The sequence below is a fragment of the Cetorhinus maximus genome, chromosome 5, assembly GCF_964194155.1.
Source record: "Cetorhinus maximus chromosome 5, sCetMax3.hap1.1, whole genome shotgun sequence".
Lineage (NCBI taxonomy): Eukaryota > Metazoa > Chordata > Chondrichthyes > Lamniformes > Cetorhinidae > Cetorhinus > Cetorhinus maximus.
The window spans coordinates 128,463,795-128,535,883 of NC_135883.1; the positions used below are offsets into that span (position 1 = coordinate 128,463,795).

At 44.3% G+C, this 72,089-nt stretch overlaps 1 pseudogene; it reads right to left on the minus strand.

Moving 5' to 3' along the window:
- Positions 1-27,794: 27,794 nt before the first annotated feature.
- Positions 27,795-41,188, minus strand: LOC144680418 (choline-phosphate cytidylyltransferase B pseudogene; annotated as a pseudogene).
- Positions 41,189-72,089: the final 30,901 nt, after the last annotated feature.

The window sequence follows — 72,089 nt, forward strand, 5'->3', positions numbered from 1 at the left end:
TTTCTCCTCATCTCAGTCCTATATAATCGTTCCCCTATTCTGAGACTGTGCCCCTGCCTATTAGATTCCCTGACCAGCAGAAACAATCTCTCAGCGTCGACCCTATCAAGCCTCTTCAGAATCTTGTATGTTTCAATGAGTTTGCCTCTCATTCTTCCAAACTCCAGAGAAAATAGGCCCAATTTGCTCAGCCTCTCATCGTAGGAAAGTCCCCTCATCCCAGGGACAAGTTTAGTGAGCCTTCCCTGTACCACCTCCAATGTAAGTGTATCTTTACTTAGATGTGGAGAGCAAAACTGCACACAGTGGCCTGAATTTTTTGGTCGTGGGGTGTGGTGATCAGCGGGCCCGGGAGTGGATGGTAAATGGGCCATCGGCAGCAATCAGCCCCTGACCGCAATTTCGTGCTGGCTAGCCAATTAACAGCAAGTCAGTACTGTAATGCCATCATTAATCAATACTGCCACTCCCCCCACAACCCCCTTTTCTTCCTTTCCTGTCTCTTCTAAACACCTTTACCCCAGGAATATTTAACACCTAGCCCTGCCCTTCTTCGAGCCAGGTCTCTGTTATGGCAATAATATCATAATTCCATTTGTCAAGCTGTGCCTGTCATTCACCAATCTTATTAATCATACTCAGTGCGTTCATATACATGCACATTAAGCCTGATTTAGGCTTTTTCACTTAGCCCCTTACTCTGACCCCATCTAATAACTTACTATTGCCTTCTCTAATCCTATAAAACTCGGCAAGTATTCTGTCTACCTGGATACTACTCTCTGATATATCCTCGTTATCAGTTGATACTTCTCTATTTCCCATTGCCAGTTTCTCTCCTTTCCACTCTGAATTTCCCGAGGTACCCATCCCCCTGCCAATCTAGTTTAAACTCTCCCCAACAGCACTAGCAAATCACCCTGCGAGGACATTAGGTGTAACCCGTCCTTCTTGTACAGGTCCCACCTGCCCCAAAACCTGTCCTAGTGCCTCATTTAATCCAATACTATCTCTAATTTCCTGAGTGAGCCACAGATGGGTCTTTCTTGCTAAGTTTTTGTTTTTCCATGGAATGTATTTTTGTTGGACATTTTGAATTGCTCCTTTAAATGTTTCCCACTGTTCTTTAACAGCCTTTTAGTCTATTTACCCAATTAACCTTAGCCAGTTCTCCCCTCATACCTATGTAATTGGCTTTGTTTAATTTTAAGATTCTTGTTTGTGATTGGAGTATGCCACTTTCACATTTAATGTGGAATTCAATGGTATTATGATCACTATTTCCCAGTGGATCTTTTACTATCATGTTACTAATTAACTCTGCTTCATTACACAACATCACATCTAAGATATCTTCATTCCTCGTTGGTTCCAAAATGCATTGGCCCAAGAAACTGCCATGAAAACATTTCACAAACTTATCTTCTAGACCACTCTTGCCAATTTGATTGTCCCAGTCTGTATGAAGATTAAAGTCCCCACATTATTACATTGCCTTTGTCATTAGCGCGAATGCTTTCTTGTTTAATGCTCTGTCCAACAGTATAACTGCTGTTAGGGGGCCTATAAACTATGCCCTCCTCCCCATGTTTTCTGACTCTTGGTATTTCTCATTTCTACCCATATCGATTCTACTTCATCATCTTCTGAGACCAAGTCCTTTCTCACTAAAGTCCTCATGTCATCCTTTATTATCAGGGCTACCCCTCCTCCTTTGCCATTTCGTCTATCTTTTAGAAATATTGTATACCCTGAAATATTTATTTCCCAACCTTGATTACCTTGTAACCATATCTCTGTAATAATGATTGGATCTAAATCATTTACCTCTATTTGTGCCACTAGTTCATCTATCTTATTGCAGATACTTTGTGCATTCAGATAAAGAACTTTTAATTTCATTTTTTCACTTCTATTTCCTGCAATGACCTTATTCATTGTTGTACAATTTGTGTTAAACTTTCTATTCTTTCCTGTCCCATTATGCATGTCTTTACCCACATTGTTATACTCTTCCAGTGCCTTGACCTTCCTCTTTGGGTTTCTAAATCTCTCATCACCTGAACCCTCCCCACCACCCCTGTTAATTTAAAGCCCTGCCCATAGCCCTAGTTATAAAATTGACCAGGACGCTGGTCCAAGCCCAATTCAAGTATAACCCATTCCATTGGAATAGTTCACTCTTCCCGCTGGCCGGAAAGGCAGGTTTTCACACCGTATCATCCCCTTCCACCTCATTAATTATGCAGCCACAGTAAACACGCCATCTGGCTGGAGGGCAGCCTCCAATTTGTCCGCCACGCCATTACCTCGCTGTTTCCTCATAGTGGGCACCATATTTAAACTGCAGCCGTATGCACACTTCTCAACGCTTGCAGCCCAGGACTGTTCCGGTGAAGACTTGGCCCCAAAAGCCAAGAACAGTACAGCCCCCCCGATTTAGTGATGCATCCCTGGGGCGCTTTCTGGATGCTGTGGAGGCCCACCGCGATGTCCTCTACCCCCGCTCTGGCCATGGGGGCCCATCAGTCTCACCACTCCAGCTTGGGAGGCGGTGGCAGAAGTGGTCAGTACCAACGCTGCACACAAGAGGTTGGCCATCCAGTGCACAAAATGAATTAATTATCTCATCTATGCTGTCAGGGTAAGTCAACCATCTCATTACTCTAAACTCACACGCTCATAAACCCATCACACATTTACTGGCATCTCACTCACTGCCAGCTCAAGGGACATCACCAATCTCTCACACACCCTCACATCGCCATCTGGCCTCATCTCCTCTGGAGACTGTCTCCTCAGCCCTCACCATCTTGAGGCCACTTGCACAGGTCAATTTGTGCCCTCACACACACCCTGGGATACCCCACTTCCCTCATCCTGCAGCCTCTTCCCTTTTCCCCCTTCCCCAAGCAAGCCCCAGCCCTGCATCCATTCAAAAGACACCCCCCCTTACGGCTAAAAGTGATGTGGTGCTGCCTGTGAAGCCTGGCGCTGATGACTGCGAGTGTTGCCCGAAGCAAGGTATGGAAACAAACCTTGAAGTCCCGGTCGTTGGTGTGTCCCTTCCCCAGAAAGTAGTGGAGGCTGCATCATTAAACTTATTCAATGCAGAGTTAGACAGATTTTTGTTAGACAAGGGAGTCAAGTGTTTTGCGGGGGTGGGGGGGCAGGTGACAGACAGGAAAGTGGAGTTGAGATGACAACCAGATCAGCCATGAACATTTTTTTATTCACAGAGTGCAACTGAGCTGAGTGAAGACATGGAGTTTGGTGAGAGGTGGAGTTTTAAGTGTTAATTTTGTTCTTAAATTTTGCTCTTAAAATCTAATCTAGTCTGTAATTGGTAGTAACTGGGAAGTACTGTGTAAGCAGGCTAAGTTCTTTTTTTCTTGCAGTTTAGACAGGGTAAGCTCACTCTCAGCTGTAGGAGCTCAGTAGTTAATGAGCTAACTGGTTGTAACTGGTTACTGTAGCGCTAGTTTAGTTTACTATAAATTCAGGGCTCTTTAGTACAGCCAAGGCAAACGGAGGGAAGACTTAGAGTTTGGTGAGTGGGGGAATTCGGTGATGGGGTGGGTGGAAGGAGATGTTTGTTTCCTTTTTCTATCTTTGATACTCCATAGGAACTGGTTCTTACTCTACCACAAGGAAAGGAGCTAGCTGTTTGGTGAGTATCTGCTAAGTGGGTAAGTTCTTTCCCTAAGGTTTAAAATGGTACGTTAATTGGTGGTAAAGTTAAAAAAATATATAAGAAAGCAACATAAATAAGTGATTAATATAATTAAGTAATTATTTAAAACACATTAAGGATCGCAGGACAGGTGAAGTGTCAAGGTTGCAGCATGTGGGAGCTCCTGGATAACATTATGATCCATGGTAAACATGTCTCCAGTAAGTGTTTGTGGCTTGAGGAGCTTTGGCTCAGAGTCATTGAACTAGAGGTGGAGCTGCAGCCTCTGTGACACACCAGGGAGCGGGAAAGTTACCTGGATGTTTTATACCAGGAGGCAGTCACACCACTTAGGATGGGGTCTCCTGATTTGGTCAGTGGTCAGGGACAGGAGGGTGTGACTGTGAGTGAGGTAGGTAAGGGGATCCAGAGGGCAGGGGTGCAGTAGTGTGAGTCTCTGCAATTGTCCAACAGGTTTGAGGTTCTCTCAGCTTGTTGGATGAGAGCAGAGGCTGCAGGGTAGATGAGTAAACTGACTGTGGCACTGTGGTACAGGAAGCCATTCAAGTGGAGGGCGCAAAAAGGAATGTAATGGTAGTAGGGGACAGTATAGTGAGGGAGATTGACACTGTTCTCTGTAGCAAAGAGCTGTGTTGCCTGCCCAATGCCAGTGTTCAGGACATCTGCTCAGGGCTGGAGAGGAACTTGCAGTGGGAGGGGGAGGATCCAGCAATCGTGGTCCATGTAGGTACTAACGACATAGGCAGGATGAGGAAGGAGGCTCTGCATAGTCAGTATGATGAGCTAGGAACCAAATTAAGAGGCACAACCTCAAAGGTAATAATTTCTGGATTACTACCTGAGCCGTGTGCAAATTGATGTAGGATAAATGAGATGAGAGAAATGAATGTGTGGCTCAAAGGCTGGTGTGGGAGAAGTGGGTTCTGGTTTGTGGGGCACTGGCACCAGTATTGGGGAAAGTGGGATCTGTGCTGTTGGGACGGTCTACACCTGAACCGTGCTGAGGCTGGTGCCCTCGTGAGCCGCATAACGAGAAGTAGAGAGGATTTTAAACTGAATTGTGGGGGTAAAGGGTCATATTTAGAAAGATATGGTAAATCAAAGTGTAGATACAAGTCAAGAGAGACAGGTATTAATATGGGAAATGATAAACAGTCTGTGACAGGAAGGGAGAGAGAGTACAAATCTAAGAGTGAATCAGCAGACAAGACTAGATGCTACAAAAATAATAGAAGTACAAAACTAAACGCTCTGTATCTAAACACATGTAGCATTCAAAACAAAACAGATGAACTGATAGTGCAAATAGAAATAAATAAGTATGATCTGATAGCCATTACAGAGACAGGGCTACAGGATGACATAGATTGAAGGGTATGTGACATTTAGGAAGGGCAGAAAATTAGGAAAAGGTGGAGGGGTGGTTCTGTATTTAAATGATGGTATTAGCACATTAGAGAGAGATGACCTAAGTTCAGGAAACCGGGATGTAGAAGTGAGTTGGGTTGAGATGGGGTATGATAAAGGCAAGACCATCACTTGTGGGAGTGGTGTACAGGCCCCCTAATTGTAAGTATACAGTAGGACAGAGTATAAAAGAAGAGATAATGGGAGCTTGTCCGAAAGGTACAGAATAATCATGGGGGATTTTAATCTATATATAGGCTGGAAAAATCAGATGGGCAAGGGTAGTGTAGATGAGGAGTTCATAGAATGTTTTTGGGGTAGTTTCTTAGAACAGCACTTTCTGGAGCCAACCAGAGAGCAGGCTATACTAGACCTTTGGTACTGAGCAATGAGATAGGATTAATTGATAACCTCCTAGTGAAGGCACCCCTAGCTAGCAGCAATCATAATATGATTAAATTTTACATTCATTTTGAGGGAGAAACTAGTGTGTCCAAGATTAGTATTTTAAACTTAAATAAGGGCAACTATTAGGGCATGAAAGCAGAGCTAACTAAAGTGAACTGGCAAATGAGGTTAAGAGATAGGTCAATAGAGGTTCACTGGTAGACATTTAAAGAGATATTTCAGAATACACAGAATATATACATTGCAATGAGAAAGAAAAATTCCAAGGGGAGGGCCCCCCATCCGTAGTTAACTAAAAAAGTTAAAGATAGTATCAAACTTAAAGAAAAAACATATAATTATGCAAAGACGGGTGGCAGGTCAGAAGATTGGAAAGCATATGAAGAACAGCAAAGAATGACATAAAGACTAATAAGGAGGGAAAAATTAGAGTATGAGAGAAAGATAGCTGGTAATATAAAGAGGGATAGTAAGAGTTACTACAGGTATTTAAATAAGAAAAGACTTAACAAAGTGAGCTCTGAAGAAGACTTATACAGAAGAAGAGACATACGGACTCAAAATGTTAACTCTGTTTCTCTCCACAGATGCTGCCAGGCCTGCTGAGTTCTTCCAGTATTTTCTGTTTTTACTTCAGATTTCCAGCATCTGCAGTATTTTGCTTTCATCTTAACAAAGTGAGTGTTGGTCCTATAGAAAGTGCACCTGAGGAATTGATAATGGAAAGTAGGGAGCTGGCAGATGAACTTAAAAGATATTTTGCTTTGGTTTTCACTATAGAGGGCACAAGTAACATCTTTGAAATAGCCGTAAATCAGGAAATGGAAGGGAGAGAGGAACTCGGGAAAATTATAATCATCAGGGAAGTGGTATTGAGCAAACTGTTGGGGCTGCGGTCTGACAAATCGCCAGGTCTGGATGGACTTAACTCTAAGGTCTTAAAAGAAGTGGCAAATGAGATAGTTGATGCACTGGTTTTAATTTTCCAAAATTCCCTAGGTTCGGGGAAGGTTCCATTAGATTGGAAAATAACAAATGTAACCCCTTTATTTAAAAAGGGCGGGAGACAGAAAGCAGGAAACTACAGGTCAGTTAGCCTAACACCTGTCATAGCAAAAATGTTAGAAGGTATTATGAAAGATGTTATAGCAGGGCACTTAGGAGAATTCAAAGCAATCAGGTAGAGTCAACATGGTATTGTGAAAGGGAACTCATGTTTAACCAATTTATTGGAGTTCTTTGAAGGGGTCACATGTGCTGAGGGTAAAGGGGAACTGGTGGATGTACTGTACTTAGATTTCCAGAAGGCAATTGATAAAATGCCACAACAAAGGTTGTTGCAGAAAATAAAAGCTCATGGTGTAGGGGGTAACACATTGGCATGGATAGAAGATTGGCTAGCTAACAGGAAGCAGAGTTGGCATAAATGGGTCTTTTTCTGGTTGACAGGATGTGACGAGTGGTGTGCCACAGAGATCAGTGCTGGGGCCTCAACTTTTTACAATTTATATAAATGATTTGGATGAAGGGACTGAAGGAATGGTTGCTAAATTTGCTGATGACACAAAGATAGGTAGGAAAGTAAATTGTGAAGAGGCTGCAAATTGACATAGATAGGATAAGGGAGTGAGCAAAGGTCTGGCAAATGGATTATAATGTGAAATTGTCCATTTTGGCAGGAAGAATAAAAAAGAAGTTTATTATCTAAATGGTGAGAGATTGCAGAGCTTTAAGATTCAGAGGGACATGGGTGTCCTAGTGCATGAATCACAAAAGTTTAGTACGTAGGTACAGCAAGTAATTGGGGAAGCTAATAGAATGTTATCATTTATTGCGAGGCAAATTGATCACAAAAGTAGGGAGGTTATGCTTCAGTTGTACAGAGCACAGGTGTTACCACATCTGGAGTATTGTGTACAGTACTTGTCTCCTTATTTAAGGAAGGATGTAAATATGTTAGAAGCAGTTCAGAGTTTTACTAGACTAATACCAGGAATGGGCGGGTTGTCATATGAGGAAAGGCTGGACAGGTTAGGCTTGTATCCACTGGAATTTAGAAGAGTAAGAAGCGACTTGATTGAAACTTTTAAGATCCTGAGGGGTCTTGACAGGGTGGACGTGGAGAGAATGTTTCCTCTTGTGGGATAATCTAGAACTAGAGGTCATTGTTTAAAAATAAGGTGTCGCTTATTTAAGACAGAGATGACAAGAAATTTTTTCTCTCGGAGGATCGTGAGTCTTTGGAACTCTCTTCCTCAAAAGGCAGTGGAAGCAGAGACTTTGAATATTTTTAAGGAAGAGCTAGATAGATTCTTGGTTAACAAGGGGGTGAAAGGTTATCGGGAGTAGGCAGGAATGTGGGGTTGAGGTTACAATCAGATCAGCCATGGCAGAGCAGGCTCGAGGGGCTGAGTGGCCTACTCCTGCGCCAAATTCGCATGTCTGCATGTTCATTAGATGTGGGCATCACTGGCTAGGCCAGGATATATTGCCCATCCCTAACTGCCCTTGGGAAGGTGGTTGTGAGCTGCCTTCTTGAACCGCTGCAGTCCATGTGGTGTAGGTACACCCACAGTGCTGTTAGGAAGGGAGTTCCAGGATTTTGACCCAGCGACAGTGAAGGAACGGTGATATATTTCCAAGTTAGGATGGTGTGTGGCTTGAAGGGGAACCTCCAGGTGGTGATGTTCCCTGATGTTCCCATGTGTCTGTGTTCTCCTTCTAGATGGTAGTAGTTGTGAGTTTGGAAATTGCTGTCGAAGGAGCCTTGGTGAGTTCCTGCAGTGCACCTTGCAGATGGTACACACTGCTGCTACTCTGCATTGGCGGTGGAAGGAGTGAATGTTTGTGGATGGGGTGCCAATCAAGTGGACTGCTTTGTCCTGGATGGGTCAGGCTTCTTGAGTGTTGTTGGGGCTGCACTCATCCAGGCAAGTGGGGAGTATTCCATCACACTCCTGACTTGTGCCTTGTAGATGGTGGACAGACTTTGGGGAGTCAGGAGGTGAGTTACTCGCTGCCTCTGACCTGCTCTTGTAGCCACAGTTTTATTTGGCTAGTCCAGTTCAGTTGATGGTCAATGGTAACCCCCAGGATGTTAATAGTAGGGGCTTCAGCAATGGTAATGGCATTGAGTGTCAAGCAGTAATGGTTAGACTCTCTCTTGTTGGAGATGGTCATTGCCTGGCACTTGTGTGGCGCGAATGTTACTTGCCACTTGTCAGCCCAAACCTGGATATTGTCCAGGAATTGCTGCATTTGGACCTGGACTGTTTCAGTACCTGAGGAGTCGCAAATGTTATTGAACATTGTGCAATCATCAGCAAATGTCTCCACATCTGACCTTATGATGGAGGGAAGGTCATTGATGAATCAGCTAAGATGACACTACTGAGGAACTCCTGCAGTGACGTCCAGGAAATGAAATGATTGACCTCCAACAACCACTACCACCTTCCTTTGTGCTAGGCATGATTCCAACCAGCTGGGAGTTTTCTCTGATTCCCATTCACTCCAGTTTTGCTCGGGTGTTTTGATGTCACACTCGGTCAAATGCTACCTTGATGTCAAGGACAGTCACTCTCGCCTCGCCTCCGGAGTTCAGCTCTTTTGTCCATGTTTGAACCAAGGCTATAATGAGATCAGAAGCTGAATGACCCTGGCGGAGCCCAAACTGAAATTCAGTGAACAAGTTATTGCTAAGCAAGTACCGCTTGATAGCACTTTGGATGACCCTTTCCCTCACTTTACTGACGATCAAGAGTAGACTGATGGGGTGTTAATTGGCTGGATTGAATTTGTCCTGCTTTTTGTGTACAGGACGTACTTGTGCAATTTTCCATATTGTTGGGTAGATGCCAGTGTTGTAGCTGCACTGGAACAGCTTGGCTAGGGGCGCGGCAAGTTCTGGAGCACAAGTCTTCAGCACTATTGCCGGAATATTGTCAGGGCCGATAGCCTTTGCAGTATCCAATGCCTTCAGCCGTTTCTTGATATCAGGTGGAGTGACTAGAATTGGCTGATAACTGTCATCTGTGATGGTTGAGATCTCTGGAGGAGGCCATGATGGATCATCCACTCGGCACTTCTGGCTGAAGGTTGTTGCATATATTTTAGCCTTATCTTTTATACTGATGTGCTGGGCTCCCCCATCATTGAGGATGGGGATATTTGTGGAGCCTCCTCCTCCTCCTGTGAGTTGCTTAATTGTCCACCACCATTCATGACTGGATGTGGAAGGACTGCAGAGCTTAGATCTGATCCGTTGGTTGTGGGATGGCTTAGCTCTGTCTATTACTTGCTGCTTATGCTGTTTGGCGCACAAGTAATCCTGAGGTGTAGCTTCACCCGGTTGACACCTCATTTTTAGGTATGCCTGGTGTTGCTCCTGGCATGCCCTCCTGCACTCTTCATTGACCCAGTGTTAATCCCCTGGCTTGGTGATAATGGTAGGGTGGGTGATATGCCGGGCCATGAGGTTACAAATTGTGGTTGGGTACAAGTTTGCTAATGCTGTTGGCCCACTGCGCCTCATGGATGGCCAGTCTTGAGTTGCTAGATTTGTTTGACATCTATTCCATTTAGCACGGTGGTTGTGCCACACAACCCACGATGGAGAGTATCCTTAATGTGAAGAAAGCACTTTGGCTCCACAAGCACTGTATGGTGGTCACTCCTACCGATACTGTCATGAACGGATGCATCTGCAGCAGGCAGGTTGGGGAGGATGTGGTCAAGTATTTTTTTCCATCTTGTTGGTTCCTTCACCACCTGCCGCAGACCCAGTCTAGCAGCTATGTCCTTTAGGGCTCAGTCAGTAGTGGTACTGCCGAGGTTGGTGATAGACATTGAAGTTCCACCACCCAGAGTACATTCTGTGCCCTTGCCACCCTCAGTGCCTCCTCCAAGTAGTGTTCAACATGGAGGAGCACTGATTCATCAGCTGAGGGAGACACTACATGTTAACAGCAGGAGGCTTCCCTACCCATGTTTGACCTCATGCCATCAGACCTCATGAGGTCCAGAGTTGATGTTGAGGACTCCCAAGGCCTCTCCCTCCCAATTGTATACCACTGTGCCGCCACCACTGCTGTCCCACCTGTCCCACCAGCAGGACATACCCAGGGATGGTGATGGTGGTGTCTGGGACATTATTTGTACGTACAATTCCATGAGTATGACTACTCTGTGGGACAGCTCTCCCAATTTTGGCACAAGCCCCCACATGTTAGTAAGGTGGACTTTGCAGCGCTGAGTTTGCCGTTGTTGATACTGAATGGTTTGTCCGGTTTCATTCCTTATAGACTTTGTAGCGGTTTATGCAACTGAGTGGCTTGCTAGGCCATTTCAGAGGGCATTTAAGGGTCAAACACATTGCTGTGGGTCTGGAATCACATGTAGGCCAGACCGGGCAAGGAGAGCAGATTTCCTTCCCTTAAGGGCATTTGTGAACCAGGTGGATTTTTACGACAATCGTGTCATGGTCATCATTAGACTTTTAATTCCACATTTTTATTGAATTCAAATTTCACCATCTGCTGTAGCGGAAGCATTACCCAGGGTCTCTGGATTTCTAGTCCTGCGACAACACCACTACTCCACAGTCTCCTCGGTCTTATTGAATGGTGGAGCAGGCTTGAAGGGCCAAATGGCCTACTGATGCTCCTTTATTCCTATGTTCCTATCAGGAGGAATGAGGAAATGCAGAGAGATTGAACAAATATGTTTTGTCTGTCCTCACAGTAGAAGATGCAAGTTGTGTACCAGGAATACAGGGTAACCTAGGGACCAACAAGAGTGAGAAAATTATTGTGATTTATATCCATAGAGAGAAAAAGTACTGGAGAAAATCAAGGGACTAAAATTTGACAAATCCCTCAGTACCTGATAGCCAACATTCTAGGGTTCTAAAGGAGATAGCTACAGAAATAGTGGGTGTGCTGACTATGATTTCCCAAACTTCCATTCTGGAATAGTCCCAGCAGATTGGAAGTTAGCACAAGTAACACTGCTATTCAAGAAAGGAGGGAGAGGGAAAACGGACCTACAGTCTAGTTAGTCTGACATCAGTCCTCTGGGAAGTGCTAGAATTTATTATGAAGGAAGTCTTAACAATGCACTTAGAAAAGCAGAGTATGATTAGAACAAGTCAACATGGTTTTATGAAAGGAAAATCCTGTTTGGCACAGTCATTAGAGATTTTTAAGGGTGTAACAGGTAGGGTAAAGAAAGCAGGGAGAGCGAGGAGACTTCATTTTAAAAAGAGCGTGGAGAGTGAGGAGATTTCATTTTAAAGAGAACGGGGAGACTTCATTAAAAAAGAGAGCAGGTGCCTTCATTTTAAAAAGAGCACAGAGAGTGGGGAGACTTCATTTAAAAAGAAAGCAGGTGTCTTCATTTTAAAAAGAGCAGGGAGAACGGGTAGACTTCATTTTAAAAAGAGTGCGGAGAGTGGGGAGACTTCATTTAAAAAGAGTGCAGAGAGACTTAATTTTAAAAAGAGCACAGAGAGCAGGTGTCTTCATTTTAAAAAGAGCGGGGAGAGTTCATCCGAGAACAGCGGCAGAGTGACATCACGAAACACAACATGACTTGAATGCAGGGAAAGCAGCTGATTGGTGAGTATAATTGGTGAGTACTTCTAGTCTTTAAAATAAAAGTAAGATCTTTAGCTTGTGTTTAGGTCTCTAGTCTTCTCTTTTTTTCTTAAAAATAGCTTGTTAAGTATAAGATCGATAGATCGATACTGGTGTAAAAAAAATGATTACAATAAGTGTAAAGAGCAGGGGTACTAGAGTAATTAATTAATAAATTAAATAAAATACGATAGCGATGGCAGGATGGGTGAAGTGTTGCTGCTACAACGTGTGGGAGCTGCTGGACACCAAGGTGATCCAGGGCGAACACATCTGAGGTAAGTGTTTGCAGTTCGAGGAACTTCTGATCCAAGTTGAGGAGCTGGAGTCAGAGCTGCAGACATCGCAGCATCAGGGAGTGGGAAAGTTACCTGGTTACGTTGCTCCAGGAGGCTCCTCAGATTAGGTAATTCAAATCTGGTCTTGGATCAGGGACAGGAGGGTGTGACTGCAGGTGAGGCAGGTATGGAGACCCAGGGGTCGCATTCGAGGAGTCCAGCAGTTACGATATAGACAGGTTAACTGAATGGTTATCAAGGTGGCAGATGGAGTATAATGTGGGAAAGTGTGAGGCTATTCACTTTGGTCATTAGAATATAAAAGCAGAATACTTTTTTAAAAAGCGTGGAACTTGTAAATGTTGATGTTCAGAGAGATTTGAGTGTACTTGTACAAGGAACACAAAAAGTTAGCATGTAAGTACAGCAGCAATTAGGAAAGCAAATGGCATGTTGGCCTTTATTGCAAGGGGATTGGAGCACAAGAATAAAGAAATTTTGCTACAATTGTACGCAGTTTTGGTGAGGCCACACCTAAAATATTGTGTGCAGTTTTGGTCTTCATGTTTAAGGAACAATATACTTGCATTGAAGGTGGTACAGCAAAACTTCACTTGATTGGTCTTGGGGATGTGAGAAGGTTGTCCTATGATGAGAGGCTGAGTAAACTGAGTCTATATTCTCTGGAGTTTAGAAGAATGAGAGATGATCCCATTGAACATTTAAGATTATGAAGGATTTGACAGGGTAGATACTGAGACGCTGTTGCCCCTGACTGGGGAATCTTGAACAAGGGGACACAGTTTCAGGATATGGGTCTGATCATTTAGGGCTGAAATGAAGGGAAATTTCTCCACTCAAAGTGTTGTGAGTGATTGGAATTCTCCAACCCAGAGGGTTGCGGATGGTCAGCTATGATCATACTGAATGGCAGAACAGGCTCAACAGGCCATATGGTGTTATCCAGCTCCAATTTCCTATCTCTTATGTTCTTATGTGTGTAAACAATTTAGAGAGCTTTATATTAAGAACAGAGTTGCAATTATGGATACTTCAGCTGTCCTAGACTGGGATAAGTTAAAATGTTACCAAAATGAGTAAAGGTTCTTAGATTGTACCTAGCTTCGACGCAAATTGAACAAAAAAGGGATGGAGCGTTAGATTTATTTCTGCATAACAAAGCAGAACAAGCAAGTACCCCGAAGATAGAGGAATACTTTAGTAATAGTGGTCATAACATAAATAGGTTCACTTTAGAAAGGGAAAAGAGTCCAAGAAAAGATGTTGTACTGAAAATTGCCCAATTTCAGTGGGATGAAAGGCAGCCTGGTCCTGATTAATCTGTTGGAAAAATGACAGATCAAACAGTGAACCAGCAGTGGGAGGTACTTAAAAGAGAAGGAAACTATGACAGTGTCTAGAAAGGAATCACCAAGAGAAATTTGGATGGCCAAAAGGTGGTATTAAAGAAGATTGATGGTGGTGATCAGCATAAAGAGAAAAGGCAATGGCTTTTATCAGCACAAAAGAAGTAAAAGGTTAACCAAAGAATAAAGACAGATGAGGCTGTCTTACACTTGAGAAGAATGAAATACCAGAGACGGTTAATAAGCATTTTTAATCAGAATCTACAGAGGAAGGTGAAAGAAGGACTGTAGGAATACCCTGAAGGGGATGTGAGGAAACCACTACAGGATTTAAATATTTAAAATGGAACTAAAAGTGAAAGATCACTAGGGCCGGATGGAATACATTACAGGATACAGGGGGAGGTTGGGCAAGAGACATCAGAAGCACTAACTGTAATTCCAATTACCTTTGGAATCAGGAATTTTGCTGGAGGTTGACAAATGCTCTGAAAATGTGAGACCTTTTCCACTGGGGCAGGGAAGATTAACAGAGAATTTAATAACAGATTTTCAACATTATAAAATGTCTTACAAAGGTAAATAGTGAATGACTGTTTGCTTGGTAAATAGTAAAGCGAATTGAATCATTGTAAAGGCAGACCATAAAAGGATGTCGGTAATTGGCAAAGAAATGAATGAGTCGAATTTTTGTACAGCTCTCCATTTAGACGTATGGTGGACAGTCTGACGTTAGAACATACCCAACAGTTGCTAACGTGCTGCTAACAAAAGCAAACTACTGCAGATACAGGAAATCTGAAATAAAATCAGAAAGTTTTGGAAATACTCTGCAGGGCTGGCACCGCCCCTCCCATGGGGACCTCCATATGGGCAGTACTTCATCAGAGAGCAGGTGGATGCACTCCTCGCCTCTGACTCACGTGTCACTCATTTGAGGGCTTCCAACAGCTCTGTGTGATGTTCCCCTGCCTTCTGCTGACTCTCCAGGATGAGTTGGAAGGCTAAACCCAGAGGCTCGTCATCTGACTCGGACCTCACAGATGCCTCTTCCCCAGCAGTCCTCCAAGTGCCGGAGAGCTCGGCTGAACCTGCCTCCTTTAGCTGCAGACAAGTGTTCATGCAGTGACCACCAGACTGTGAACCCGAGCCTGCTCTAGATAAAGGTCCCACCAAGGTGTGTGTCTCTGCACTGCTGGAGGGTGTGGGTAAGCGCTGTGACAGGTCTTCCAGGCTGTTTATTTCCAGCTCTTCAATGGAGGAGGTCCTCTTAGCTGGAGGTGAGGACCTGGATGTTCCTGAAGGACTAACTGCCTGAGGGTGTCGGTCACTTGGTGGAGTTCCTGTGAACCAAAGTAGAGATAATTAGTGCATAGCAGCAGAGTCAAAAGCAGGAGAGAGGGCACTCAAAATTGCGTTTAGAGAGAGATGATGTGTTGCAGACTCCTGACATAGGTTTTCGCCGCCGACCTCACTGTCACCACAGGCACGGTCCATGTCCTCACCAGTTAGCGCATTGGCACACTCCTCAAAGTAAGTGAGGGGCCTAATGTGGGCCACTCCACCCCCAGGCTGAGACCTCTCCCTGCTGATGTGAGCCAGCTTCTCCTGCATGGAAACAGATGGAGAGAGCGTGAGTGGGACACATGGCACTGCGTGGAATGTTTGTGTGGTGAGCGGAGCCATGGACGGGATGAGGACGTGAGCTCCAGAGGGTATGAGCCTGATGGAGATGTGAGGGTCTGAGTGAGAGTTAGTGGTGTTGTCCCTTGAGGTGTGAGATCCCTATGGATGTGTGATGGGTTTGGGAATGTGTGTTGAAAGTGATGAGGTGGTTGATTTACCCTGGCGAAACAGATGAGAGCATTTATCCTCTTGTGGCACTGGGTGGCTGTCCTCTTTTACAGGGAGTTGGCCCTGACCATTGCTGCCACTGCCTCCTATGTTGGATTGGTGACCTTGCTTGCTGGCCTTCGCCCAAAGCAGGGGTACAGGACTTCACAATGAGCTGCCACTGCATCCAGTAGGCACTCCAGGGAGACATTGGTAAATCTGGGGACAGCATGTTTTCTCCCTTTGGCAGCCATCAGTTCCCAGCTGCTTCCTATCCCTTGAAGAGTGCTAGCTCTGTGCAGAAGTGGCCTTTAAATATGGTGCCAGGTTTACTGAAGGCCTAAGGTGATGGCGGGGCAGGTGAATCAGAGGCTGCCCCGGCAGCAACCTGGCCTGTTTCCCCAGAATGAATTATTAATGAGGCGGGAATGAGATGATACGGTGTGAAAAGCCGCCATTGTGGCTCGTGGGTTAAATGTCCTTTTTCCCGCCCACTACCACATTTAGTGCAAATCTGGGACAATTCCGCTCCTTGTTTATGGAAGGATGTAAATGCGTTGGAGGTGGTTTAGAGGAGGTTTACTAGATTGATACCTGTAATGAGGAAAGGTTAGAAAGACTGTCCAGCTTCTATTGGAGCTTAGAAGAGTGAGGGGTGTCTTGATTAAGTGTATAAGATCCTGAACGGTCTTGACAAGGTGGAAGGGGAAAGGATGTTTCCTCTCGTGGGTGAGTCCAGAACTAGGAGCTACGGTTTTAAAATTGGGGGTCACGCTTTTATGACAAAGACGAGGAGAAATTTTTTCTCTCACAGGGTTGTACTTCTCTGTCTCGAAAGGCGGTGGAGGCGGGGTCACTGAATATTTTTAAGGCAGAGGTAGGTAGATTCTTGTTAGGCAAGGGAATCAAAGGTTATCAGGGGTAGATGGGAATGTGGAATTCAAAAAACAGATCAGCCATGATTTTATTGAATGTTGGAGCAGGCTCGAGGGGTCGAATGGCCTACTTCTGCTCCTATTTCCTATGTTTGTATGTTCATATGAACAGTGTTGCAATGGTGGTTGTAGTGCTAAACGAGTTTAATAATCTTGGTGTGTATGTCGTCATTACCACTGCACAGCAACCTTACATTAGTGCAATGCATTAAATAGACATGGCATGCATAATGGTCTTCCATCCACATACTCTGACAGTACTTTGATTGCTTACATCACAACAGCTTCCTATCCCATGAATGGTTCCTATCCTTAAATCCTCAACTTCTGCTGCCCCAAAAAATACTTCTATACATTATACCCTCTTGTTATATGCTGCTTTGTCCACACCCTCTATGGACAGTTCAGTGATACATAGACGTCCATGTATGTCCCACTGCTCTTTATTTGAAATTGTGTCAAATACAAACATTGCTTTCTAACAAAAATACAGTGTATCCAGTTTTAAGTTATTTTCGTATTTATGTTTCTATCAACTAAATTAACAACAATTCGTATTCTATTGTTATAGTATTGACATCTGATAAACTAGCCAGTTAGTTTGTAGTGAAACTTCATAATCTGCTCCAGCAGCATTCTTCCAAAGTGTGGTGATGGGTCACATAAAGGGGAGATTAGTTGGATTAAGTCGATGAGTAATTATTTGCGGAGAAAAATCAACAGGCTGCAATTTGTCATTAACTACTTCTCCAAACATCTTGGTGGCGAACACAGAGGAAACACTGTCACTCCACATCAGCAGGCTTTGTTTAGTTTGTTGGAAAGGCACTTGAGATGGCATTCCTCAGCCAGTCAGCAGGCAGCAAGCGGCCCACAATCCTCCATTGTCCGGGACATTCAACAAACAAACACAAAAACACTGGCAGCATTTGGGGTCCTGCCCTTGGCCCAACATCACCAAGAGAAAAAGTAATTAAATCAGGCTTGCAAGCAATGTTGGGAAGCTGCCTGCAGAAACGTAAACAACATTAAGTCAGACTGAGAACTCATTACGCGCTGACAGTTGGTCAGGTTTCTGCTGAATGCTCCCTGCATTTGGTTCACAGTAGGGATGAAGCATGTGGCAAATTCAGTTGATCACACTCGGCCAGTACACATGGTTTGTTAATTGATGTGTTAGCATTCCAATTAGAGAGACTGGAGAAGGTAAGGAGAACAATTAGAAGGCTCTTTAGCTATCACAAGCTGTTAGCAGTAGGAGTTGCGGCCAACAGTGATGTCCTGGCATTCGAATGGGAAAATCTTGCACTTTAATTTGAGGCCTGCTCAATTAAATACATTAGTGGCTCTCCACTGCAGGCAGCAAATGACACAGTGAGAAGGCCTTGAGGGTTGGAAGCTGAAAGTTATGCCAGTGGCTATAGAAAGGCCGCCGTAACTTTTTATGCAGCCAAGCTGCCGGGTGCATAGTAAAGAATGGGCCACTGAAGATGGATAATAGTTGGCAAAAATAAAAGCAAAAAACTGCGGATGCTGGAAATCCAAAACAAAAGCAAAAATACCTGGAAAAACTCAGCAGGTCTGGCAGCATCTACGGAGAGGAGCACAGTTAACGTTTCGAGTCCGAATGACCCTTCAACACACTTTGGTAAGGATCATCCTGTATGGTGAAGGTAACCCAGGACAACTATTTGGGATTGATTTGATGGACTTGTCCTTAAGCAATAGATGTTGAAACAACACTTGCGTACTTCCACCACAAGGAAGAGGTTACAAAGGCAAAATACTGGGGATGCTAGAAATCTGAAATAAGTATAGAAAATGCTGGAAATACTCAGCACCCCTCTAATTTCTTTCATTTAGGACAAACGGTCATCGACCTGAAACGTTAACATTCTTCCATTCTTCACTGATGCTGCTAGGCCTGCTGAATATTTCCAGCATTTTCTATTTTTATTTTATGAAGAGATTCCCTCCTGGACCTCAATGGGTTTTGTCTCGGACAACTCAACAAAAGGCTTTTGTGCCTTAAGGCCAATTTATTCACAAATCTGTGATATCCCGTTTATGAAAGGATCATGGAACCCAGCGAAAGATTACTTAAGAATTTGAAGTCTAACTGCAACAGCCTTCTTTGTAGATCCCAGTGCCTGATTTATTACGTGACTAAACATAGACACATAGAAATAGGAGCACGAGTAGGTTATTCAGCACTTCGAGCCTTGTCTGCCATTCAGTATGATCATGGCTGATCTTTTATCTCAACACCCTACTCCCGCGCTCTCCCCATACCCTTTGACACCTTTAAACTACACCAGCTGTTCCTGCTTAGCCAATGATTCTTTTCACCAAAAATGAAGATTAACTACAGATCAGTCCTGACCATCACCTGGTGGTCACAAGAGGTAAATACACTACACGACAATTCCGTGTGGCAAGAGAAAACAGGTGTGTCCCTGTCAAGATGTGGCACCATCTCCAATGGAACTGGACACAGAGCACATGGACATTGGTAAAATATGAATTGTTTGGAATTAAGGATAGTGGGCCTATCTTTGCCTTTGGAATACCTCTGGAGCAAATACAAGGCATGCTAGTATGTTGTTGCACAACCCCATGGTGTCTTCCTGAATGACCAATTGAGAGCGATTCTTTTCTCTTCAACTTTGTCAAGATATTATCCTGCTACTGTGCAGATGGTTAAGTCACAAACGTACTCATTGAGGTATTTAGCCAGGTAGTCAGCATGGTGGGATTTGTCTTCATGAAAAGCTCGGTGGTAGCTCAGACCATTTCCTGCAGTTGGAATATCCGGAGGAGGATTTGCAGCTCTGGACAGCTATTAGCTCTAATGTCAGGCCATTGAGGAGTTGGGGATCAGGGGGGAACTTGTTGGGGTCTGAATTGCCCAACGGAAAATTCTTTACCATAACAGCAAGATATTGTGGATGCTGGAAATCTGAAATAAAAACAGAAAATACTGGAAATACTCAGCAAGTCACACAGCACCTCTGGAGAGAGAAACAGAGTTATCATTTCAGGTCAATGACCATCAGAACTGAGAAATCTTTAATCTTGATTTCTTCTTCTGCGATGTGCCATGCCCCTAGTGGTGATAAATTTCTCTTAAATCAGTGATTATTGGGAAGCTGAAACATGGACCTTGCTTATGGCTGCTTGTGTGTGCAGATAAAGCTGCCATTGGCCACATATTGGTTGGGATTTCAGGTGCAGCCTACAATTGTTTCATCATGACAGAGCAGCATGTGCGGTGTAATCGGAATTTCCAATGCGGGTGGCTGTAGTTCTTTGCAAAGTCATCCCTAATGTGATTCTGTGCAATGTTAGCCATACAGGCATGGAGCTTCAGAAAGTGCAGCTTGTATAATTGATGACATTTTATTTAAGCCACCAGTCACTCCAAAGTACAAGCCCCTGATCCTGTTCCAAATGTTGGAGTCGGAGGCATATGTATCCTGTTGTGAAATACACCTACCATTTCTGGTACAACTGGGCTCCTGCCATTGTCCAAGTTCTGGCCGTAGGGCGGCCCCACCCACCGCCGGTATCACCGGTCCTGCTGAAAGTCATTGGACTTTTGACTGGGCCACCGAATTTTCTGCGGCGGATCCAACCATGACAGGGCCAGAAAATCCAGGGCAACTTGTGAGAGAGCTGGCTGCACATTGAAAGATCCCAAAAAGAGAAAAGAAGCCAGCCTGTCCTCTTGCTTGTCTGGTTGCAGTCCTGCAATTGATTTTTGTAACTGATTGTGGTATTGAAAGCTTGGTCTTTTAATTTTGACATCTCTGGATGTCCTTGGCAACACTGGGTATCAGGGATGTGCCAGTGGCTCTGGCATATAGATATAAGGTGAAAATTACAATGCATAATGTGACTCCTGTACTTATCCATTTGTATATTACACACTAACTCCCAAATGCTGGGGAGATTTTGATGGACAGAAAAAATGAGGGAAGAACCCAGCATAATTGGGTCCTCTCCAAATTCTGTTCTCACCCGCCCAAAATCTGGCATATCTGTGCCAAAAATTTTGAGGAAGTAGAAGTTCAATTACAGTCCTAATATAAAAACATCAAGAGGGAGAAATTATGCTGAGCTTGATTAGCATTCTCATTTTGAATTGCTGAATATGCTATTTTAAAGAAGTCATAAAACTGCTAACAAAAAAATAAATAGGTTAATGGTTTAGTGAAACTTGGTGCAGACAGAAGCAATGTAAGTCAAGTCTTCAATAAAAAATGGTACAGAGTAAATTCTACCCGAAAGAAAAGTTCAAAACTGCACATTCAAATTTCAATTAGCATCAATTACAAGGAATGTAAAGGAGCCTGAAATTGACCGCATGTTTGACTGTGTCTTTCATCATTAAACGTGACTTTCTGTAGAGTCTAAACCGATTGCATCTAAATTGGGTACGATCATTAAAGTCATGTTGCCTTTACTCTCTCAGAGACTGGCCAATAAAGTTCAAGTGAGACTAAACATATGGAGGACTTTAGCCAAAGTGAGTGATGGTAATACAATTCATTGAAAGTTGAAAATGCTGCTTCAGTGTGCAGTCAAGAATAAAACAATTCCTTCTTGTCTGATCAAACTGTTGTACTTTTTTCACCCACGCACATCCCCTCCCACTGAATCTTTATGCTTAATCGGGTCTTATTCTCCTCCCTATTTCATGCTGTTACAGTCGATCCTCTCTCCACTGCAGTTTCAGACCAGGTGATTACCGTTTCCTGCTAACACATGCAATTCGAATATGGAGCACCAAGCATTTCTGATTATTTTTGAGCCTTCTCCATTCTCATAATTCTGACACATTGCAGGACAATCCTGGCAAGATATCAACAGGTGTGGTGTCAGGATAGAACCAATTCAAAGCCTTCTGGTGCATACCAGTAACAGCAGTTGGCCTCGCTAGACTACACAATCGAATTTCTAGCTCAATATGTACTGCCCGCAAAGATCTACAGAGCATAAGATATTTCCATCCAGATATATAAAATTATGGGGTTATATTTAAATCTGGCCTGTTGGACTTGTTCACTTTCTGGCATACCTATTGTTATTTGGATGGGGTGCTGGAGGGGCATGATGTTACAAAATATTGGGAGGCATCAGCCTCATCCTTTCCTAGTCCCTGCTCCTGAGCACTTTCAATTATCTAAGTGGGAGCTGACTCCTGGATGGTACTGAAACCCAGAATAGGCTCCTTCCATCTGATTCACCAGCATGTTTAAAGCAGAGAAGAGAGCTCCATGGAGATTGGACTGCCCAGAATTAATAAGAGAATGACTTATGTTACAGGAACTCCATTGCAAATATCCGCTTAACATCCATCTTCTCTCTTGGTATTGGAAACGAAGGTGGGAGGAAGCAAGGAATATGATTTGAAATAAAAACTGAAAATGCTGGAAATACTCAGCAGACCAGGCAGCCTTTAGTGGAGAGAGAAACAGAGTTAATGTTTCAGGTCGGTGATCTTTCATCAGTAGGGGAGAAAGTTAGAGATGCAACAGAGGCAGGGAAAGGGGGAAGAGGAGAAAGACCAAAAGGGAAGGTCTGTGATAGGGTGGCAGGGATGGGGCAAGGCATAAAGGGGTGGTGATGGGACAAGTAAAGAAACAAAAGATGGGTCTAGAGAAGCTTTAAGCAATCCCCAGCAGAATCATTAACAACAGCTGTTGTCTACAAAGAATGGAGGCAGAAGTTAGGATCTGAAATTGCTGAACTCAATGTTGACTCCGGATGGCTGTGAATTTACATCTAAAGATGAGATGCTGTTCCTCGGCTTTCCTTGAGCTTCATTAGAGCGGTGTTGGAGGCTGTTAACAGAGAAATCAGAGTGGGAGTGGGGGCAGAGAATTAAAATGACAAGCGACAGGAAGCTCAGGCTCATACTTGCAGATTGAATAGAGATGTCCTGCAAAGCAATCACCTAAACTGCAACTGATCTTCCCAATATGGAGGACAGCACATCATGAGCAGCGAATGATGAATTGAAAAAAGTACAATTAAATCACTTTTTCACCTGGAAGTAGTATTTGGGTCGTATCTATGGTATTTTGCTTTTATAAATAGGGCCATGGCTTCTAGGATAATCATGAAATAATAGGGGGATTTGACTGAGAATGGTAGAGCTTACTATGGTTGAGCTAAATTGGACAAGGAATGATTAGATCATTTATGCGCCAGGTGTGCTCAGGTTTTCTGCCTTTAGACTTAAGGGAGCAGAATTGGGAACCATAGCAGAGAAACAGTAAAAACAGAACATGGTGAACAATTTAATTGGAGTAGAGCAATGAAAGCAGAAGTGAGGGAAAAGTTAAGCAGGCCAACAACTATAAATGTGTAATAGCAGGTCTGGGCACCACCTTTTAGGAAGCACATGAAAGATTTGGAGAGGTACAGAAGAGATCTACTAGAATAGTTCCAGGGTTGAGGGATTAGAGTTATGTGGATAGTTTGGAAAACCTGGGTTGTTCTCCTTAGAGCAGAGAAGGCTAAGAGGAGGTTTAATAGTGATGTTTGAAATCACAAAGGATTTAGATAGAGTAAGTAAAGAGAAATTGTTTCCAATGGCTGAAGGATCAATAATCAAAGGGCACAGAATTAAGGTGATTGGCAAAAGAACCAGAGGTGACATGAAAAATTATTTTTTTAGGCAATATGAGGTTAGGATTTGGAAAACATTGCCTGGGGTGGTGAATACAGATTTGGTAGCTGCTTTCAAAATGGAATTGGATAAATGCTTGAAGGAGAGAAAGTTGCAGCATTATGGGGAAAGAACTGGGGAATGGGACAATCTTTGAAAGAGCAGGCCCAGACTTGAAGAGCCAAATGGTGTCATTCTGTGCTGTACAATTCTATGATTCTAAGTTGCCTTGAGGCTTTGCAGGTGACATCCCTTTATATTTAGAGGCAGGAATGGAAGAGAGCGATGTTTTTGAAAGAGGTAAAAAGTTGTCAGAAATTTAAGGGTAGAGGTCAAGCCTGGACTTGCTGACAAGTACTAAGTGATGGAAAGTGTAGTCAGCTCAGAATAGTTTGGTGAGAGGAAAGGAATTTCTAACTATAAATTGGGGTTTCTTTCAGTGCCAGAATGTCAAGAGGTTGACACATGGTGAATTGTGGATTGCAAAGGCCTCGTTTACAGGTAAGCAAACATTCTGGTCGGGAATGCAGAGTTGGATAATGGTTGATGGGGAGGAGGTTAGTGGGAAAACAGTGATCTGGACAATTTGCCCATATATTTGACATAATGAAATGCTGTCTAGCCTTATCTGGGCAAACTCCATGAGAATGTAATTTTTCAAATTTATTTGCTTTTAGGTCCTCTCTTGATAATGAAGAGTTCATTGACTCTTCCTTTCGCCTCTGTTAAGTGACTCTGGCATACCAAAGAGCACAAACCAGCTGCAAGAACCAGTCCAAAGAGGCATCAAGAAGTGAAGTGGTCTTACTCGTTGTTCCAGCCACCTCTTCTCTTGTGCACAGCAACAAGTCAAGTGCTTTAAATAACAGGTGAAGTCTTTAAATGCTACATCTGGATGTTATTTCCCACCTCCCAAAACCCAGGCCAACCTGAACTTGGTGTTCACTATTGGCACAATTAATGGGCTTGATCTCAGGAAATCTCATAAAATCAAACCAGCATCTGGGGAGCAATCCACTTGCTGTGTCATGGTCCAGCTATTCTCATGCCGGGGTGGAATTTAATATTGGAGATAGGGGTCTCGGCTGCTGCCTGGAGAAACAGTGGGAGCCCTGCTTCACCTCCTTTGGGGAAGGCTCACTGGAGGTACCCACCAGGCACTTAACTGGGCAGCAGTAAGCCTTCCCTGAGATTTAGGGCCCGCGGGGTACAAATCCCGCCCCCCTCCCTCCCCCCCGAGAGCTGCTGGCTAAGCAGAGGCCGGGAGATCTCCCTTGCCTGTCTGTGCCACATGGGGTGTGGTGGCTTCCGCCAGAAATGCACCAACCAGAGGTCTAGGATCAATGAGAGATCCAGGCCACAGGCAAGTGAAGGCGGGATGGGGGTCATGGGGAAGGACTCCCTAGCAGGGGGCAGGAACGGGTTGATTGAAGTGGCTCTTAGCGGGACTTCCCTTCTCGATGCCGGGTCCCTCGATCAGGCACATGAGGGGCAGCCCCTGGAAGCTTGCAAGCAAACCTGACAGTGTCTGCTTTTCGATGGTGACACTCCACCTGCCACTGGCTGAATACCAGCAGTGGTGGAATGAGGTCTTTAAGTGGGCATTAATTTCCCACTGAAAGGCCTCAATTAGCATCTGTAACAAGCCTCCGAACCCAGGACTTAATCAAACAGAGGTGGGAAGGCGGAGGGATCCCCACCCCATACCATCTCGCCCAATTAAGTGCTCCCCCCATCACCCCCTCCAAACTCACTGCTGGGTGGGGGGAGGCTGGCATTAAATTCCACTTAAGGAGTGTAAAACTCCCCCTTGATGTCTTGAATATCCTTGCAGTTCATATGCAGTGTGCCAGCATTCAGTTCCTTCATATTGTATGGCACTTTACAAATTTGTACTGATGTCTTGGTTTTCATGCATTAATTGTCCCTCTAGCCCACAACCATTCCCCTACATGTATGTGGCTGTTATTGTGCATTACATCGTGCTGTAAAAAAAATGAGGAAACACAAACATCGAAAGAGCTGTGATCATGTTATTGCCATTCATTGACAAAATCATGGAAGTTTTTCATGAAGTAATCCCATTTGTTGCTACACAAATAACTGCCAGAGTGTGTTTGTGAACACTGTGCTATCTGAGTAAATGTTTGCTAAAACAGAAGTTGGAGTCTGGCAGCCTCATTAACGCTGTGTAAAGGCTATTTGAAATCTGGAACCTGTGGAACACCATGAATGCAGCAGAAAATTACCCAGTATCAAAGAACTGGTTTTACATTACAAGACAATGACTCAAAGGGCAGTGGTAGTTTGCTGACAATTGCTGTATCAACTAATAAAAACGGTGACCCCCACCCCCAACATGACTAGTGAGTCACGCTACAGTTTTAAATTGTTGCTGCTTTAATTGCATTTGTGTTGTTCAATTCAAACTGAATGTGCTATCCTGCATAAAAGAAAAACTTGCATTCACATAGAACTTTTACTTCAGGATGCCCCAAAGCACTTCACAGCCAATGAAGTACTTCTGAAGTGTAAGCATTATTAGCTTCATATAATACAATCGTGTATAATTTCCTCATGCTTTAAACTTTAACGTAGAGCTGGTGAGGAATATTGATATTTCTAAATTTTCCTTCAATTGTTACAACGATGTTACAAAATTAAAATTGATTTCCTTTTTGTTGAAGGATTGTCATTGACTGGTTTATGTCTGCTATGTGTTTGTTGACATTTTTATTCTCCCAGAAACATTTAATGCTTTCTTTTCCCAAAGCAGAAATAATCCAAAGAAGGTGATCATCTCAGATTGCATATCTGTTGCTCTACAACAACAGGAGTGAAAGTCTCCAAGTTTCAGCCGGCCACACTATCTGAGTCTGGATGCCCACTTTTGGAATAAGATTTCTAACCCAAGCACCTCTCTCACTCATAGCACTCGCTATCAGTCATAACCTCTGCGCTGAGTCTCCAACTAGTTCAATTGAGCTGCATGTCACATGTCTGGCTAAAAGAATAACACTTAAATTCACAGATTTAACTGCAAGAAGAACATATTTTAATCTGCCATGCTGGCCAACTCCCTAATATATGCTATCTGACTTTCAACCTCCCCAGGTTAGGTGATCCCATATGTAGTACAGAGTGTACCTTACAATGCCTCACCCAATGATCATATAGTTTCTAATACTAACACACACACAATCAACTATCATCATGACATCCCTCCATTACATCCATGGCATTAGATCAAAACACATGTCCATCATTTTTCTGCTTCATGTATTTAGCTCAGATTCCATCCCTCACTAAACATACCACAATAAATATTGCAAATATACTGAAAAAATCATTATTTCCTTAGCTCACTGAGTAAATGAATTTCTTCAATTACGAATGTCAGATAAGTTCAGTGCATCATAGTCCAATATAGTTTCAGTATTTTGTTCAGTCCCTTTTTGGAACTGTAATTTCTCTGTGGCATCCCTTGTGATAATCATCACCACGTAATTCGATGCTCCTCAATGATCCAATCCGATTGCTTTCTAATGTACTGTACTTGCAAATATCACAAACAGGAATTTTAAAATCACAAGGGCAGCATTCAGCGTACACTCTTTTTGTTTTGCAAATAATTACAACACATAAAACTTCACATCTAGGCACATGCTTTGTGTCAAGATTTGCTGTTTTTTAACTTAAAATTGCATTGTTTTAACTCACAAATCATTGCTGCAAACTGATTTCCACTTTGTTACGAGCTCAAAGACTACAGTGTTTCTAGTGTAATGTCTTTATTGAACTGCTTGCAAGATGGCTGTCTGCAGTGAGTCCCTCGTGGCAGAGGTCACATAACTACGGCAAGCCAGATAGGTTACGTAGATTGCATTTCAAAACCCAAACATCCCCTTTTTCTTAACGAACAAAAAGCAAGTTTACATGAGCTATCTTGTGTAACTGTGAGTCACCCAAGTCATCCAATATACCATAACTGTTCTCATGCATTAACAACTGTTGGTTATTCTTGTCAGTTGCTGCACATGCATTGCATACATAGTTGTTAAATTGTGCAGATCTTAATGGCACATGTGTGCATTGTCATTGGCTGTTCATCTGGTTGAGGTTTCCTCTCTGGGTAGTGTCATTCCCGTGGCACTTATTGCCGTGGTAACTCTTGCTATTGTTCCATTTAGTTATGATACTTGATTTGGCAAATTACAAACACATTTTCATTGTATCAGCCTGAAACATTTTATCTACGCATTCCTAATGGAGTTGCCCTCGGAGATTCTTTTGGTTCTGCATTGATAATGATAATTCTATCAACATGGGAGCCAGTAACATCACTATGTCAACATTAAATATAGCGCAAATTCTTGTAGTGAGGGAGAATCTAGAAACTGCTGTTTGTGATGTATGCACTAAAAACGTGGTAATAATAGAAATAGTCAGACTTGTTAAGTGCCTGAGGATGATGGAGAAGAAAAATAAAGGGCTAGGGTTCACCTGAGATTGTATCATTGCCAATCCTGTTAATCTGACACATGCTACAGGCCCCCGTCATTCACTTCTGATCCTCCTCTCCATCACTGATGCTACTGATGGGGGCAGAAGCAGCCTTCGGTAAAGATGGGGGTGAAGTTTTGGTAAACATCAACTGGAACGTTGGGGACTGGGACCATTCTCCTGTTGGGTTATTTAAGGGGCTTTGCCTTGGAGACAGAGTTTGCAACATCTGACCACCCCCCACCTCTCCTGGAAAACCTGTTTCCAAGCTCCATCTGGGCCAACAAATAAATTCTCACGATTCCTCTTCCCACTTTTGTATAAGGTCATGGCTTTTGCCCCCGGCTTTGTAAACACATTCTTCTGATTTTTCTTCTACAATCTTCACTTTTTCTTTCATTTTGTCGATATGATTTTGGAAGCGGTACTTCTTTTCATTAATGAAACTAATGTTAAGCCCTTTGACTGTGTAAGCTCTCTAGAGGTTACTTGGGGCATAAACATTGTAATCTCAGACAGCTCTGGTGATAAGGTTAGAGGTGGAGATTCCCTCTATTCTTTGAGTGGGGACAAACATGCCAACTTCCTTAATGTGTTTATAGATATCACCTGATCCAGCAGAGGATTACAGAATGTCACCATGTGCCACAAAATCAATCTTATGTTTTTCAAGAAATTCTGGAGTTAGCGTCCACGGTGCATCACTGATAATCTCAGCAACATGGTGGCAACGTAACAGGGCATCAGAGCGCTCAATCTCATTCATGACAGTGAAACCTCCATACTGCGCACTGCGAGTAAGTAGGCATTTTGGAAAAATTATTTGGCCTGTATGAGAGTATGAGCATGACCCGAGTGAAAGAGATCGAAAATTCCAACTGCATAAACTCTCACTGGTCTGTAGATTTGTTTTCCAAAATGGGCCTGAACAATGTCAATCTTTCTTGAGGGCCCTCGCACTGGCAGCTTGTTCCATCTGCAAACGCAGCAGGTTCAGTCAATGTTGTATGAGGCTGAGGGTAGGTATGTTCTATTCGACAGGAGCTGGGAGAGGAACGTCAACTTTATTCTTCTCCGCCGATGCTGCCAGACCTGCTGAGTTTTTCCAGGTAATTCTGTTTTTGTTGAGGAAAATTAACAGCCATTTTGTCTCACCCAGTCCTTCTTTTAGTTTTTCCTTATCTGTGTTTTTTATTCAGCAGCTTTTAGCAGGTTGTAACATTTCAGTGTTCCTCCTTCAGTTGCTGTGGGTTCTCTTCCAGCTTTTCAGAGCTGAATCTCAGCTCAACCTCTGACACCATGGGCAGAATTTAGCCCTTGGCTGGTGGGCGGGCCCCACCGGCTCGGCAGCGGGCAGGCAGCCAAACCCCGCCGCCGAAATGGAGCCCGCCGCCATTTTGAGTGGGCAGGCCAATTAAGGCCCGCCCAGCGGCCTGCCCGACAGGAAGCGCTATGCGCTTCCCGTGCAGTTGTGGGGGGGGTGGTGGAATCCCCATCTGTCAAAGTGCACTCTTTCGCGCATGTGCATAAAAGAGCGCACTGCTCCTTGAGGCAAAGTCCTGTCTCAGGGAGTTTAGTGAAAGGTAAGTAAAGTCAAAAAATAGAGACACTTTAAAATTATTAACATGTCCCCCTCATGTGACAATGTCACACGAGATGGGACATGTTGATAACAAACTCATAAAATTTATTAAATTTTTACAAAACGGTAATGAAATTTCATTCCGTCAGTGGATGAAGTTTCGTTAATAATCTACAGGCTGCTGGGGCTCCTGGCCTGCCCGCCAGCCTTAAGGTTGGCCGGGCAGGGCATTTAATTATCTTAATGAGCCTGTCAATGTCCAGTGACAGGTTGGCCGGCGGACAGCTGATTTCGCTGTCCACCTGCCTTCCTTAAGATTTAAATGGCCCGGGATGACGTTGGATGTTCCTCCTGACGTCATCCCATGTCATTTTCCCATCGGCAAGTGGGCCCCGCCCCCAAATCGCCGAGGGGAAAATCCTGGCCCATGTTACAAGCTCAAAGACTACAGTCTTTCTAGTGTAGTGTCGTTATTGAACTATTTGTAAGATGGCTGCCTGCAGGGAGACCCTCACGGCAGAGGTCACATGATGACAGCAAGCCAGATAGGACACGTAGAAATTATTGTATTTCAAAACCCAAACACACTTCATGTTCTGTCACTAAATTACACAAAATTTTCATATCACTTTAGTTGTCTCCTCTTGCACGGTAATCTGCCTGCTCTTGCAGGAACTGTGGTCATCACATCAGGATTAGGAAACATATAATCCCCTCTGAAACCAATGTCTTTCCCTCTGGATATCAAGCTGTCTGCCTGCCATCAGTATTGCTGGCTTGGACCTTTGGATTGCTGGTAGTCAGCTTTGCCTCAGCTCTTACATCTGTTTCATCTATTGCACCATGTCACCATGATACTTTTTGACACATGAAGAATTTCTGTCATACAGTACTCCTTCTGACAACTGCACTGTCATAATGTTCTCCTTCTTGGTGATGACAGTGTACGGTTTGGGGTAAAACGGTATATCCACCTTACTCGTACTCTCTCATCTCAGCTGTACTTCATCACCTGGCATCAAATTAGACTGTTTAGCCCACCGCCCTTCCATGGTCTGCATAAAACTTTGCAGCAACCTTTTTCTCTGCATCATGACCTTGAACCTCCTGATCAACACTGATGTCCCTGATCACTGGCATCTTGCTGCATATTTTGCAACCAAATAGCAGCTGAGCTGGGCTCTTTCCCTCTGCCACAAGGGACTCCCTGCAGCCATCTTACAAACAGTCCAATAAAGACACTACACTGGAAAGACTGTAGTCTTTGAGTTTGTAACATGGTGTCAGAAGTGGAGCTAAGATAAAACATGAAAGACAAGCCACAGCTACTGAAGGAGGAACACTGAAATGTTCACATATGCATGGTCACCTGTGACGGCAACACCTTCTTCATTCTATGCCTTCAGTCTGAACAACTCTTATCCGTTTCTGTAAGGATTGGTTTTGTCGTTCCACTTCCCCATTTGCTTGTGGCCATTTACATGTTGCTCTGTGATGGTGAATGCCTGTGACTTGCATGTAATCTGCAAAGGTCTTTGAAATGGAATGTGGCCCATTATCTGAATACAGCGTGACTGGTAGACTGGTGTCACTGCAGACACCGTTTCTTCACTGTTGTAAACTTCACAACATACTCAGAGTAATGGCTGTAGTATGCAACAAGGCTGTGTCCATATGCAGCAAGACCTGGACAATATTCAGGGCTTGGGCTGAAAAGTGGCAAGTAACATTCGCGCCACACAAGTGTCAGGCAATGACCATCTCCAACAAGGGAGAATCTAACCATCGCCCCCTGACATTCAATGGCATTACCATCACTGAATCCCCCACTAGCAACATCCTGGGGAGTTACCATTGACCAGAAACTGAACTGGACTAGCCATATAAATACTGTAGCTACAAGAGCAGGTCAGAGGCTAGGAATCCTGCGGTGAGTAACTCACCTCCTGACTCCCCAAAGCCTGTCCACCATCTGCAAGTCAGGAGTGTGATGGAATACTCCCCACTTGCCTGGATGAGTGCAGCTCCAACAACACTCAAGAAGCTTGATGCCATCCACGACAAAGCAGCCTGTTTGATTGGCACCACATCCACAAACATTCACTCCCTCCACCACCGACACACAGCAGCAGCAGTGTGTACCATCTACAATTGCACTGCAGGGACTCATCAGCTTCCTTAGACAGCACCTTCCAAACACACAACGCCTACCATTTTTTTATTCGTTCATGCGATGTGGGCATCGCTGGCTCGGCCAGCATTTATTGCCCATCCCCAATTGCACTTGTTCAGACAGCATTTAAGAGTCAACCACATTGCTGTGGGTCTGGAGTCACATCTAGGCCAGACCAGGTAAGGACGGCAGACTTTCTTCCCTAATGGACATTAGTGAACCAGATGGTTTTTTTTTAGAAGGGCAAGGGCAGCAGACACATGGGAACACCTGGAAGCTCACCCCCAAACCACACACCATCCTGACTTGGAACTAAATCGCCGTTCCTTCATTGTTGCTGGGTCAAAATCCTGGAACTCCCTCCCTAACAGCACCCTAACATGGTGTACCTACACCACATAGACTTCAGCAGTTCAAGAAGGCAATTCACCAGCCCTTCCTTAAAGGCAATTAATGATGGGAAATAAATCTTGGCCTAGTCAGCAACGCTTACATCCCATGAATGAATAGAAAAAAACACACAAATCACATAAACTACACATGCACACAAATAAACTACTATTTGTGTGTAATAGATGCATAAACAACCAGAAATATTATCATGCAGAAACTTATATAGGTACACATTTACATGTACACGTAGAAACATTCCCACATCTACAGGAAAAATATACATATAACACGTACTCAAACAAATATGTACACATATGCAAACATTAACACATTTAGAAATGATATAAACAAAGAAGTAAAAGTACACACATACATATGTAAGAATAACAGACACAGACATCCATCCATATGCACTTGAGGTCCAGATAACTACCACAGATATCTGAGGATGTCCATCACAGCAAATCCCTTGTGGTGTTAGACATTATGGTGACCCTGAGGTAGAGCGCCACTATGTGAACCCTGCAATCAGTGGCATGTAAAGCAGGCTCCAGTCTGATGATTATATTAATTGCTCTTCATTCCTCTAACCCTGCTCCTATGTCTTCAGATAACAGCATTCCCCCCACTCCCACACCTGACCACTCACCAGGGCAGCTCATTTATCCTGCTTCCCACTAGACGTCAGCACATGCCCACACAGTATCGAAGAGCAGGGAGTAGGGGCCGGATATTATGATCTTCCTGCTAATCCCTAGAGGGGGCACCTTTTCTAACGATTAATATTAATTATCTCTGCTAAGGCTGCATTTGAAAACAAACTACAAGAGATCTTTAGAAAAGAATCGCAACGGAGAAGAAACTGTGAAGGATAGTTCATGCTTTTAACTGTTTAAAATGAGAACTACCTGTCATGTCAGGATATGCTTGGCCAATGCACTTCAATCCAACATACAGCCTTCCAGCTGGTGTGGTGGTAATGTCACTGGACTAGTAATCCAGAGGTCCATATTAATGCTCCCGGGAAAGAGGTTCCAATCCCATCGCAGCTGGTGGAATTTAAATTCAATTGATTTATAAAAATCTGGAACACAAAGTAATTGAAACCAGTGGTGCCATGAAACTATCATTGATTGCTGCAATGAATGGTTCACTAATGCCTTTAGGGAAGGCAATCTGCTGTCTGGCCTGAGCAATGTGGATGACTGTAACTGCCCTCTAAAATGTTTCAGCCAGCCACTCAATTGTACCAACCTGCTGCAGAAAAGACAAAAATGAATGAAACAGGATGGATCACTTGGCATCAACTTGGGGATCAGCAAATTCCTTGAGTTTCCTTCCTAACAGCACTGTGGATGTACATCAGATGGACTGCAGCAGTTCAAGAAGGGCCTTCTCAAGGGCAATTAGGGATGAGCAACAAATGCTGGCCTTGCCCGCGATGCCCACATCCCATTAAAGAGTAAAAAAATGTAAGTCAAGACATGGAAGGTCCCAGTAAAATACTGAGTTCACTGATCTCAGGCAGCATATTGGTGGAGGTATTATAATTGATGTCAGCGTCCCTGAGTTAGGAAGGAAATTGGCCAGGGTTCCTGCCACTGATTACCCCCCATGGACTCTTGCAAGAGGCTCATGTGCGTGGATGTCATGATGTGGGATTGGATCCATGTATAGCCAAGTACCCTGCTTACTTAAAGGTACACAAAGTATTAGAAAGTGACTAATGTCTAAGGAGTTGCATCACAAGAAGGAATCAATTGGGCAAGTGAATTTTCTAATCACAGTTGCCTGTTTTTCACCTGAGAAATGGGCAACCAGCAGAGAAAAATTATGTTGATACTTTGGATATGCATTTGCCTGACTCATTCAATTTTCAGACAGGCTTTTACATGGACAATCAAGACTCCTAGCCAAAAGGGGCAGCAGGCTTAATAAATATGCAAAACTGTGTGTTAAACTGGTTATAGGCCACAAATTGCAATTTTATTATACACTTGGGTGGAGCCTGTGCCATGTATGCTGATGCCAGTTGTACTGAGTGTTAACTAATCCTAATCAGTGGTTGTTAAAAAGATTTGTTATCAGCTAATTTTGTGCTATTGGCAATGACAGTCCAGTCCCATTATTCAACCTTGTCCTGCTTCACCTTTCTGCAGCTTTTGACACTATCAATGGCACCATCATGTCCCAAATCCTCTTCTCCTTTGTCTACTTGCTCTTTTTCAATTGTAACCAAAGCTTCTTTAGCAAATAATTTTTCTTCAAATCTGCATTATCACAAAAAACTGCCTACTTTGAACTTTGTGACAGGGTTTCTTAACACCCCTGCCATCTCCCATTGAAGCCTCATTCATGCCTTCATCGCCTTCAGATTTGATTTCTCGCTGCAAGCCTGCCAAGCTCCACCATGTTCATACGAAAATCTGCTACCCATATTCAGACCAAGTCCCTCTTGCCCATCACTCCTGTTGTTTCTGACTTACATTACTTTCTGGTATGGCAATGTTACAACTTTAAACTTCTTGCTCCTGGCTTTGCCCTACCTTATCTCTACTTCTTTCTCCGATCCTACAACTCTCGATCTCAAACTCTCCATTCCTCTGACTCCAGCCACTTGCACATCCCTTCTCTTGTTTGTCCATTCATTGGTGGCTGGCTCCACTTTCTGAAATTTTCACTTTAAACCCCTCCACTTTCTTCTCTTTTTTACAATCCCCCTTTAAATCAAACCCCTTGACCCAGGTTTTGGCTACCCTTTATGCCAACTATTTTTCTCAAGCCTCTATGAAATACCCTGGCACATCTATCTCCAGTAAAGATGAAATATAGATGCCAGTTGTTTCCTTTGATACAATTGATGGCAAATGGTGGGTGCTGGCTTTCCAGCTCTCATGCCTGCTGATCTCCTTGGTATGTATTATTTCAACATTTCACTTAAAGCAAGCATTCTTCCCTCACCTTGAGGATATTCCTAGAAGTTATATGGAGACTGGCCTTTGTCTCTTTTCCCTCTACTTTGCTCATGAGAAATAGGATGCCCTGGGTACAAAATGAAGGAAAGTCAATGCTATTCCCTCTGGAGGTAATTCTGTGGTTTTTGCAGGGAGTGCATCTCAGAATATTGTGGTGATCACGCTCCTGATTTTCTAACCAAAAGGATAAAGCTGTGTATTCCTAATTTTCTAATATATGCATCCTCCTTGTGGTGGCCGCTTCATGAAATCCATCTTATATTCACTAAAGCCTGATCTTTGTTGTGATACACTAGTCATTACATCTCATACACTCCAATTATTATGTCATTTGGCCATGTCATTCATGCATAACTGTAATAAAAATATTAAATGTGTTTGTTGATGAAAGATAGGAAACTGGAACTCCGTAAGCTGCAGTCTATAATTTAGAATTACAGTGTAAAGAATACCAGTAGAATTGTGAGGCAAACAATGGTTATATAAACTTTACAAAGCCAAAAGATGGTGCTAACATTCTTGTGAAAACAATATTTATAACCATTAAGAGCTGGATTTTCACTGTCACTGCTTGGATGGTGGGAGGAGGGATTGTCAAAGCCTGCCTGAACTTCAACTTTGTGAAATTTGAGACACAGAGTTGCTTAATAATTTTCTTTAGGCTGTGATTAGTTGGCGTCAGTGTTTTATTTAAGGGCCTCTCCTTTATTCCGCACTAGCGTACTGATGGTTCCTCTAATTAAACATGCATATCAGCATGATATATGGTGACACTAATCCCAAAGTGAAGCTAAAGTAGGCAATGTTCCTGTGCTGAGACAGAACAGTTGATTCACAATGCATGAGGAAATTCTCAGCAAAATATATCACTCCAGAATTCTTGAGCTGGGACTATATTAGGGAAGCAATGGCTAACAGAGCCATGTAATTTGTCGCAGTTGGCAGAAAGAATAACCTTAGACAGACATCCATTATTTTGAGTGGGAATGCCAGTGTATTTTGAAGAGAAGAATCCTGAAGGGAGGATGCCCAAGTGATTTGTTGAAGTGCTGAAGCCAATCCAGAGGAGGAGGGTGTTGATGACTATCACAGAGTTGGTGACCCCACTTTACACTGAAGTGTTATTATACAGTTCAGGAATGTAAAATGAACATACCTTTCACTCCATTGCTGATCCAAGGAGGGACACTTAACAACAATGTCAGGCAAATTATCAGTGGTCACAACAGTCTGTGTGGGATTTAACTGTGAATAAGAAGACAGCACTCATTCACCTAGTTACAAAACTACTTCCAAATCAAACCAGCTAGAAGCTATGTACCCATTTATAGATGAATTAATGTAGATCAAACCCCACAGTTCAACACAACACAACTATTTCAATTCTTTCTATTAAAATCCACAAGCTCCATAATTCAATATAACTGTTACTGTCCTTCTCCATTTCATTTCTTAACATACCACTGGCTTCTGTTTGTAAAAGTTAGATTAAACAATATTTTAAATGAAACAGGTCTAATATGGTGACCTGTTCAGAACTAATTCAGTAGATCATTTCTATAATGCCATATCTTACCAGAATTTTTCTACCTTTGCAATGATTATTTTCCCTTGGCCATGTTTCATTTTGTTGTTTCCGAGCAAGTGTCTTTATGTAATTTTGACTTTGTTCAATAAAGTGAGCGAAAGTGGATTAGCAGCTCATTTTACTTTTCTCCTGAGTTCTATTTCTGTTGACTTGGGTGGAAATAGAAATCATGGAAGAAGTAGAGCGGGATGCCAACTCAGTATCCCATGCTTTCTTGTGTCACACAAAGTCAGAATTACCCACTCTGTGCTGTGTTTTTTTTCTGAGAGGTTAGCTCACCAATAGCATTCTACATAGACAAACTATCATATTCCAACGGCAAGGAGGTCTTTTATCCTGAAGTGCCATGACAACTGAAATCCTCAACTTGGTGAACATGTCTGCTTTAGAAAATAAAAAGATCAGAATTCGGTGTTTTGTCTTTTGTGGGCTGAGGCCCTGGACTATGGTGCTGTATTGGGAATTCCCTTGAGGATTCTCCCCATTGGCTGCCGCAGCTTTGGTGGGTGATTGACAGGAACCCCGGACAGATGTGTAAGTGGGGTTTCTGGCAATCTTCTACTTAAGCGGATGATCGGGAGAACCTCTGAGACAATTAAACTCCCCTAATGTTCACTAATTTTTGTCTATCTTTCTCTGTGTCTGTCTCTTAGGCAGTGGTAGTTAGGTTGCAGAATGAACCACAGCAACGGCAGCTCAGGTTCAGAGCCCTGTAACAGGAAAACCAGGGATTGATCTGTGGCAGGGAATCCCAATGAGGGACCAAACCGTTTCCTTTAAAAAAAGGTTTTCAGCTCCAGCATAAGTAAAAGTGCCAAAATGAAAGCAAAATACTGCAGATGCTGGATTACTGAAACAAAAACAGAAAATTCTGGAAAAACTCAGCAGGTCTCTCAGCATCTGTGGAGGGGGAAACAGAGCTAATGGGCAGAATTTTACGCTCGGCATGCGGGCGCGCACCCGACACGCCTGAGCATAAAATAATGCGCGATAACTTCGGGTGTGTGTCCTGACGTCATCGCGCACTCGTGTGACATTTCGTTCGGCGGCTGCGCACCGCAGTTGGCTGCGCGCTGGCCGATAATTAAAAGGCCTATTAAGGCCATTAACATGCTAATTAAATTCAAATTTATGCTGCCCGTCCAACCTTACCATTGGCGGGCAATGAGGATGAGGTTTCCTAAAGCAAATAAACATTAAATTAAAACTTTATTTTGAAATTAAAAATATGTCCCATCTCATGTGACGGAGTCACACGAGGGGACATGTTTTATTACATTTTTACTGTCTTTATTAATACTTTATAAAAGTGCTTCAATCTCCCTGAGGCAGCTCTGTGCCTGAGGGAAATTGAAGCGCTGTTTCGTGCGCGTGCGTGAACTGCGTGACAGGCCCGCTCTCCCTCCTGCCCCCACCCGCACAGGCAGCGCTCAGCCCCGCCGCTTGCGATCCATGCAGGGCAGGCCTTAATTGGCCCGCCCGCGTGAAATCACGGAGTGGAGCCGATCGCGGGCGGCGGCACCGAGCACCCCCCCCCCCAAGGACAAAATCCCGCCCAATGTTTCGAGTCTGTATGACTGAAGAAGCTCCGAAGAAGAGTCACACAGACTCGAGACGTCAACTCTGTTTCTCTCTCCACAGATGCTGTCAGGCCAGCATTTTCTGTTTTTGTTTCAGTAAAAGTGCCAAACTCAGCAGTATTAAATAAGCACCTAAAATAAAAATACAACGTTAACTTCATAAATAATCATGGGACTATCCAGCAAGAGAGGGAGGTGTGCAGCATCCTTTCAGTCTAGTGTCAAGGCCTCATGAACTGCAACACTATTTTATTCAGCAAAAATGCTGGAAAAACTCAGCAGGTCTGGCAGCAACTGTGGAGAGAGAAATAGAGTTAACGTTTTGAGTCCATATGACCCTTCTTCAGACCCTTCTAACAAATTTTATTCATTAAGTTTTATTTTGTTGGTTAATTGTAAGTTTGCATTGCAGAATATTACTGAAATATTTACTAATTTCTGCTTCAATAAGGACTGTTTTATCCAATTAAAGATGATTTTTAATGTTTTTTCTAACAGTTGCTAATTTGTTTTATCCCATTTACAAGTATTCAGAAACTTAGGTAAATTTACAGTCTAGACTTGGTGCCAGGTTTGGTGAGGTTCTGGAGGTCTATCAGCATCTGCGGGATCATAAAAGTCAGATCAGTGCATGCATGAGGTGTTCTCTTTTTGGAAGGAGATGGGCTTGATCCAGTATTTTTAATTAATTTTTTGTGATTATCTTATTATACTCGATTAAAACTTTATATGGCTAATCTTTATAAAGTATCGTTTTGTTTTGGGCCTGCTGGGGAGCCTTCAGCTTCCTTCACCTGTTCAAAATAGAGATGAAGCTGCCATAGCTCCGCCTTCCCCCAGGTGCTGAGTTCTGTCACCGGACAGAGTGCTAGGATCTGAGAAAAAGGGGCTGAGTGCTGGGAATGAACACAAAAAACTCAGCACTCGCAAACGAATGCTCAGAGACTGAGCACTAGGGTTTGAATAATAGTGTCCAGGGTGTAATATATTGCACTCATGTGGCCATCAAAGGACCAGCAGGTGAGCCCAGAGCTTTCGTAAACAGAAAGGGGTCCCACTCAATGAATATTCAGATCGTCTGTGACCATAGGACACAGATTCTCCAAGTTTGTGCCCGTTACCCTGGGAGCTCACACGATTCTTACATCTTGCAGCAGCCACAGATACCAAGGCTGTTTGAGGTTTCTCCACGTGTGGATGGATGGCTCCTGGGTAACACGTGCTATCCTTTGAAGAGGTGGCTGATGACCCCACTCCACCACCCAAGAACTGAGGCCGAGGAAAGATACAACAGGAGTCATGCCTCCACAAGGGTGGTGGTAGAGAGGACTATCGGGCTGCTGAAGATGCACTTCAGATGCCTGGACCAATCAGGGGGATCATTGCAGTATCCTCCACAGAGCGTCCTCCTCATAGCCATCGCATGCTGCATCCTGCACAACCTGGCTCTGTCAAGGGGGGACCCACTGGAGGCTGAGGAAAGCAAGACAGCTCCACAGGCCAGGGAGGATGACTCAAGTGATGGCCCAGAGGAAGAGCCTGGGGAGGAGCAAGGTGAAGAACTCGAGGCAGAGGACAGGAACCCTCATTGAACTAGGGACACCAGGGATGCTTTGATCCAGATCCTGCTAGGCATCCAAGACATCGATGCCTTGTCAAGCCAATGACACTGTCTCCTTTGATAACAATCAATAAATGAGAACTCAACACATTACGCCAGCACCACACCACGCCACACTTTTACACCGGTGCTGCATCTGACACTTATTCAAACTATCCAGCCAACTCAATCCATTTAAGTCAAATAAATGTTTATGGTTCTTAACATGAACAAGCAAAGAACAAAGAGTCCATCCCTAACACAAGCGTTAAAAAAATGCAAAAAATATCACCTGGGAAATGCTCCTGCTGTGCTCAAGGTGCCTTCAACTTACGTCTGTGGGTGCTGCGTCTTGGTGTCCCCCCTCCCCCTCTTGCTGACAGTGGTGTTGGAGGCAGTCTGCTGACTCTGCTGTCCTGGTGGCCCTGATGACCTTGGTGGTCGTCCTCTGGCGGCTGGAGCCTGAGCGAGCTCCGCCTGGGAGGCTGGGCCCATCCCCATAACTGGGCACTCCTCAGTTGTCGCAGCAGCATCAGATGCAGTGGCCATTGGCAGAGGGGTGGAGGAGTTGGCGCCCACAGAGATGACTGGAAGTTTGTCTGCCAACGTGGCGTGGGTTTGCAGCTCTCTGCTCACCATTAATGGATGTGGACCCAGGAGACTATGTCCTCCTGAGGTCATTACCTGTGTGAGGGTTTGCAGGTCTGCGTACAACCCCAGGAACCCCTGAGTCTGCTCCTGAAGCTGCCTCAGCCTGAGAGTCGTCAGTCTCTCAATGGAGGAAGCTGTGCACTCGGTGTTAAGGATGAATGCAGAACTCATGCTCCGCATGGACTCCTCAATGACGGACAGCATGGCACGCAGACCCTCATGGATCTCTGCCAGTTCTCCCCATGCATCCCACTGGACATCCAGCATCTGTTGCCTCTTGGACGATTCTAGAGGCTCATCATCTACCTCAATGCAGAATGGTCCTGGTCTCCAGCTGTGCTCCCACTGTCGCCCCCCTGGGACCTCTCTGTCTCTGCCAGCTCCTCAAGCCAGTATGATGTGCCCTCATCGCTATGCATTACCTACGGAACCGAATACCTAACGCCCACCGACATGCGAGTATCTGCGCTGGTGCCCAGTTCAGAGAGACAGCGTGACACTGGTGCAGATGTACTGTTTTCATCGGAGCTCAATGAGGGGTCCTCAGGGTCGCCGTCACCTCCTGTGGATGGCACATCTGCAGGGGGAAGGCAAAAAATCAGTACATTCAATCATCATAGTCACTATACGTACTAGGCGGGCTGAGGAGACAGTAGAGAGCTGCTGCATGTTGCCATCTGCATTGCAGCTTCAATGGGCTCTCTGGCTACGACAGTTCAGTTTCTGATGAGAGAAGCCCGTTATGTTCCCAGTACCCACCACACACGCATCTGTCACCTCCACTCTTACCTTCATCCGAGCACCCTGCCTCACCGTGGCCGGAGGAGTGAACTGGCTGGTGAGATTCCAGTTCCAGTGCTTCACTCCTGTGCTTCGTGAGGATGCAGAGATTTGGCACCCCTCCATCCATTCTGCGGCGCTCCGCAGCGTTATGACTGCTCTTCCCCTGACAGGGAAAAATAGCCTCATTATTGCTCCGTCTTCCTGAAGGTCCTTTCCTGGTTCCTACCCGCCCTCCCACCCGGACATTAGGCTGGCCATGTCACTGTGGCACATCTCACCCTGCAATGCACTGAGGCCAGTCATGCTGACATCCCAGCCTTGTCAGGGCAGGCTTAAATGCCAGTTGGCAAACACACTCTTAGACACCTGAATGTTCGGAGCAACGAGCACCCAACTAAAGTTCTCTGCACATGCCATCTCCGCACTTACCCTTGCTGACCGCAGCAGATCATTGAGTCTTTTGAGGCACTGAAGCCACGTATGGCACACCATGTCGTGCCTACTGACCTGGGCGGCGACCTCTGTCCAGGCCTTCTTGGTCAGGTGGGACGGCCTTCTCTTGCTATCCCTGGGCATTAAAATGTGCCGCTTGGCACTGACCTCCTCCACCGGCACTCCCAGGCACTCATCTGAGAAACGGGGGCAGGGTGCCTGCCCAACTTGCCCTCCCACTTTCCATGACCTCCAGGTGCTGAGGCCATGTCTGCACACCAGGATACTTCTTGAGCAGCTTCCAGACAGCTCCCTCAGCCTCGCCCACAACTGCTGACAGCCTTCAGGGAGCTTCCTCTTCCATTTTTGAACACCCCGCTGGGTCCCCATTGGACCCCGTGCCCAATGCATTCCTGCCCCTGGGCACGGAGAACGCATGCGGCAGTCATGTTTCACGCTGGGCGTGCCTGAATTGGCGTTCACAGCACGATCTCGGCCGGGGCGGGTTTTACATCTGTTTCCGGCCACGCCAACCTCGGGCTCACCCTGAGGGTAAACTTCAGGCCACTGTGTAAAAGAATTCTCCTCAACTCCCCTCTGGCTTCCTTGTCAATAAATCTGTGTCTTCAGCTGGTTACCGATCTTCCTGCCAGTGGAAACAGTTTTGCTTTACTTGTTCTATCAAACCTCCTCATAATTTTGATCATTTTTGTTAAATCTCCACGTAACTTTCTCTGCTCTAAGGATGACAATCCCAGCTTCTCCATTCTCTCCACATACTGGAAGACTCTTATTGGCTGCTGCAGCATTGGTTCCATTGATGGTTGCAGCCCTCCAGTAATTCATTGTAATTATTCAGGGGTTGGAGTCTAGAGCTAATGGGTGGAAAGTTGTAGAGACTGCATGTTGTTCAGATACACTGAACTGCCTCTGTACCAAAATCCCCGAAGTGTAACACCTTACCTTGAAAGAAAACATTTCCATTATTTGTTCTTTTTTGGGATCAATTACATAAGTAACTTTGGGTGTCTTCAGAATGGACAGTGCAAGACTTACATCCACCCCAAATTACAGCCTCCTTGTGGGCAATAATGATGGTGATGTATGATGTGCGACATCATTCAAAGAGACAGCACTGATTTTTACATGTACACTGATGACAGCCATCTCTACCTCACCACCATCTCCTTCATTTTCACTGCTGCTGCTAAGTTATCAGGCTGCTTATATCCAACATCCAGTATTGGATGAGCAGAAATTTCCTCTAATTAAATATTGTTAAGATTGAAGGCATTGTTTTTCTGTTGCCACTTCAAACTCCATTCCCTAGTTACCAGATCGATCCCTCTCCCAGGCAACAGTCTGAGATTAAGCCGGTCTGTCCGCAAAGTTTGTTGCACATTTGATGCTGAGATGAGCTTACAACCTGATATTTGTGCCATCAGCAAGGCCATGACATTTGCTTGACTTTGTCCCTTTCTCAGCTCATCTGCTGCTGAAACCCTCATTCATGCTTTCAAAACCTCTAGACTCGGCTATTCCAGCGCACTGACTGGTCTCCCACATTCTTGACTTGAGGTCATCCAGAACTTTGCTGACTGTGTCTTAGCTTGCAGCAAGCTTTGTTCCCTATAACCTCTGTGCTCGCTGACCTATACTGGGCCCCGGTCAAGCAACATCTTGATTTTAAGATTCTCATCCTTGTTTTCAAATCCCACCACCTCCTCCATCCCGACAACCCTCTGAGATATCTGCACTCCTCTAATTCAGGCCTCTTGTGCACCCGCAATTTTAATTGTTCTGCCATTGGTGGCCAATGTGCTCTCTACACCTCTCTGCCTCTCTACCTCACTTTTCTCATTTAGGACCCTCCTTGAAACCTACCTTTTTGGACAAGCTTCTGGTCATCTGACCTAATATCTCTTTATGTATCTCACTGCCCTTGTTTTATAATGCCCCTGTGAAGTGCGTTGGGACGTTTCATTACATTAAAGGCGTCATACAAATATGAGTTTTTGTTCTCGTTTAGCTGCCTGCTCTATGCTGACCTGAACCTCTGGAATTTCGAGGTCATAGTTTTTTTGCCACATGGTACATACTGCCATTGTGCCTGGATGAGTGCAGCTCCAGCAACAATCAAGAAGTTCGACACCATCCAGGACCAAGCAGCCCACTTGATTGGCACCCCATCCACAAACATTCACTTCCTCCACCACTGACGCACAGTAGCAGCAGTGTGTACCATCTACAAGATTCACTGCAGAAATTCACCAAGGCTTCTTCAACAGCACCTTCCATACCTATGACCACTGCCATCTAGAAGGTCAAGGACAGCAGATACATGGGAACATCACCACCTGGAAATTCCCCTCCGAGCCACCCGCCATCCTGACTTGGAAATATTCCTTCACTGTCGCTGGTTCACAATCCTGGAACTCCCTTCCTAACAGCACTGTGATGTACCTACACCACATGGACTGCAGCGGTTCAAAAGGCAGCTCACCACCGCCTTCTCAAGGGCAATTAGGGATGGGTAATAAATATTGTCCTTAGCCAGCGACATCCACATCATCCCGTGAATGAATTAAAATAATGTCTCTCACTCAAGTATAACTTTCAATACAGTTCCCAGAGATGCTTAGTGCAGCTTTCTATTTTTCTTATTTTGTCAATCCCCAGTGGCATGTACACCCAATTTGCTTTTTGATTTGTCTAGAGATCAGGGTGAATTCAATGCAGACGTACAAATGCAGATTTGCCTTATAGTGCCCTGTTTGTTCATTCATCTCCTTGACTGTAACTGCTCTTATCTTGGCAGCACACTCTCTCAAGCTGCCTATGTTGACAATGAGACACACTCAAGAATTGCCGAAGCAAGTGTAGCCTTCGATAGACTTTGACCATCAGTTGGGAACGAAGAAGGGTAAGTCTGGCTGCCAAAAAGAAAGTCTATAGAGCAATCATCCCGCCCACTCGGCTCTACGTATGCCAAACTTGGATTATGTACAAGCGATATGTCAAAAAGCTTAATCACTTTCACTTGAACTGCCTTCAGAACCTTCTGAAAATCAGATGTCAGGACAAAATACCAGACACTGAGTTGCTCACCTGAGCTGGCACCATATTGAGACAGTCACAACTGAGTTGGGCTGTTCATGTAGTCAGAATGCCTGACACTTACTTAACAAAGTGAACCTTCTATAGAGAGCTTGTGTCTGGGGTGCACTGTCATGTCGATGAAAGGAAGCGCTTCAAAGACACTCAGAAGGTTTCAATTAGTGGCTTTGATATTGATTTTCAGTCCTGGGAGAAACTCGCTCAGGATTGCTGCACCTGACACAACTGAATAAAAAATGGTCCAGCCTCCTTCAAAAGCGAGCACGTATCAGAGGCAGAGAGGAAGCGCAAGGAGAGGAAATCCCGAACTAGAAACTCCCCCAGAACTCAATTGTCTGTGGTATCCTATCCTATTTTCAGCAGAACCTTCCAGGTGCAAGACTGCTTTAGCAGTCACTACATACACACTGGAACCCTACCGGAACATAGTCATCTTTGCCTTAAAGGATGAGCAAGAAGGAGCCTTGACTGTATTTCTGTACCTAAGGAAACACAGTAAGTGTGTCATTCACACTTATAAACATTTATCACCCTGTCTTGATTAACACGTCAAACCAGTCTGAAGGTCAAGAGCACAGAGCACTTACAGATACTCTGGCACCTGTCAAACACTATAATGTTTCTAGGCATTGGCCAAAAAGTGCTTTAACTACCCTCTAATTATAAACAGCAACAAGTGTACTGAACCCTTCACACGAACTGACACAAAGTTAATGCAGATAAGCCAGAAAAATGAAACAAATCTGCATTGGTTAAGAAAGGTCCTCAGTCAGCTACCAGATGCATAAAATGAATAGGTATTAGGTGTTAACTGCCGCCGGTAGCACCCTCTGAGTCAGAAGGTTGTAGACTATCCAGGCTCCCATCTCCAGTACAATACTGAGAGAGCATTGCATTGCTGGAGGTGTCATTTTTTTAGATGAGGTGTTAAAGCATGACCCGCTCCAAACTCTGAAATGGATATAAAATAACCCATGGCACTATTTGAAGAAGAAAAACAGAGTTCTCTTCAGTGTCCTGGACAGCATGTATCTCTCAACCAACATCACTAAAAACATATTATTTGATCACTTACTTTATTGCTGCTCGCGGAACCTCACTGTGTGCCAGTTGGCCGCTGTGTTTCCAACATTAAAACAGTGATTACACTTCAAAAGTGCTTCAAGAAAGACTTGCATTTATATAGCACTTTTCATAAGCACCAGATGTCCCCTAGCACTTTACAGCCAATGAAGTACTTTATGAAGTTTAGTCACTCTTGTAATGTAGGAAATGCAGAGCCAATTTGTATTCAGCAACCTCCCACAAGCAACAATGTGATAATGACCAGATAATCTATTTTTTGTGCTGTTGATTCAATATCTCATCTGGTTGCAGCACTCCCTCGGTACTGTACTGGAGCACCAGCCTTGATTTTTCTGCTTAAGCCCTGTAGTGGAACATGAACCCAGAACCTTAAAACTCAGAGGTGAAAGTGCTACCAACCAATCCATGACTATGCATCATTGACTTAAAGTGCTTTACGGTAATCTGAGGTCACAAAAGGTGCCATTTAATGCGGGTCTTTCTTTTTTCATTAGGTTCTATTTTAAAGTATGCTCAGTCCAACTTCACAAGCATTTCCTGTTAAATGGGCAACGCTATTAAAATTCCTAGAGGAATTGCCTACCCAAATTGTCACTGACTTGCATCCAGTGAATTGGTAGACACTGCTTGTTGGTGCTTCAAGATCACCTTGGCACAAACTGGGGCTTGAAATGCGGGAAATCTGTTGGAGGAATTCTACTCAGTGACCGTACACAGCTTACACAGTGATTTTATCCGTCGCAATAGGCTCGAGGGGCTGCATGACCTGCTCTTGCTCTGCTGTCTTCTTGTGAAGCTCGGAGGAGCAGACCTGTTTCACCCAAATTCAGAAAAGTACAAATCTTTATAATAGAATATTGTGTAGCCATTTCCTGAATGAGCAGCAGGGTCCCTTTAATGACCATAGCTTAGATTCCTCAAAGTCACTACCCATGGCTGGGATGGTCTTAGCATTGCTGCCACCAAGGGGTAGTGCCAAACGGTGGCAGCCGGAGTGTTGATTTTACTGGAGCGGTAAGCCAACTGATGCCATTATGAGGCCCGTGTCATCCTGTTAATGCCGGTTTCAACAGTTAAAAACATTCTATACAGTCGAATTGAGCCATATTTAGACACATGCTGAACTATTGAACGCTGTCTTAATATAGATCACTTTGGCAACCCAATTAGATTCTGTGGGTATCGCTAAATTGTATTAGAATATGCTATATTGTGGATAAACAAATAGTTACAATTGGAGATACATATTAATTTTCAAACTCCAGAGTTAATTTAAATGATAGAGTCTATAATTTGAATCGATGAATCCAGTTAGATGTGGGGACTCTTCATTTTATTTCCCAGTGTCACTGACTTGGATTTCAGAAATACAACTGGGGCCATTTGAGACTCCAGAAACATCTTCCAGTGGTAGGGCACTGTGTCATGTAACACTTAGCGGAGATAAGCACAGGAGCTGTTTGCAATTGGTATCTACATCCTCCCAAAGCTGCTCTAATAACAATGTCAGGCAGCACTCAGTAGAGATAAGCTCCGAGACAGATTGTGAGCATGAAGAGGAATATCTCTACCATTTAACTCTGCTGGATTGTAAGAGAGCAATGAAAGGGACATCTCAGTGAAGTAATTGTGGCTGCACATGCATAGTGTCTTATTAAACCAAGACATGTCATCTGAAATAATCAAGCCTCAGGGTTGAACCCATGAATCTTCCAACATAACCTCATTTTACGTTACATGTTAATGACTCATGGGTTCAGGACTCACATTTAAATTGCATGCTTTAAGCTGCTCTTAAGCTTTGTTTCACTAGATATTTTGCTATTTACAGCCCATCACCCCCAGGGCTACATGGCATTACTATAGCTGTAAGGAAGCCTTCTAGGGTATGGACCAGGCTGCTGAAAGCAGGATTTCATATATCTATATCATTGCACATCCAATTTGTAGTACCTCTGAGGACCTTTGTCTCTCATTCTCTACTTTCTGAGGCTTCCCTCCCCACGAAACCTTCGGCAGTCAAGTTTCAGTATTCAGTTGAGGTGTGATTGGATATAACAATATCGCACTACAAGAGAAATCTGAGAAAAGCCTTAGTAACTTACTTCAATAGATTTTAATTCACCACAATTAATCAACAACTCTATTATGCAGCCTCTTGCTGACATAGCCATAAGCCAATGAATGCATTGCAATTATGGCAGGCAAGCAATAATCATCAAATAAAAGCAAAATACTGTGGATGTTGGAGATCTGAAATAAAAACAGAAAGTGCTGGAAAAACTCAGCCGATCTGCCAGCATCTGTGAAGAGAGAAACAGAGTTAATGTTTTGAGTCCAATATGACCTTTCTTCGGAACTCAACAATCATAACTGAAACTCCCACTTGGATTAATTGATCTTTCGAATTTTTGTATTGTGGGTGTTAAGTTTCCAAAGAACAGGAATTATGAATGAATTAATGACGGTAACAAAGGCTGAAGATACATGTGTGAAGGTGATTCATTGCTGAACTCAGCAATGGGAGCGAGAGTTGGAGCTGTTGGTAATATGGATTGATGCTGCTAATGAATGAGATCCTTAAAGTTTATTCTAAATATATGGAGGTCAAATGGTATAAACTGCTTTAATATTACATCTGTGGCTGAGCAACTTTGGCCCCTGTATCTTTTGCATTGTTACAAACACAGATCTTTATAGTGTGGCTAAAAGGCTAATCTCTGCAATGCAGCAGATTTAATACCTATACACATCCGCAAGGTTGAAAGTAGCATCTGTGGAGAGGTTTTTAGACCAAGCCATGCAGTCATATTACCTAGTTACTGTGGGAGGAAGAAGTATTCTTATTGCCATAAAGGCAACTTGATGATTCCCATGCTGCTCACTAGTAATCCAGACTGAATTCTGATTTTAGATAAACCTCAAAGCTCCAATGGCTACCTGGCCTGCCGCTAGGACCATACCATCATTTCAGTGATGGTCTCCTGGCTTGATTTGTACCTCTAGGGGCTTAATTTACTACCCGTCATGGCTAATTGGGGAACTTGTGCTGATGTCACCATGCTTCCTGCAGGGTACCATGTGGGTAGGAATGTGTTATGGAGCCAGCGGATTTCCCTCCACTGTTTGGGCCCCACCACTTCAAGACCTACCTTCATGGGCCCTTGAAAATCCCGTCCAGAGAGTCTTTTACTACTTTGGCCTATCCTGGTATCCCTCTGTCATACACCCCGTGCAGCTGGCTGGGTAAGTGAGCAATCTAGTCCTAGACAATACTGACCTGAAGCCAGCTGCCAGGAGGTTTGCAAGAGCTGTAATGAGAGGGGAGTCAAATCTTCCTCTGGCCTTCACCGCCTCCCTGTTAGGAACAACTTGGACTTGTCATCTCTCATTCCTCATGATGACAACACAGAAGGTGTTTCAGCAAACAATGACAGTAGACTACATTCAGTCCTATTCATCTTTAATTTTGGAAGACTCCCGTCATTTAAAAAAGAAATGTGCTTTTCTGAAGTTAGGCGAGTGGCAACCTATAGCATTGCAAATGCTGCATGTTGAAGTGCCCCCGACTGTACAACAGGACATGACAACAGTGTCTCAACCTGACAATGGCCTGGAGCATACGTAACTGGGTTTTGTTTTGTGCAGCTGCAATTCATCCTTATCACAGCTTGCATCTTTTCACCTGATCCCACAATGTCGTAGACAGAAAAATGGATGGTTAAAAAAACAGTATGGTGGAAAATAAACATTTTCTAGAATTTGTGGCACAAATTAAAACGACTTACAATTTAACTCAAGCCCTGGAATGTGAGACCGGAGGAAAATGAAGGATTTGTTAACTTGACACATTAGCCAATGAATGGCTATAAATATGATTAATACAGACATTAGAACTTCTTATCACATAGCTGTCTTTATCAGGCCACTGCTGGAATTCAATTGAACTGTTTTGGAGTTTTGTGTGATATAGTGATTGGAAGGAGACAGCAGTCTGAGGAGTCCTATCTGTTGCATTTCCCTTTAGGTTTCTTCTCATTACTTCATTAATTATTCAACGCAGTCTGCACCAGTTATCTGCGACCACTGCTCCAGTTATTCTCTTGTTATTTTGTGGCTATTAATACAGCAGACCAAGTATGTTAACCCATTAGCACAGGGTCATAGTGATTATATCAAACAGCAATACTGAAATGACTTTGGTTAAGTTGTCCCCTTTAACAATGCTTATTTTTAAGCTTATTTTTCAAAGAATTACTGAGACCTCCTCCAAATGGCACTGATTGTGTGGACACTGGCTGACCTTTGACACTTCACCCCAATCTGCTGCTGTCAAGTCTGCTTGGGAAAGTATAAAGCTAGTAAAGTATCCTCGGTTTGATGTGTTAACAAACTGTGCATTGGTTCCTTGTTCCTGTTATGACAGAATCTGTAAAATATACTGCTTAATGCGGAGAGTGATTTATTTTCACTATTCAGTCATGGGATGTGGGCATTACTGGCAAGGTCAGTACGTATTGACAATCCCTAATTGCCGTTGAGAAGTTGGTGGTGAGCCACTGCAATCCTTGTGGTGTAGGGACACTACAGTGCTGTTAGGTGTGTGGTTTCAGGATTTTGACCTGGCGACAGTGAAGGCACAGTGATGTACTTTTAAGACAGGATGCTGTGTGCCTTGGAGGGGAACACCAGGCAGAGCTGTTCTCATATGCATTGCCCTTGTTCTTCATTGATAGTGGTAGAATTGCACTACTTTGGCGCATATAGCCTGAATAAACTTTGAAGGGTGATTACTTGAGAGATTTTAGAGGGTTTCTATTGAATCTCACCTGGAGTGAGTAGCCTCATTGCCTGGAGACCACGAGACCATCAGTTTACTTCCCCTCCGCATCTTTGTTCTCTATTTTAATAGAAGTAGAACAAAAGTACAGGATGGAGGAATAGAGAGTTAGGCGGCATGTGAGGAGGATGCAACCTACAAGACATTACCCTCTTGTAATGACTCGATGGAGCAGACAGGTTTCAGCAAGAAAAGCTAAACTTTATTACAGAGAGCTTTTCAGATGCTACACGCTCGATCAGGACTCTTGTCAGGAAACCCCACCCCCCAGATTGACCACGCTTAGGGCTCACTGGCTGAAGACCTAACAGAACATAACGTGACCCCTGATAGACAGCAGGAGGGGCTATACCCTCAGTTACCACTTTTTCTCCTGCTTCAGTTTTTTACAATTTCTATTAACAGGGAAGCATTTGAACATCCAACAACCTATACATATATACACTTTCAGATGATTAAAGATCAAGTCTCTGAGGTGCTCTCCATATACGGCTAGAACGGCGTAGTTCTACCACTTGAGATTCCTCAACAGGATGTGGAACTGCAGCATGAGACACATCCTCAGAATGTGGCAGTTCAGGGTTTGGTAACTCTACAGAGACATTTGGCATGCCTATTCTAGGTTGATCAGTCACTTCAGGAATTGAAGGTTTGATGTCAATCACAGGCGGAATAGTTGGTTGTTGGAATGCCTCTCTGGCACGATTTTGATCAATGTGCTTACGGATGATTCTTTTTCCCACTTGTACTTGGAAAGATAGTGGACCAGTCTCTGAGACAATGGTTCCTGAGGCCCAACAGGGTCCACTGCCAAAATTTCGCACAAATGCCATGTCACCTATAGTGAATGTGCAAGCTTTGCTGTGTATGTCATGGTTCAATTTTTGATTACTCTGATTATGCTCTATCTTCCCCTCTAAATTTGGAAACACCAGGTGTAACCATGGATGTAGACGGCATTTCATCAATCATTCAGATGGTTTTGAACCCGTGCTTGAATGTTGTGTTGTACAATGACTGAAAAGAAAGCTGGAAAGCCGAGTTTCCAGAGTGCATTCCGATAGCTTTTTCATACCAGACTTAAAAGTTTGTGCTGCCCTCTCGGCTAGGCCATTTAATGAGGGATGGTAAGCGGCTGTTTTAACATGACAGATTCTATTCAGATCCATAAATTTCTGAAACTCTATGCTGGTAAAAGTGGTGCCATTATCTGAAATGACAATTTCAGGTGGGCCATGTATACTGAAACTGTGACGTAGCTTCTCCATAGTTGTGTTTGACGTTGGCGAATTGACTTCATATATATCCATCCATTTGGAATGAGCATCTACAATTAACATGAGCATGGTCCTCAAGAATGGTCCTGCGTAAGCAATATGTAATCGAAACCAGGGTCGACCAGGCCACTTCCACTGATGCAGGGGAGCTGGAACAGGCAACTTCTGTTGTTGCTGACAGTGGAGGCTGTGCTTGACCAAGTTTTCAATATCTCTATCAATGCCTGGCCACCATAAATAACTTCAAGCAAGCAATTTCACTTTTGATATGTCCAGGTGGGCACTATGAAATCCTGTCAAGAGCGGCTATCTGCCTTGTGGTGGGACCACCACTCTTGACATCCATAAAAAAATCCCACCCTGGCAGCTCAATTCTATCCATCTTACATGGAATGGTCTCAATTCTTCAGATGCAGGCAAGTTTGGACATCCTTTTGAGGCAAAGTCTCTGACTTTTAATAATATTGGATCTCTGTTTGTCCAATTTGTTTCGCACACACTAGGCCAAGTTCAATAATAGCACTAATTCCTGCAGAACGGGAGTATGCACAATACTGTCTGGCAGTGGGAGATGACTGAGTGCATTTGCATTTGCAATGTGCAGGTCAGGACGGTTCATAAAAGTATACTCGTGTGCAGATAATGTCAGAGGCCATTGTCGTATCCTTGCTGATGCCATTGGCGAGATGGCTTTGTCCTCATTGAATAAGCCCATTAATGGTTTATGGGGTTGGACACAATGGATAATTGCAACCATGCAGGTACTGGTGGAATTTTTTCACCCCGAATACCACCGATAAACCTTCCTTTTCTAGCTGGGAATAGCCTTCTCAGCTGTGGAGAGGGTTCTTGAGACATAGCCAATGGGCCTTTCTAATCCATTCCCATTTTATGGGATAACGCAACTCGCACTCTGTAGGGAGAGGCATCACACGTTAACACCAGCTCTTTTGTCATGTTGTAGTGTACCAATAGTCATAACGAATGCACCAATTCCTTTTCTTTCATGAAGGCTTCTTCCTGTTGTGTCATGCAAAGCCAATGGTGGCTTTTTTTCAGTAACAAGTGTAACGGTGCCAACACAGTTCATAGATATGGTAAGAAGCGGCTATAGTAGTCAATCATGACCAGTAAGTACTTGAGTTCTTCCATTGGATGGTGGTGGTGCATCTTTTATTGCTCGAACTTTGCCTTCTACTGGGTGCAGTCCTATGGCATCTACCCTTTAGCCTAGATAAGTCACTTCTGGTGCCTGAAATGTGCATTTTTCCTTATTTAACCATATGCAGGCTTCCATGAATCTCCTTAGCACCTCCTCCAGGTTGATCAAGTGTTCTGTCTCGGTTAGCCCCGTGATGAGGACATCGTCTCGATATACAATTAACCATGGGAGTCCTTGCAAAAGGCTCTCCATTGTTCTCTGGAAGACAGCACACGCCGATGAGATCCCGATGGGTAGACAGGTGCGCTGATGGAGGCTTTTGTGTGTGTTAATGGTTACGTACTCCCTCGATGTGCTATCGAGCTCTAGTTGCTGATAAATGTGGCTCATAACCAATTTCATATAGGATTTGCCTCCAGCCAGTCTGGCATTCAGGTCATCTATCCTTGGGATAGGGTACTTGTCTAGTTTGGCTGCCTTATATACGGTCAATTTATAACCTCCATAGGTACGTATGGTGCGGTTGTGCTTAACCACTGGAACTATGGGCGCAGCCCATTCCAAGAATTGAACAGGTTGTATAATGCCCAGCTTTTCTAACCAGCACAGCTCCTTGGCAACCTTTTCTTTCAATGTATAAGGCACAGGTCTTGCCTTAAAGTAGCGAGTTGTTGCCTGTGGCTCCAGATGTATCCTGGTCTGCATGCCTTTTAACTTCCCTAGTTCATCCTAAAAAACCATGTTGTATTTTCTTGGAAGTTCTGGAACTCCATCAGATTGAAGGTGAAATATCTCAGACCAGTCAAGCTTGATCTTCTGTCGCCAGTCTCGGCCTCAAAGTCTAGATCCTTCTCCTTTCACTATTATCATAGGCAGCTGGGCTGTCTGTTGCCTGTAGGACACTGATAACTGTGGCAAAGCCCTTTACCTGAATGGATTCTCCTATGTATGTCCTTAATTTAGCGGTTGTCCACTCCAGGCTTATTGGCTGTCTACCTTCACTAAGGCACCTGAAAATGTGCTCTCCCACCAGCATAGTTGAGTGCCCCATATTCACCTCCATTATTGTCTGACAGCATCTGTGGAGAGAAAGACAAAGTTAACGTTTTGAGTCCGTATGACTCTTAGTCCTACGGACTCAAAACGTTAACTCTGTCTTTCCCTCCTCAGATGCTGTCAGACCTGCTGAGTTTTTCCAGCACTTTTTGTTTTTGTTTCAGATTTCCAGCATCCGCAGTATTTTGCCTTTATCCACCTCCATTATTAGTGGCTTCTCATTAACTTGGATTGTGACAGTGATAGGCTCAGTTTTCACAGCAGTTACGTTATACAGGGAATAAACGTCAGTGTCAGCAGCTTCAGATCCTGCTGTATTCTTTAATCCAATCATGTTGGTTTGCTGCTTTGCAGGCTGCTTCAGGTTTGCCTGGCATTGCCTTATCACATGACCTTTCTTATGGCAGTAATGATATTCTGCCTCCTTGAATTTACAGGTGTCTGGTCCATGGTCACCTCCACATCTATAATAACTTAATCTTGGAGTTGCTGCTGAAGTGTTTCTTCTCAGCTTTCTCATGTTTCGAACAGCGGACATAGCATCTCGCTTCGATGCTGCGGGTCTGGTTTTCGCACCACAGTTGGCGGTAGGTTCTTGCTCCACATGAATTATGGCGCCATGTTCTGTGTGTTGCAAAGCCTGCCAGTCTCTCGCAGCACTTCCCATGGCGAGGGAGATTTCTAGGGTGCGCTTAACATCGGCGAGTAAACAGTGCTGTATGGCGCCGCCCTGAACTCCACAAACTAATCAGTCCCGCAGTGTCTCATTTAATGTGTCCCTGATCGCAGTGTTCTATTAACTGCTTGAGGTTCTCGACAGAGAGGACAGGTTTCAACAAGAAACAGCTAAACTTTATTACAGAGAGCTTTTCAGGTGCTCTATGCTCGATCAGGACTCTTATCAGGAAACCCCACCCCCCAAGATTGCCCGCGCTTAGGGCTCACTGGTTGGAGCCTTAACATAACATCACGTGACGCCTAATAGACAGCAGGACGGGCTACATCCTCAATTACCACACCTTTCTGAAAAGCTTACAGACCACACAGATAGTTTGCAGGTCTCAATGAGGAACTGTGCAAGAGAAGAATGCACTACACCTGCAGCAAAGCTGCACCTGCTTCTGTAAGAAGGTCTGCGGCCAAGATTGTCCAGAGGGTTCTGCCCATGGCAGTGAAAGCTAATATTGCACTCAGTTTCTATGCCAACAGCTCACTTCAAGCTACCATGATGGATTTGTGTGACATCGTCCAGGGTACCATTGGAGTACATGTTCATCAAGTGACTGACATGAATTTTAGAAAAGCTGGCAAATTCATCAAATTTGGCATGGCAAGGGCCTGATAGGCCCAGCCAGGTTTTCTTGCCTTGCTGGGTTCTGTGCAACAGATCATACACTCAACATTGTGAATTCCTAACTTTAAACCCCTCAACTTTCTGAATGGAAAAGGAGCTCCTCTCTTGGATAATATCCAGATCAACCAGAAGCAAAGAATCTCCCACATTAATGTTGAAAGTTGTTATAGTGCAATTATCTTCAGGAATTCTGCCATCCCTCAGCTTTTCAGGAAAGATAACTATGTAAATAGGTGTCTCATGGCAAAAATAACATACCTTTTATTGGCAAGAACAGTACTTTAGGAATGCTACAATTAGGCATAGGCCTCTACTATGGTTCTGATATAGAAAACCATAAGTGTATTAAACGTGCCTTGATTGATCAAGAGAGACCCTGCAAAATACATTTGAGAGTGTAATTCACACGCTGCAGCTTGCTACGCACTCTGAGCAACTTTGACATCTAAAATGGCCTACATGGAGAATCTTAAGTTTTGGCCCTTAGTTATTTCAGAAGTAGAGGGACACCAGGAGAATTAGCACTTGCATGGCATCTGGAATTAACCCACCCGTGTAGCATTCTCATGTATTTCAGAAGTTTCTCTATTTCACCAATGCCAAAAGTTATGATGCCATCAATGGCAACCTAAAAATCTCACAATACCTCAGACCACTTTACTATAACCTGACCAAGTCTTTATAAGGTACTCAAATAATTGAACACAAAATAAGTCCCTTCCTTCTTGCATGACTGCAATAACATTATGAATAATTGAGTGCCTCTCAATCACAATGAAGGTCATGATAAGTAAGTAGGTTTGAGGTGCCTGTGCTAACACACTCATTCAAGGCGCAGCCTGAAACACTTACTAAGCACTTACTGCTAATGAAGGAAGCACCTCTGACCAGAGGATTTGCCCTCACCATGGAGGAACCCCTGATCTCCTTTACCACCTCATACCACTTTTCTTGTCAAGCCAGCCCATAAAAAGGATTCGCAGATGTTGTTTTAATTCATTCACGGGATGTGGGTATCGCTGGCTAGGCTAGCATTTATTGCCCATCCCTAATTGCACCTGACAAGTATTTATATGACTGGTCCAGCTTCTCGTCAATGATAACCCCCAGGATATTGATAGTGGGGGATTCAGCGATAGTAATGCAATTGAGTGTCATGGGGAAATAGATTGTGACATGAATGGTACCTGTCACTTATCAGCCCAAGCCTGAATGTTGTCCAGGTCTTGCTGCATATGGACATGGACTGCTTCAGTATCTGAGGAGTTGTGAATGGTGCTGAACATTGTGCAATCATCAGCGAACATCCCCACTTCTGACCTTATAATGGAAGGAAGGTCACTGATGAAGCAGCTAAAGATGGTTGGGCCAAGGACACTACCCTGAGGAACTCCTGCAGTGATGTCCTGGAGCTGAGATGATTGACCTCCAACAACTGCAACCTTCTTCCATTGTGCTAGGTATGACTCCAACCAGTGGAGAGTTTTCCCCCTGATTCCCATTGATTCCAGTTTTGCTAGGGTTCCTTGATGCCACACTAGGTCAAATGCTGCCTTGATGTCAAGGGCAGTCACTTTCACCTCACCTCGGGAATTCAGCTCTTTTGTCTATTTTTGGACCAAGGCTGTAATGAACTCAGGAGCTGGGTGGCCCTGGTGGAACACAAGCTGAATGTCAGTTAGCAAATTATTGCTAAGTAATGCCACTTGATAGCACTGTTGATGACCTTTTCCATCACTTTGCTTTTGATTGACAACAGACTGATGGGAAGGCAATTGGGTTTGTCCTGCTTTTTATGGACAGGACATACCTGGGCAATTTTCCACAATTCCTGGTAGATTCCAGTGTTGTAGCTGTACTGGAACAGCTTAGCTAGGGGCACGGCAAGTTCTGGAGCACAAATCTTCAGTACCTGGACTCTTGTCAGGATCCATAGCCTTTGCAGTATCCAGCACCTTCAGCTGTACTTGATATCACATGGAGTGAATCGAATTGGTTAAAGACTGGCATCTGTGATGCTGGGGACCTTTGGAGGAGGCTGAGATTAATCATTTACTCAACATTTCTGGCTGAAGATGGTTGCAAATGTTTCAGCTTTATCTTTTGCACTGATGTGCTGGGCTTCACCAATCATCGAGGATAGGGATATTTGTGGAGCCTTCTCCTCCTGTTGGTTGTTTAATTGTCCACTACCATTCACGATTGAATGTGGCAGGAATGCAGGGCTTAGATCTAATCTGCTGGTTATGGGATTGCTTAGCTCTGTCTATTGCATGCTGCTTCCACTGTTTAATATGTATGTAGTCCTGTGTTGTCACTTCACCAGGCTGACATGTCATTTTTATGTATGCCTGGTGCTGCTCCTGGCATGCCCTCCTGCAATCTCCATTTGACCAGAGTTGATTCCCTGGCTTAATGGTAATGGTAGAGCTGGGGATATGGTCATCAGTGTGCAATTTGTGCATTCACTCCGAGTTCTGCCACATATGGTTCTCCATGAGATTGGACATTCTCTCAATGGAGGACCTCCTAGACCTGAACCATGAGCTGGGTGGACTCTATATCCTCTGCTCATGACCACACGCTGCCTCAGGGAGCTCACACATGTGGGAGCACTCTGCTGCTGCTGTTCTAAGTACAGCCTCCTTTCTTGTGACTCCTGAGATCCTACATCTTTGCCCAACCAAACAGGGCTGCATCTGTCCTCCCTCCTCCAAGAGACACTGGCCACAGCTGCCTCTGTCACCTCCTCCTGCCCAGTGCCCACTAGTGCCGTTGTCCTCATCCAATGGCATACATTCTCTAATCACATGTGAGGACTCACCGAGTTGAGAGTATCTGTGCTTGTGGATGGTGTGCTTGTAAGGTGTAATGGTGCTTCTTCCTTTTCCTGTTGCTGCTCTTGGGCTATGGCTTGAGAGGGAGAGGTTTCCCGTGGATAGACGTCTGCACATATGGGAGACACAAGAAAAGATCATGAGAGTTAGTTTTGGCCACTAAAAGCCTTTGTATTGCTGAGGCTTCCCAAAGCAACTCAGTGTTCAACATGATTTCAGACACAGTGGAGTGCAAGGCTCCCCCTTCATGAGCACGTTGCACTCTGTAATCACCATCTCCACCATGATTGCCTATTTCGACTGGGCCAAATTGCCCCAATCAGTGATCCTAGCTATTTCCATTGCTCAATCCATGGGTGTCATCACGTTCGGGCCCTCTCTGTCACACTGTGCTGCTGTTATCGATGGTCATTGTCATCTGCTCCTATTCATTAGCACTTGCATGTCTCAGTGAACAGGTCCTCAGCACCACGGTGGTTCTCAGCCATTCTGAGGGGTCAGTAAGTGTCCTGGACACCTGGTCTTCTCTCAGGAGCAGCATGCAGCTTCAGGCTCATCAACTGGTGTATCTGTTGTACGGTGAACACCCAGATACCTGTCCTGAGGGTTGGGGATGGCACTGACCTTGCCAGAGTATGTGAGGCTCCAGCAATGGATCCCAAATTTCAGTCTGACACTTCTGCCATTTGCAATCGCAGCAATGTCCTGCCAGGTCTGTTTCATCTGTGTGGGTCACTTCCTCCTGCCACCTTCCTCTCCGTCATGGCCTCCAACATAGCCTCATGTTTTCCATCAGTTAAATGAGGGCCAGCTCTGCCCCGGGTGCCAACTGTTCCCAGGGCACCAGCTCTGCTCTTGGTTCCAGGCCTGCCCAAGTTCCAGGCTTGCCCTTGGTTCAAGGCCTGCTCAGGATTCCAGGTCTTCCCCAGGTTCCAGTCCTGCCTCAGACTCCAGCCTTGTCTGGGCTCCAGCACTGCCCCGGGTTCCAGGCCTGGCCTGGGTATTCCAGCAATGCCCTGGCCTTTCCAGGCCTACCTAAGGCTCCATGCCTGCCCTGGTTCTAGGCCTGCCCTGAGTTCCAGCCCTGCCCCGGATTCCAGGCCTGCCCTGGGTTCCAGGCCTGACCTTGGTTCTAGGCCTGTCCTTGGTTTGAAGCCTGCCCCAAGTTGCAACCCTGCCCTGTGTTGGAGGCCTGCCCCAGGTTCCAGAATTGCTCTGGGTTCCAGCATTGCCCTGGGTAGTACTGCCCTGGGTCCCAGCCTAGGCCTCCAAGCACTTCTTGGACATAAAGACAGCAGACTGAATGAAATAGCAGCTACAGTAATGGTGACATGGACTGTTAAATCGGGCCCATGTTTTAAAAGTCCTGCCTTCATTCTCATCTCCGTGTCAATTAAGGGTTTGCCCCTGAATATCACGGATTATTTTTCCTGCTGGGGGTGGAGTTGCGACCTGGAAATCATCCTGGCTCACGTTACCCACTCCTAGCGTGAAAATTCAACCTCATGGTTTAGCGATTTACAAACAGTAGAAAAAACGTAAAGGTGAAAATGCAAATTTTGTACTAAATTGAGAAACCCTATTAGCATTCCTTACCAGTTTACGCTCTTTTTCATCACAGTTTGCATCATTGGGAAAATATATTTCTGGAAGACAGTCAAATGGGCTGGTCTTTAAGAATCCTTTGCTGGAATTGCAACTGGTGCTTTCACTCATCTGACCCTTCTCTGCGCCAGTGAAGTAACTCATGCTATTTTTCTTGGCATCGAAGATTTCGTACTTCACTACCCCTTCAGTCAGGTCTCCCACTACATCTTGCCATTTCGAGCAGCTTGATGCACCTTAAGGCAACTCTTTCTCTTCTCATTTACTTTTGTAAATCCACTGTTGTGGCTGTCAAATGCAATTTGATTGAAAAGAAGCAGCAATTGCTGTATACCCTTCAGCTGAAGCAACTGCTGCTTATGCATCTTTGCCAAAGGAACTTTTCAGCACTTCTCTGAATCTTGTTTCCACCCTCGTCCATCCTATAGCTATTAGCTCCCCTAAAATAAAACCTGACCTTTTTAGCTCCTCTAAATCTAATCTCAGTGATCAAGGAAGAGAAATTCCCTTCATTCTGTTCTTCCATCACAACATGCCAGGCCTGTTGCATATTTCACCCACTGAACTCCGGTAAGTCCTGATGGTAACCCTCTCATCAACCTCAAGTTGACGACTGCTGTACTGCTTCAATGGTATTTCCCAACGTTATGTAAGCTGCTGTTGACTCTTAAATTATGTTGAAAGTTCTGACGTAAACCAGGATTGCTGGCATGATTTCCAGCTCTGATCACCTTGTTGTTATTATAAGCCCTTAGAAGTCTGTCCTTGAACACTTGAGTAAATCATCTATCATTTCTCTGAGCATCTTCAAAATCTTTGACTGCGTCCGATACTGTGCACTTCTAAACAAGTTACCATCATATGACATCGTACAAAAACTACGTTCATGGCATTCTAGTTTCCATTCTAATCATTCCATCTGCTCTTGGTCTCAATTCATCCTCAGACTCTCTTTGTACTAACTCAACCGTTCCCCAGGACATTCCCGTTCTGTTGCTTCATTGTACAAGACTATTCAGTTCATTTATCATTTCTCACCAATCTCCCTAAGGAGCAAGTTGGTTTGGTGGAAGCTGTGCTGACCAGGCATTCGCACTTACCACCCACACGAGACTGGCTACTAATGCATGCTCAAGCTAGGTGTTGCACTCATCGACCTTTCAACAGCACATGATGCTGTGTGGCAACTTGGTCTTCCGTTGAAAGGTGTCGGACTTTTCCTGTGACAGGCAACAACACATGTCCTTTCTTCAATGTCCTTTCTCTTAGCAATTGGAGATGCATGGCTTCACTAAACAAGCTCTACAAGGACCCTGAATGACTGTCTTGCCCAAGGCTCTGTTTTAGCTCTGATCTTCCTCAACATCTATGTGAGTGACATGCCTCCCACCACGTCCTTTGCTACCCAGGCAACCAAGCTTGAAGGTTTTAGCAGTACCTTGTGCCAGGACTTTGAAGTGATGGAGCAATTTTTTAACTATTGGCGCCTGCTCCCAAAGCCCAACTAAGACTGCAGTCACTGCTTTCCACCTCAGCAACAGACTGGGGCTAACAGGAAACTCCAGGCCTCCTTTGGCGGCAAACAGGTCAAGAATGAACCATACCCCAAATACCTTAAATACACCCTGGACCTCACCTCATTTACCACGAACACCTGAAATGGGTCACAGTAAAGATCAAGACCAGAGTAAACATTATCTGGAAACTAGCAGGTACCAGCTGGGGATCTAGTGTGTGCACTCTTCGTACTGCTGGCCCTGCTCTAGTGTACACTTCAGCAGAATACTGCTCCCCTGTTTGGGCAGGGAGCAGCCACACAAAATTCTTGGACACTGTTGTCAACACATCAATGCGAATAAGCAGAGGTGCACTGAAAACAACACCTGTACAATGGCTCCAAGTCCTGTCTAATATCCTCTCCTGAATGTGTCAGAAGGCAAAAACACTGAAAGAGTTTGACCGCATTGAAGCAACCTGGAACTGCCAATCCATGCAGATCTTCAGATCCTACTGAACATGGGACTCAAATCGCATAAGCCTTTCTGCGTTTTGCGCATAATGTGAGCAATGTAGGTCTTGGCATAAAGGAAAAATGGTGCGACCTCTGAGCTGACACCAATATCAGCCAACAAAGATATGGTGAGTGATCGACAACATTGGAGCCTCCAGGATTCGACTCCCCTCTAAAACAGTGATCGACACTCAACAGGATCTGATCTCTCTACGCGAGGACATCACACCTCATCCACAGGAACTTCAAGAACAGCCCAGCACGTGACTGCTTACCTGTATCAGATTGTTCACTGCATTGGAATGAATATGGCCTACAAAGAATTTCTGCAGGAATTAAGGCAATCCACCTAACAAAACACAGTGCTGTGATTGTGTCTGACTAATGGGAAACAAAGCAGCAGGTTAGCGTGTGGGAGGGTGGATTCAACTTCATGGAAAATTATGAAAAAACTGAAAAGAAAGGAGAGCCCAGGAGAGGCTATTAAAGTCTCCAGAACACAAAATAGGACAGAGTGTTCGGAAAGGGCTAGGAATCTAACTTCAAGCACATCAGATAAAGGGACGACAATGAGAAAGGGGACGGGAAATACAGGACTGAAGGTGTTGTATCTGAATGCACACAATATACAAAATAAGGTAAATGAGCTTGTAGCGCAGGTTGAAATTGGCAGGTATGATGTGGTGGGCATCACAGAGACATGGCTGCAAGGGGATCAGGACTGGGAGCTAAATATCCAAGGATATACATCCTATCGAAAAGATAGGCAGGTTGGCAGAAGGGGTGGGGTTGCTTTGTTAGTAAGAAATGAAATTAAATTGATAGCAAGAAATGACGTAGGGTCAGATGATGTAGAATCTGTGTGGGTAGAGTTGAGGAACTGCAAAAGTAAAAAAAACATAATGGGAGTTATGTACAGGCCTCCGAACAGTAGTCAGGATGTGGGGCACAAGATACACCAGGAGATAGAAAAGGCGTGTAAGAAAGGCAAGGTTACAGTGATCATGGGGGATTTCAATATGCAGGTAGACTGGGAAAATCAGGTTGGTAGTGGATCCCAAGAAAAGGAGTTTGTGGAATGTCCACGAGATGGCTTTTTGGAGCAGCTTGTGGTGGAGCCCACTAGGGAACAGGCAATTCTAGATTTAGTGATGTGTAATGAGGCAGATTTGATAAGGGAGCTTAAGGTGAAGGAACCCTTAGGAGGAAGTGACCATAATATGATAGAATTTACCCTGCAATTTGAGAGGAAAAAGCTGGAATCAGATGTAACGGTATTACAGTTGAATAAAGGCAACTCCAGAGGCATGAGGGAGGAGCTGGCCAGAATTGACTGGGAGATGAGCCTAGCAGGAAAGACAGTGGAACAGCAATCGCAGGAGTTTCTGGGAGTAATTTGGGAGACACAGCAAAAATTCATCCCTAGGAAAGAAGAAGCATGCTAAAGGGAGGACAAGGCAACCATGGCTGACAAGGGAAGTCAGGGACAGCATAAAAGCTAAAGAGAAAGCATACCATGTGGCGAAGAGCAGTGGGAAACCAGGGGATTGGGAAGCCTACAAAGACCAACAGAGGACAACTAAAAAAGAAATAAGGAGGGAGAAGATTAAATATGAGGGTAAACTAGCCAGTAATATAAAAGAAGATTGCAAGAGTTTTTTTTAGATAAATAAAGGGTAAGAGAGAGGCAAAAGTGGACATTGGGCAGCTGGAAAATGACGCTGGAGAAGTAGTAGTGGGGAACAAAGAAATGGTGGAGGAACTGAATAGGTACTTTGCGTCAATCTTCACAGTGGAAGACACGAGTAACATCCCCAAAGTTCAAGAGAGTCGGGGGGCAGAGGTGAGTATGGTGGCCATTACCAAGGAGAAGGTGCTAGGAAAACTGAAAGGTCTGAAGGTGAATAAATCACCTGGACCAGATGGATTACACCCCAGAGTTCTGAAGGAGATAGCTGAAGAGATAGTGGAGGCGTTAGTGATGATCTTTCAGGAATCACTCGAGTCAGGGAAGGTTCCAGAGGACTGGAAAATCGCTAATGTAACCCCCCTGTTTAAGAAGGGAGTGAGGCAAAAGACGGGAAATTACAGGCCGATTAGCATGACCTCGGTCATTGGTAAGATTTTAGAGTCCATTATTAAGGATGAGATTTCAGAATACTTGGAAGTGCATGGTAAAATAGGGCAAAATCAGCATGGTTTCATCAAGGGGAGGTCATGCCTAACAAATCTATTAGAATTCTTTGAGGAGGTAACGAGTAGGTTAGACAAAGGAGAGCCAATGGATGTTATCTACTTGGACTTCCAGAAGGCCTTTGAGGTGGTGCCGCACAGGAGGCTGCTCAGTAAGATAAGAGCCCATGGTGTTAAAGGCAAGATATTAGCATGGATAGAAGTTTGGCTGTCTGGCAGGAGGCAGAGAATGGGGATAAGGGGGTCCTTCTCAGGATGGCGGCCGGTGACTAGTGGAGTTCTGCAGGGGTCAGTGTTGGGACCACAACTTTTCACTTTATACATTAATGATCTAGATGAAGGAACTGAGGGTATCCTGGCTAAGTTTGCAGATGATACAAAGATAGATGGAGGGACAGGTAGTATTGAGGAGGTGTGGAGGCTGCAGAAGGATTTGGACAGGTTAGGAGAATGGGCAAAGAGGTGGCAGATGGAATACAACGTGGGCAAGTGTGAGGTCATGCACCTTGGTAGGAAGAATAGAGGCATAGACTATTTTTTAAATGGGGAGAGAATTCAGAAATCTGGAGTGCAAAGGGACTTGGGAGTCCTAGTCCAGGATTCTCTTAAGGTTAACTTGCAGGTTGAGTCGGTAGTTAGGAAGGCAAATGCAATGTTGGCATTTATTTCGAGAGGACTAGAATATAAAAGCAGGGATGTCCTGCTGAGGCTTTATAAGGCTTTGGTCAGACCACATTTAGAATATTGTGAGCAATTTTGGGCCCTGTATCTCATGAACGATGTTCTGGCCCTGGAGATGGTCCAGAGGAGGTTCATAAGAACGATCCCAGGAATGAAAGGCTTAACACATGAGGAACGTTTGAGGACTCTGGGTATATACTCGATGGAGTTTAGAAGGATGAGGGGGGATCTGATTGAAACTTACAGAATACTGAAAGGCCTGGATAGAGTGGACGTGGGGAAGATGTTTCCATTAGTAGGAGAGACTAGGACCCGAGGGCACAGCCTCAGAGTAAAGGGAATACCTTTTAGAACAGAGATGAGGAGAAACTTCTTTAGCCAGAGAGTGGTGAATCTATGGAATTCATTGCCACAGAAGGCTGTGGAGGCCGGGTCATTGAGTGTATTTAAGACCGAGATAGATAGGTTCTTGATTGGTAAGGGGATCAAAGGTTATGGGGAGAAGGCGGGAGAATGGGGTTGATAAACTTATCAACCATGATTGAATGGCGGAGCAGACTCGATGGGCCAACTGGCCTAATTTCTGCTCCTATGTCTTATGGTCTTATGGTCTTATGATTTGGCTGTCCAACTTGGACTTGGACTTGTAAAGCTGCAAGATGTCATGTGTGAGAAGAAGAATTTCATTCTACCTTAATAAGCTTTCTTCAAACATTCCAATGCTCGTAATGATCTTGCCCTGCTCTGACTGCCCAGGCAGTTACATTATGGGTACATTTTGCCTTGAAGGTTCATCACAGCAAAAAGGTTGATGTGACTGAACTGGAGAACTGAACCACAACAGACTTTTGTTCTTATTGTTAGTTTCAATTTTGTTTATAGTCTAAAATGTAAGAACAATGGCAATAAATGTTGCTAAAACTCCTGGACAAGCAGTTGGGGCCTTTGTTTCAATGTCTTATCTTAAAGACAGAATCGCAGATCAGCACTCTCTCAGTATTACAGTATGTGCTCTTTTCCATAGTGTAGATTGAACTTACAACTTTCACAGTGGTACCAACTGAACCAAGCCAACACTTGAAGATGTACATGTTGACATTTTTCAGATACCAAATACATGAAACTCTCAAACATTCGCATTAGAGCTGATGACTTATCCACTTTCTGATTTGACTGCAGCTGCAAACACTGTGGAGATTAATTTTTAATGATCTTTTAAAAGGTTTTTTTTGGCATAATTAACTTTCTGTCAATGTTTATTCATCCACTTTTGGAAGATAGAAAACATGGATGAATGGTGCATAGTGCTTTACACTGAAGTTATGTCATTTTCTATTGTGCTTTCACTGCATTTTGCAATGACAGAAACAATGACCACCTTGGTGTTTTTCTTTCATACTTCCTTCCAAATTCATGCTCTTTTTCTTTTCATTCATTTATATTCTTTTTGCACTCTCTCACTCTCTCGCTGCCCTCTCCTCTGAGAATTCCCTGAGATAATGCTGAGTCTACAGTGAGCCTAATGTGAACAATCTTGGAAGAACTGCATGCCTGAGTTCTCGGTATATGGTGCATGAAGCTCTGCACTGGTGGCGCTGGGGATAAGAATTTCCTCTTCTGCTTCCTCTATATCTTAACTCTGTTCAATTGTAGAATATTCAGCCACGTTAAAGAAGTATTTGAACAAAATAGCCAGGCACAGAAATAGCATGCAGCAAGAAGCAGTGAGAGCAGCAACAGACACAGAGACCCATTGAGAGTAATCAGCTCTCTCAGACTATGTTCGCTCTCTCATTATTAGAGCCAGACAGTCTCAGAACAAACAACATGGCTGCCAAGAAATCTAATGCCATATTTTTGAATGTTTTTCACTCATTATCTGCATGTTCAAATTTCTTTTACATTATACATATCATTGCTTTTCAAAGTGACAGGACACTAACCACTCAAGCACTTCAAGCTTTGAGAATTATACACCATTGTAACATGTTGTATCCAGATATTTTATGGCCACATGCCATTCACATAATAACCTAATTACAGGTTAGCTCAGTGGGGTGGCAAACTGACTGGTGTGATCCTGAGACGGACTGATTAGGAAGGCCCCAGACCTGATTTCTGGTCATTGCTGTTCACTGATTTCAGCTGGGTGGCAGAAAGCCCATTACAGATGGCCTATAGTGGGCTCAGAATAGGGAAAACAAATCAATCATGGTTCCTGCTCTCGAACAATATCCACTGACCCAAAATGGAAAGTGTATATGTGCAGATAGAAGATGAAGACAATTTTGAGCCAGGCTGTGATGTATTCCACGGTGGAATAGCCATTTGACACTCAGGCTGCAAACTCCTTCGACAGCACCTTCCAAACCCCCGACCTCCACCATTTAGAAAGACAAGGGCAGCAGATGCATGGGAGCATCACCACCTGGAAGTTCCCCTCCAAGCCACACACCATCCTGACTTGGAAATATATCACAGTTTTTTACTGTCATTAGGTCAAAATCCTGAAACTCCCTTCCTAACAGCATGGTGGGGTATACCTAAACCACATGGATGGATTGCAGAGGTTCAAGAAAGCAGCTCACCATCACCTTCTCAAGGGCAATTAGGGATGGACAATAAATGCTGGCCTAGCCAGCGACGCCACGTTCCATGAATGAATAAATAAAAAAAACTTCTAGGCCCCATTCCTCCAGGATAAGTGCGATGGAGCGGCCAAGGCCTGATATGTCATCTCAAATGCCATAGACACGGTCATTTGCATAGACAACGCCAATGGCTTTGAACAGGTGCTATGTGTAAAACAATCTGTCTTCTAAAACAAAGGCTCCCTAAGATTCATTTCTTTTAGCTCTTCAGCTTCCAGCAGATTTACTTAAACTTCAGACGGTGATCAATCCCCTTCTTAGGTTCAATATTTTACTTTCTTCAAAGTTTGGTACTTCAGAAGATTTAAAGGAACTCATTCCAGATCTCCTGAATTCCGCAGGAGCCTTCCAAAGACATAAAGGGTAGGATTCTTTGTGGAATCCTATAAGCTCGCCCCTAATGCAGGGGTGTGCGGGTGAAAGATACGCCCACAACCCAGCAGCTGGAATTAGAAGATCAGATTTAAGTGGGGCAGAATTCCAGTGGAGCAGCTCCCTTGGGCATACATGGGACTTATGAGCCCTCCAACCCCACCAATCTTCTGGCCTCAGTGTCTAGAAAAGCTGAATAATGACTGCTTGGACTTCTTGGAAGGGAGGGGAGAAAATTGGAAAGTTTTACTCATCACTTTTTCAAGATAAGGCAAGAAAAGTTGATATTTTTGAATATCTCAACATCATAATACAAATGTAGACATTCAAACTCTGAAGAAATGGTGTAAATTGATGAATAATATCAAACAGAAGTCAAATAGTTTACTTAATAATGAAAATCAAAATCGATATGGAGAGCATTAAATTATAACAGAAGCAAATTGTATTATTCCTGACTTGATTATGAGGTTACTGTATAACAAAATAAACCACTTTATGCTGAACCAATGGCTGTGAAATGATTATCGGAGTCTGTTAATCATTAAACTGTTTCATAACGGTTTTATTTTGTTGTTACAATGGCAGTCCTCATCATCACAGTTACATGTCGTACATACTAATAAAGGGTAGTATTATGGTAAAAGATTATTTAATGATGGTCAGGCACTGGTAATCACCGTCATAGGTTTCACCCAAGATATATAGTAACCTTTAAAGCCAAGTCAAGAGAATTATATTTGCTACTGTTACATTTAAAACGGTCTGGCAGACCTGACTTTCACAGTTCATTGAAACTATTTTACTTGCTTATGAAGGGACATGATCTACAATCTATTTCAATTTTCCTAACATGCATCTGGAATTTTAATATAGAGACTTGTATTCAAATGGTTTAGGATTGAACAGTTATTCACAAGCCTATGGACTGAGTTGGACTGATACAGTGATGTTATCATCTGTTGTGTAAGGTCAGTTGAAGGTGACAGGGTAATGCCTGACCAGGCTGACCTATAATATCAGGGATCAGTTTTGTACTGATGGATATTGGTAGAGTTTGAGAGGATCTGGAGGAGGCCCAGTTATAGGCCACATAGAAGAGGAGATTAGGTGAGGCCTACAAAAAGAAAACTGAAGAGAACAAAAGTAATAAGTCACATGGAGAAATAATGAGAAAGAAAATTTTACAGGGGAGACAAGAAGATAGGGGTGAGATCTGACTGAAATTCCAAATTTGAAATGAAGTGACTCATTGCCCTTTTGTACAGTACAAGGACATCTGAAGTTTGCAAAATTTGACTCCAGTAACCTTTATTCTGCTCATATACGTTCTGTGGTCTTTGTCTCATCACAAGTTTATCTAACTCTCAAAGTGGGTGGGAGGGAAATGGTTCATCTGTGTTCCTCAGACCTTTGAAGCTCGATTTTCCTGGCCCTGTGCTGGCAGGCTTGGAGGTAGGGTAGTTCAGAAAGTAGGCGGATCCATAGGGGATAGCTCGCCGATACATTCCCATCGCCCAGGTACTGTCCCGGGGGCAGGCTGGGAATCAGAATGTCTGGCTGCTCCACAGAGGCAGGCATCCAATCAGGCTGGGTAAGGGTGATTTTCTGGCTTTATCATAATTTTCCCACAGATGTAGCCATCCCTGCTGCTTTCAGAGACCACTAGCCTCCCTGTGACAGGCTTAGGGGCCATTGGACACAAAGGCTCCATTCCCCATTAATAGGGCCAGCGAATGACAGGCTGCAATTGCTGCCGAGTCCGATGCAGTGAAGGGGTTTCCCCTCCATCCCAATATCCCGACTGGCTTTGGGAGATTTTATTTTCTGTCTTTCTGTGCAGGCCACTAGGGGAACCTCAATGATGGCAACCTTGTGGTTGCCAACCTGCCTCAGCAGTGCCCACCTCTCCTGGTGGGGCTGCCAGGGCTCCAGAGCTGCTGGCCCTCTGAGTGTTCCTTCAGCATTGAGAGATGACCCACCAAACTGTCAGTAAAAGCAATGGGCTGAATTTTGTAGTTCGCCTGGAAGTACCGAGAGCACAAGGTGACCCCAGTTCGGCTGAAGGTGTGACCTGGGAAGGTATATTGCCGGTAGTGGCCGATCAAGAAGCTGGCACTGGGGCCACTGTTCACTGGGTTAGTAATCCGGAGGCCCAGGTTAATGCTTTGGGGATACGGGTTCAAATCCTGCCACAACAGCTGGTGGAATTAAAATTTAACGAATGAATTCAATTAATTAATTTTTAAAAATCTGACATTAAAGCTTGTCTCAGTAATAGTGACCATGAAACCATCAATGATTGTTGTTCTCTGGTTCACTAATGCCCTTTAGAGAAGGAGACCTGCTGTCCTTAGCTGGTCTGGCCTACATGTGATTTCAGACCCAAAGCAATTAGGGATGGGCAACAAATGCTGACATCACCAATGATGCCCACATCTCATGGAAGAATAAAGAAAAAAAAAATTAAGCATAGTACCTTGCCCCCAAGAGCTGCTGGCCCAATCAGAGGGCTGGCAGCTCGGCAGCCTTGGCAGTGTCACAGGGAGTCGTGGCCATTGCTGAGGCTTCAGCTCCAGTGAGAGAGCACCTCCATGGCCGGATGCCTCTAAGACAGGGGCTGGGGCAGCCTTGGAGCACTAGCAACGTGGTCTCTGTGATGGCGGCAATTGCAGCTGGTGGGCCACCCCATGAGTCATTGAGCACTCCCCTGTCGACTGACTGGGAGGCGACTAGGGTTTACCTGGCGCTTTCCTCATATGGTGGCAAGCCCACCCGATGCACACAAAACGCCGATAGAGGCAGGAAGTGGCCCTTAATTGGCCACTTAAATGGTTCTATTGGCTGTCTGATGAGCAGCCAAGCCACCAATGTTCTCGCTGCTGCCAAAATGGCATGGTGGTTGGAAGATGTTGGACTCCCCTCCTGATGCCTTCCCAACCATTTTTTCAGCCCGCCCACCACCTTGCACATTGTCAATGGGCCGGGAAAATTAAGCCCAACATTTCTGCCTGTATTTTGGGAATTGTGCTCTTTTTACAACACTCACCAAAGTTGGTGGAAGTGAAGTTCCCCAAGGTTTGGTGTTAGGACCCCTACTCTTCCAGATGTATATTAATGACTTTGGTGTACAGGGCATAATTTCAAAATTTGTGGCTGATGCAAAACTTGGAAGTATCGCAAATTGTGAGGGCGTTCATGTTAAACTTCAAAGGGACATGGATAGGTTGATGGAATGGGCAGGCAAGTGGCAGATGGAATTTAATGCAGAGAAGTGTGATGTGATGTGATTCACTTTGGGAGGAATAATGGGGAGAGACAATATAAAATAAAGGATACAATTCTAAAGGGGGTGCAGGAGCAGAGACACCTAGGGGGTATATGCATACAAATCATTGAAAGTGGTAGGGAAGGTTGAGAGGGCAGATAATAAAGTGAATGGGATTCTGGGCTTTATTAATAAGGGAATAGGGTAAAAGCAAGAGAGTTATGGCAAATCTGCACAAGGCACTGGTTCAGCCTCTACTGCAGTATTGTGTCCAGTTCAGAGCGCCACACTTTAGGAAGAATGTGAAGACATTAGTGAGGTTGAAAATAAGATTCACAAGAATGGTTCCATGCAGGGATGAACAACTACAGTTGTGTAGAAAGATTGGAGAAGTTGGGACTGTTCTCCTGGAAGAGAAATTTGAGAAGAGATTTGATAGAGGAATTCGAAATTATGAAGGGACTGGACAGAGTAGAGAGGGAGAAACTTTTCTCATTGGTGGAAAGATAGAGAGCCAGAGGCCACAGGTTTAAGGTAATTGGCAAAAGAAGCAATGGCAACCTGAGGAAAAAGTGGCTCGGATCTAGAGTGCACTGCTTCAACGTGTGGCGGAGGTAAGTCCAATCATGGATTTCCAAAAGGAATTGAATCATTATCTCAAAAGTTAAAATTTGCAGGGGAATGGCACTAGGTGAATTGCTCTTGCAGAGAGCCAGCATGGGCCCAATGGGCTAAATGGCCTCTTTCTATGTTGTAATCATTCAATGGGCTAAGAAGTGCAGGGGGAGGACAGCTGCCCTGCAGCCATTTAATTCACTGTTAATACGCTGGAGGCAGCATTTCCACACATCAGGACAGGAAGTCCCGTCTCAAAGAGCTGGCAGCCAATTAGAGGTCAGCAGCTCTCCAGCACTTTGGGGCAGATGTGCAGTGTTGGACCAGGATTCGGTTGGTATTTGGGGTCTTGCTGGGTACCAAGCTGGCAGGCTTGTCTGGCGACAGGGCTGGGGTTTGAGAACCCCACAGAGAGAGGGCACTGTCAGTGGAGGGGGCGTGGGGGTGGAAGTTGTGGGGGCCCTCCAAGGT